Source organism: Castor canadensis, chromosome 7 (genome assembly GCF_047511655.1).
Source record: "Castor canadensis chromosome 7, mCasCan1.hap1v2, whole genome shotgun sequence".
Lineage (NCBI taxonomy): Eukaryota > Metazoa > Chordata > Mammalia > Rodentia > Castoridae > Castor > Castor canadensis.
The window spans coordinates 95,330,710-95,402,798 of record NC_133392.1 but is presented as its reverse complement, the minus strand read 5'-3'; the positions used below and the strand labels follow the sequence as shown (position 1 = coordinate 95,402,798).

The 72,089-nt window shown below is 33.7% G+C and overlaps 1 non-coding gene across 1 annotated transcript; it reads right to left on the bottom strand.

Moving 5' to 3' along the window:
- Positions 1-49,868: 49,868 nt before the first annotated feature.
- On the bottom strand, positions 49,869-50,030 carry LOC141425077 (U1 spliceosomal RNA). The gene has a single exon (XR_012450186.1). It is a non-coding gene; the product is annotated as a U1 spliceosomal RNA (small nuclear RNA).
- Between the last annotated feature and the right edge of the window lie 22,059 nt (positions 50,031-72,089).

Here is a 72,089-nt window from a genome sequence, read left to right as displayed (position 1 = left end):
TCATGTGCTCAAAGTCTAATCCCATTGCTGTGTTTGCCCTTGATCTAATGTCCACATATGAGGGAGAACATACGATTTTTGGTTTTTTGAGCCAGGCTAACCTCACTCAGAATGATGTTCTCCAATTCCATCCATTTACCAGCAAATGATAACATTTCGTTCTTCTTCGTGGCTGCATAATATTCCATTGTGTATAGATACCACATTTTCTTAATCCATTCGTCAGTGGTGGGGCATCTTGGCTGTTTCCATAACTTGGCTATTGTGAATAGTGCCGCAATAAACATGGATGTGCAGGTGCCTCTGGAGTAACAGTCTCTTGGGTATATCCCCAAGAGTGGTATTCCTGGATCAAATGGTAGATCGATGTCCAGCTTTTTAAGTGGCCTCCAAATTTTTTTCCAGAGTGTTTATACTAGTCTACATTCCCACCAACAGTGTAAGAGGGTTCCTTTTTCCCCGCATCCTCGCCAACACCTGTTGGTGGTGGTGTTGCTGATGATGGCTATTCTAACAGGGGTGAGGTGGAATCTTAGTGTGGTTTTAATTTGCATTTCCTTCATTGCTATAGATGGTGAGCATTTTTTCATGTGTTTTCTGGCCATTTGAATTTCTTCTTTTGAGAAAGTTCTGTTTAGTTCACATGCCCAATTCTTTATTGGTTCATTAGTTTTGGGAGAATTTAGTTTTTTAAGTTCCCTGTATATTCTGGTTATCAGTCCTTTGTCTGATGTATAATTGGCAAATATTTTGTCCCACTCTGTGGGTGTTCTCTTCAGTTTAGAGACCATTTCTTTTGATGAACAGAAGCTTTTTAGTTTTATGAGGTCCCATTTATCTATGCTATCTCTTAGTTGCTGTGCTGCTGGGGTTTCATTGAGAAAGTTCTTACCTATACCTACTAACTCCAGAGTATTTCCTACTCTTTCTTGTATCAACTTAAGAGTTTGGGGTCTGATATTAAGATCCTTGATCCATTTTGAGTTAATCTTGGTATAGGGTGATATACATGGATCTAGTTTCAGTTTTTTGCAGACTGCTAACCAGTTTTCCCAGCAGGTTTTGTTGAAGAGGCTGCTATTTCTCCATCATATATTTTTAGCTCCTTTGTCAAAGATAAGTTGCTCATAGTTGTGTGGCTTCATATCTGGGTCCTCTATTCTGTTCCACTGGTCTTCGTGTCTGTTTTTGTGCCAGTACCATGCTGTTTTTTATTGTTATTGCTTTGTAATATAGTTTGAAGTCAGGTATTGTGATACCTCCTGCATTGTTCTTTTGACTGAGTATTGCCTTGGCTATTCGTGGCCTCTTGTGTTTCCATATAAATTTCACAGTAGATTTTTCAATCTCTTTAATGAATGTCATTGGAATTTTGATGGGAATTGCATTAAACATGTAGATTACTTTTGGGAGTATCGACATTTTTACTATGTTGATTCTACCAATCCATGAGCATGGGAGATCTCTCCACTTTCTATAGTCTTCCTCAATCTCTTTCTTCAGAAGTGTATAGTTTTCCTTGTAGAGGTCTTTCACATCTTTTGTTAGGTTTACACCTAGGTATTTGATTTTGTTTGAGGCTATTGTAAATGGAATTGTTTTCATACATTCTTTTTCCGTTTGCTCATTGTTAGTGTATAGAAATGCTAATGATTTTTCTATGTTGATTTTATATCCTGCTACCTTGCTATAGCTATTGATGATGTCTAGAAGCTTCTGAGTAGAGTTTTTTGGGTCTTTAAGGTATAGGATCATGTCGTCTGCAAATAGGGATATTTTGACAGTTTCTTTACCTATTTGTATTCCTTTTATTCCTTCTTCTTGCCTAATTGCTCTGGCTAGGAATTCCAGTACTATGTTGAATAGGAGTGGAGATAGTGGGCATCCTTGTCTGGTTCCTGATTTTTGAGGGAATGGTTTTAATTTTTCTCCATTAAGTATAATGCTGGCTGTAGGTTTGTCATATATAGCTTTTATAATGTTGAGGAACTTTCCTTCTATTCCTAGTTTTCTTAGAGCTTTTATCATTAAATGATGTTGGATCTTATCAAAGGCTTTTTCTGCATCTATTGAGATGATCAAGTGGTTTTTGTCTTTGCTTCTGTTAATGTGGTTTATTACGTTTATTGATTTTCGTATGTTGAACCACCCCTGCATCCCTGGGATGAAGCCTACCTGGTCGTGGTGAATAATCTTTTTGATGTGTTGCTGAATTTGATTTGCCATTATTTTGTTGAGGATTTTTGCATCAATGTTCATTAAGGAGATTGGCCTATAGTTCTCCTTTTTGGAGGTGTCTTTGCCTGGTTTTGGGATAAGTGTAATAGTGGCTTCATAAAATGTGTTTGGCAGTTTTCCTTCCCTTTCTATTTCATGGAACAGTTTAAGGAGGGTTGGTATCAGTTCTTCTTTAAAGGTCTGATAGAATTCAGCAGAGAATCCATCAGGTCCTGGACTTTTCTTTTTGGGGAGACTCTTGATTGCTGCTTCAATTTCATTTTGTGTTATAGGTCTATTCAGGTGATTAATTTCCTCTTGGTTCAGTTTTGGATGATCATATGTATCTAGAAATCTGTCCATTTCTTTTAGATTTTCAAATTTATTTGAATATAGGTTCTAAAAGTAGTCTCTGATGATTTCCTGGACTTCCATGGTGTTTGTTGTTATCTCCCCTTTTGCATTCCTGATTCTACTAATTTGGGTTTTTTCTCTCCTCATTTTAGTCAGGTTTGCCAGGGGTCTATTGATCTTGTTTATTTTTTCAAAGAACCAACTTTTTGTTTCATTAATTCTTTGTATGGTTTTTTTGGTTTCCATTTCGTTGATTTCAGCTCTTATTTTTATTATTTCTCTCCTTCTATTTGTTTTGGGATTTGCTTGTTCTTGTTTTTCTAGGAGTTTGAGATGTATCATTAGGTCATTGATTTGGGATCTTTCAATCTTTTTATATATGCACTCATGGCTATAATCTTTCCTCTCAAGACTGCCTTAGCTGTGTCCCATAGGTTCCAGTAGGTTGTGTTTTCATTTTCATTGACTTTCAGGAACTTTTTAATTTCCTCTTTTATTGCATCGATGATCCACTCTTCATTAAGTAATGAGTTATTTAGTTTCCAGCTGTTTGCATGTTTTTTGTCTTTACTTTTGTTGTTGAGTTCTACTTTTACTGCATTGTGGTCAGATAGTATGCACGGTATTATTTCTATTTTCTTATATTTGCTGAGGCTTGCTTTGTGCCCTAGGATATGATCTATTTTGGAGAAGGTTCCATGGGCTGCTGAGAAGAATGTATATTGTGTAGAGGTTGGATCAAATGTTCTGTAGACATCTACTAGGTCCACTTGATCTATTGCATATTTTAGATTTTGGATTTCTTTATTGAGTTTTTGTTTGGATGACCTATCTATTGATGATAATGGAGTGTTAAAGTCTCCCACAACCACTGTGTTGGTGTTTATATATGCTTTTAGGTCTTTCAGGGTATGTTTGATGAAATTGGGTGCGTTGACATTGGGTGCGTACAGATTGATGATTATTATTTCCTTTTGGTCTATTTCCCCTTTTATTAGTATGGAATGTCCTTCTTTATCTCGTTTGATCAATGTAGGTTTGAAGTCTACTTTGTCAGAGATAAGTATCGCTACTCCTGCTTGTTTTCGGGGGTCATTGGCTTGGTAAATCTTCTTCCAGCCTTTCATCCTAAGCATATGCTTATTTCTGTCGGTGAGATGAGTCTCCTGTAAGCAACAAATTGTTGGATCTTCTTTTTTAATCCATTTTGTCAAACGGTGTCTTTTGATGGGTGAATTAAGTCCATTAACATTAAGTGTTAGTACTGATAGGTATGTGGTGATTCCTGCCATTTAGTTATCTTAGTTGTTTGAAGGTTTGATTGTGTGTACCTAACTTGATGTTACTCTCTACTGTCTTGCTTTTTCTTATCCTGTGGTTTGGTGCTGCCTGCCTTTTCATGGTTAAGTTGGGTGTCACTTTCTGTGTGCAGGATCCCTTGCAGAATCTTTTGTAATGGTGGCTTTGTGGTCACATATTGTTTTAGTTTCTGCTTATCATGGAAGACTTTTATTGCTCCATCTATTTTGAATGATAGCTTTGCTGGGTAGAGTATCCTGGGGTTGAAGTTATTTTCATTCAGTGCCCGGAAGATCTCACCCCACGCTCTTCTTGCTTTTAATGTTTCTGTTGAGAAGTCTGCTGTGATTTTGATGGGTTTACCTTTGTATGTTACTAGTTTTTTCTCTCTTACAGCCTTCAATATTCTTTCCTTAGTTTCTGAACTTGTTGTTTTAATGATGATATGTCGTGGAGTAGTTCTATTTTGATCTGGTCTGTTTGGTGTCCTGGAGGCCTCATGCATTTGTATGGCAATATCTTTCTCTAGATTTGGGAAATTTTCCGTTATTATTTTGTTGAATATATTATGCATTCCCTTCACTTGCACCTCTTCTCCTTCTTCGATGCCCATGATTCTCAAGTTTGGTCTTTTGATGGAGTCAGTGAGTTCTTGCATTTTCTTTTCACAGGTCTTGAGTTGTTTAATTAATAGTTCTTCAGTTTTTCCTTTAATTACCATTTCATCTTCAAGTTCTGAGATTCTGTCTTCTGTTTGTTCTATTCTGCTGGATTGGCCTTCCGTTTTGTTTTACAGTTCTGTTTCGTTCTTTTTTCTGAGGTTTTTCCATATCCTGGCTGTTTTCTTCTTCATTGTTGTCTATTTTTGTCCTGAGTTCATTTATCCATTTATTCATTGTGTTCTCTCTTTCACTTTGGTGTTTATACAGTGCTTCTATGGTTTCCTTTATTTCTTCTTTTGCTTTTTCAAATTCTCTATTTTTATTGTCTTGGAATTTCTTGAGTGTCTCCTGTACATTTTGGTTGACCCTATCCAGTATCATCTCTATAAAATTCTCATTGAGTACTTGTAGTATGTCTTCTTTTAAATTATTCTTGTGGGCTTCATTGGGTCCTTTGGCATAGTTTATCTTCATTTTGTTGGAGTCTGGATCTGAGTTTCTGTTCTCTTCATTCCCCTCTGGTTCCTGTACTAATTTTTTGCTGTGGGGAAACTGGTTTCCTTGTTTTTTCTGTCTTCCTGTCATTGTCCTTGGTGTTGTTACTGTCCCTGTACTGTGTGTAATTAAGTATTTTCTAGCTTGTAATAATAACAATGGTAATATTGAGAATGGAAGAGTGAGCTGAGATGGAAAGCAAGAAGTTAAAGAAAAGGGGAAAACAAATATACAGACAAGAGGGAGAAAGCAGAACAAGGTATCAGACAAGAGAGTTTCAAAGGTATAAACAGGGAGTGTTAGTGTACTAATCGACAGTAAGCTGAACAGACAATAGAGAGACAGAGAGAGGATTGAAAATCAAAGATAAAAAAAAAAAGAAAGTATATGAAAGTAATATCTATATATAAAAATGAATTAAAATAAAATGGAAAATAGAAAATTAAAAAAAAAAAAAAAAACCAAAAAACTTCCAAGTTTATATGCAATGCAATTTCAGTCTTAATAATTTGGGTGTCCATCTCAATCTCCAGTCCTGGAGTTGGTGCCTCAGATGTTGTTCTGTAGTTGTCTCATCAAAGGGGATGCATAAAGTAGAACAAAACTACACTCACACACACACAGAAAAAAAAAAAAAAAAAAGCCCCACCAAGTGTCCCCAGTTCAAATGCAATACAGTTTCAGTAAGTTTTTCGGCTTGCAGGTGTAATTCGGTTGTTCTCTCATCAAAGGTAGGGAGAAAAAGAAAAAAAAGCGTCTCGAGGCAGTTCTGAGAGTGGTATCTGCAACTGTGGCTTGCCTGCCTGCTGCTCTCAGCCTGTAGCTGGCGGCGTTGTTTATGCAGATCTCTGGGGTGAGCTAGCACTCACCTGGTCCCACAGGCTTTGTTTGCTCAGAGTTCTCCTGTGCGGGGGGCCTCTGCTATAGGCTTTCCCCTTTCCAAGCACTGGGAAAGGTGACACTGCCCCGCATTGTCAGGCCTGCGTGTTTATTTACAGTTCACGTGGGAAGTGGGTCTTCCCTCCTCTCACAAGCTTCCCCGCTCCTGGTTGCTGGGTGCGCCCGCTCCTGCCAGAGCCTCTCCGGCCCGCCTGGCTTGTTTATTTACAGTCCCTGGAAGGGTTCCCTTCCCCCAATCTTCAGCGCTCAGGGCGCCCCACCCTCTTTCCAGCGTGTCTTAACTGTTCTTATTGCTTAGTACTCAGTTTCTCTTTTTTTCCCGGGTGGAGGTCAGGCTGTCCAGGGGGCTATGCTGCTCTGACCCAGGCTTGTCTGTGGGGCTACCGCGGTACCACGAAGCTCACCTGGTCTGCATCTTCCCAAGCCGTATGGGCGCCGGCCACTGGCGGCCCCGGGAGCCCTCCTCGGTTCTCCGTTTAACGTGAAGTGGAGATTCTCTGCACCGGCTGGAGATGTGGAGAAGTCAAAGTTATGCCTTTTCTCGGTGATTATGCCTGCAGAGTGTGTCTCCAGCGTCTCTCCAAGATTTCACTATAGGAGGCTGTCTTTCTGCTTCCTCCCTCTAGCCACCATCTTGGAATTCCCAAGATGTCACTTTTTAAGCATTGCTTCTCTCTCCCTGCAAGAAGTGGCCTATCCAACTAGCTTATAATTTCTTATTTTCTGCTTCCTACCTCTAGCCGCCATCTTGGAATTCTGAGAGTATATATTTAAATATTGTATATTCAGACCTCAAAAAAGTATCTGAGTAATAGAAACTCGATAAATAGATATTAAATAAGTAAAATCAAGAATGGATGAATAATAGATTGAAAGACATATAGACAAATAAAGAAATATGCATAAAATATGGTAGCTTTTTACAAAATACAAGTTGTTAAGCACTGGAATTTTTAACTAAGCATTTGGAATCCATCACTGTTATATATTTGATTATTATTTATTTAGCTTGGAAGAAAGCAGTCTGAGTCCAGAAAATATAAAGTGACTAACATTTCTCTCATGACACAGAGGTCGGCATTCTTTTATACATTTGACTTTTTTCCAATATTAGCTTTCCAAGTTACTATTCTACATTAATGTTTTCCATGAGATTTTTAATATTCTTGACTTAATTAATTTATTTTTTAGAAGATGTAATTTAAGATACTACCTCTACTTAAGTGAAAAATTTCAAAAGAGTCCTAAATGAAAACCTCTAACTCCAATTTCTCAAAAACTATGAGCACATGATAAATGCAAGAGCACACAAGTAAGGGGTGAGGATAGGTAAGACACCTAAAAAACTAGCTAGCATTTGTTGCCCTTAACGCAGAGAAACTAAAGCAGATACCTTAAAGCAACTGAGGCCAATAGGAAAAGGGGAACAGGTACTAGAGAAAAGGTTAGATCAAAAAGAATTAACCTAGAAGGTAACACCCACGCACAGGAAATCAATGTGAGTCAATGCCCTGTATAGCTATCCTTATCTCAACCAGCAAAAACCCTTGTTCCTTCCTATTATGGCTTATACTCTCTCTACAACAAAATTAGAAATAAGGGCAAAATAGTTTCTGCTGGGTATTGAGGGGGTGGGGGGAAGAGGGAGGGGGCAGAGTGGGTGGTAAGGGAGGGGGTGGGGGCAGGGGGGAGAAATGAACCAAGCCTTGTATGCACATATGAATAATAAAAGAAAAATTAAGAAAAAAAAAAAGAACTATGGGCCACGATTACTAATTTATTCATGAAAGTGATCTCATTCAGAGGGTGCAAATCTAATTAGGATATATTGTAAGCACATATGTAAATGTCACAATGTATCCCTCCATATACAATAATTATATGCTAATAAAATTATGTTAAAAATAAAATATTACAATTGCAACAACAAAAAGTAATGATCTCCTTGATGATTGCCAGGAAAATAAAATAAATCAAACTCTTCTTTCACCTCTGCAAAGACCCTTATCATTCTCTAAAGATAAGCAATAGATCATGTGCTCAAGTTAGTCTTCTGAGATTTGCAGAACTTTTCTCTCTTCCCTTCAACTATCTTGCCAGTCAGGAACTGTGCTAAAGCTTACCTCTTCTCTTCATGATCAGAGCAACAGTCTTTTCATTCCTTTAAAAGCAATTAAAACAACCCTTGTTCCTTCCTATTATTGCTTATACTCTCTCTACAACAAAATTAGAAATAAGGACAAAATAGTTTCTGCTGGGTATTGAGGGGGTAGGGGGGAGAAGGAGGGGGTGGGGTGAGTGGTAAAGGAGGGGGTGGGGGCAGGGGGGAGAAATGAACCAAGCCTTGTATGCACATATGAATAATAAAAAAATAAATAAATAAAATAAAATTGTTTAATTGACAAAAACAAAAAGAAAGCGATTAAAATGACTTGCTAATGGAACTACCATTCTCAGTTCTCCTTCACTAAATTACTGTCCATATTTCTTCTACAGTGATCTTTCTAAAATAAAAGTTTGGCTATTTCTATTGAAATAGCCAAATAAACTGTCATTTATTTTGTGTCACCAATACTTCTTGTCTAATACTCCTTTCTACTGAGAACATTTTTACTTTTCAAGAACAATGAATAACCTAGAATCTCCACATATGTCAAACTCTTTCACTACACTAAGCCAATGTGTTTTCCCTTTCATCTCTCATGATCATTTTCCCAACATTTATGTCTTAGGCTACTATTACTTATCCCTAAATAAATCACTTCTCATTGTTTTTAGAGTGTTATGAATAATTCTGCTTTAGCATTTATTACATTCTTTCTATTATTTGTTAATGTAGCACTTTTTTTCTCCCATGAGAATGTGTATTCCTCTTGTACTGGAAGTTTTGCTGATTTAAATTTATATTTTCTGTTCATATTATCCTCTGATCCTAGGTACTCAATTTTTGTAAATAGATAAATAAATGATGATGAATGCTATGAATTGATGTATACCCCTAAAATTCATATGTTGAAGCATTAACCCCCTCCCCATGTGACTGTATTTGGAGATAGGACCTTTATAAAGTAAATAAATTTAATATTATCATTAGAGTTCAGCCTTAATCTGAAAGTTCTGGGCCTTTATAAATGGAGGAATAAATTCCAGGCTTCATTCTCAGCTTCATTTCACTATGTAGACACAGTGAAAGACAGCTGTCTACAAATAAAAGACCTCTTCACCAGGAAATGTATAAGACAGTTCCTGATGCTGGCCATTCCAGCCTCCAGAACTGTTGAAGTTACCTAGTATAGTATAGTGTGTTAGGGCAGTCCAGAACAAACTGAGAGAATGCATTTAGAGAAGAAAAATTGTTCCAAGTATAACACAGCAACTAATACTGGAATTCATGCTATCTGATGCCACCTGGTAATAAATATATATTTATCCTAGAAAAATGGAGTGTGTATGGATAAAACTCAGTATAAACACATTTTTAAGACTTATCCAAACAGGCTCCATGAAGCTATAAACCTACACACCTAAAATGTTATAGTGCTCCAGTTTGATTTATATTTATTAGATGGCTGACCTATTGAAGCATAAATAGTAATAGTGAAAAGGAAATTATTTAGTTCTTGAAATAAAAAATGGAGTAATGGTAGGCTTTATAACAAAGAGTGGGATGAATATTTGGACACATATGCTCTTGAAAATTTTTAGAATTGTTTGGGAAGATAAAGTCTAATATCTCAGGATTGCTCAAATCAAACATTTTGGAACATTTATGTCAACAAAGAGAAATATAAACCCAACTGTTGATGAAGTAAGCTTTCAGATGCTAGTGTATATATTTTGAAGTTAGTGCTGTGCATCCTCAAGAATCTTATAAGCTTGTGTTTTAAATAACCAACATTAGCTAACAAGTATTTGCAATCTTTTGGTTTAAACTTGATTGAAAGTGATTTTAGTCACACACAATGACATATAGCATATTTATTCTCTAATTTTCAATAATTTTCTTAGTCTGTAGTTTTCAATTTTAATTACACAAAAGACCAAAGAATTAAAATTATGCATTTTTACTCAGTATTGCAGTAGGAAACATGTCTAAAAATGCAAGGACAGGATTACAGAAAATGGGTTTTTTTCAATCTTTTTGTATATACTCCAAAACTTCCTTTGAAAATAACACTTAGATCTACAAACAGCATGTGAGTGCCCCATGGCCACATTTATTTATATAACCTTTTTTCTATGTACTATTTTGACAGAGAAAAGGTGGGAATTTGATATTTCAACAAGCAGTACTTTTGTTATTGATCAGTTTATTTATTTTCCTTTGTACATGGCCATTGATATTTCTTATTTTATTAAATTTCTATTCATTGACCCATAGTTTTTACTAAGATTACTAATCCAGGGCATTATGTCTCAACTATCTTCCCTAATTTGTTGTTCACATTTTACTTTTGGTTACATTATTTTGTGCCCTTACATTTGGGGCACGAAATGTTAATGGTTTTGGAACATGAATAATCAATAAATTTAGTAAGTATGATTAGTAGTATCTAGCCAAGATTTTCCTGGGTTAGTTAGCTGAGAATAAAGAAGAATAATCATATTCAAAGGCAGCATAGCATTTTTTAGCAATTTTGCTAATGTTCAATTCTGAAACTCTCAAAAATATTTTCATTCATTCAACAAACATTTATTTTATTTTACCTTAATTTGCCTATATTAATTTCATAAAGTGTGGAATCCACTTTATAATCACGTGGGATTTTATGATGACATTTCCTTACATGTGTATGATGCACTTTGATAATATTCACCCCTCTCAATTAAACCCCATATTAAATTTTTATTGAGTTGTAATATGTCTTCGTTGAAAGCTGTATAAAACTTATCTCTTTAAAAATAAATTAAGTTTGAGAAACACAATGTACAATAATGGATGACTAGAAAATATAAGCAAATATACATTATATAATTTAGTTTTGAATTAAGAATCATTTCAATAAAAGAATTTAAAAATTTTAAATTATTAAATGTAAAATGCACCTACAAATTTCAAGACAGTTACAAAAACTTTACCTTTTAAGTTATAGGCTTAAAATATTTATTACAAAAACTTAGAGATTACAGAGACTTTTGTTAGTGCAATACTAAAATGTATTATATAGTTAATTCAACTTAGACTAATATTAAGCATATAAAGCAACTGTCTTATATGCTGCTTCTTAAGCATACAAAAATAAGAGAAACTTTCTCAAAGATCGTGGAACCTACAAAAAGCAGAGAGATGCTTAATAAAATATTTATCCACCATCATTATAAGTATAATAGATAAGTTTGCTTTGGGATGATAGGAAATTATAGAAGAAGAAATCTTTAGTTCTACCTGAAAGAAAAAGAAGAAAAGGGAGACTAAATGAAGGTCTCTTTTGGAGGTAGTGAGACAATTATTAAAATATGATGAGGAAACTGTGTTCAAAAGCTGGAGGCCTGTGGGGTGCTGGAAGGGCAGTACTCTGGAAGGGCAGGTACTAATAAAAATGGAAGTGGAAGAAAAGACATAGGTCATGACAGGAAGAAGCTCATACCAGAAAGAAGTGAAGGTTGCACTAAAACTTTCGAAACCATTATGCGGTGTTGAAATAACCATATTTACATTTGAGTAACATTACTGACAGATATAGAAATAAAAGTGGGTAACCTCAAAGTTCAGAAACTGCAGCTTTTGTAAAAAGCCCAGGTAGTGATGCTGAAAGTCAGAACCACCAAATCACTAGAGGAAAGGGGAGCAATAATTCCAGAGATGTTTCAGAAGTAAAATAAGTGGAATAATTCTTGGTAACAGTAAAAAAATGGGAAGAGTTTAGACAAGGCCTTAAATGACTCCTGTTTTTCTCACTTGGGTGAATAGGTGTGTAGCAATGTCAGTTGTGTGGCAACACCAGACTTGAAAGTCTGGAGAGCTGTGGTGGTGGTGCAAATAATGAACATAATGAGCTATCTTGACATAAGTCTCCGGCACTATACTGGTGTTACTGAAGTTCCCTGTTTTTCTCTTCCCATTTTGGTTCTCGATAGAGCATTAGTTTGTAGAATGAGATTAGTGTGTTTTATGTGATTATTAGTTCTGGACTTAATTCTTTCTAGTGTACATTAGCCACTTTACCTGTTTGCTTGTGTTTGTTGCTCTTGGTGCTACCATTCTAATTTTGCATTTTTGTTTCCCATGTCTTCTACCAATGTTGTTCTACTGCAGTACAAAGAAAAATATAACGAGAAAAATTCCCAGGGCCCTCTAGTGGACATTTCTAATCTACATGATAATTTGCAATTCTATGTTTCAGTCACTGGGCAAGAACTCTTGGAAAAACTCAAAATTCCTTCTTCCTTTGTTAATAGCTATTAAGAGGAAGGTTCTTTGTTTTCATTATTCCCATGCTTCTGTCAGTCTAACAAAGGAAAGCCAAGCTAAGCTTTGATCCTTACCTAGTTTTGCTATGGGAAAATCCTCACAGACATTTGACAGGCCTCATCACTCTGCCTAGAACCCTTCTGAATCTTTAATTCCCTATTGGATATGAAGTTATTTTCCAGAAATTCTTTTTCCTGATTCCACACTTCCTTTGCACTAGCTGAAGTACTATAGTGCTAGAAGTTTATTTGACCTTTTGTTATAACAGTGATATTATTTTGGGGAAGGAAAATCTAAAGGACACAGCTAATTTGCAGATTATTTTGTCATGTCAAGGCAGAACATTTTTAAAGCACTCACAGTCATTAATCTGGACTTTGAGACAAGTTGTCTGGAATTATAGACCAGAGAGTTTATAGCTGACACCATGGAAATAGATGAAATTTCTTATGGCAAGTATGCAGAAGTAGAAGAATGAAAGAAGAATAGAATACAGGATACCACAGAGAATGAGTGATCAAGAGGCTTTTATGAGGAAGAAAAATAAGGAATGGATGATATATTCAAAATTAACAAGAAAACAAAAAATAAGTACACAAACCAATTAAAAAAATTAATATGCTCAAAAATAAATACATAATTTTAAGTACAAAATACTCGTCAGTGTCTAATAAAAAGAAAAATAATTATCCAGAGTAGTAAACTGACTGTCTACCTATGTATCCTAGGCTAAATTCTCAATCATCTTTTCAAAAATTATTTCAATCCATTTGGAGGTTTGAGCTCAGAGTAGCTCCATAAACACAAAAGACAAAATTTTAAATGATGATAAAAGAACATTGGCATGTTTCCATATTTAATACTGATCAATGGTATCCCAGAGTCTGACTTCTACAGCCCATGGAACTCCTGATTGGTTAAGCATTAGGACTACTGTCAACAAATGTTCTCTACTATTATAATAATTTCTGATATGTATCTACAGAAACATAAAAAGTTAATACTTGTATATAAATAGAGAAGATTAACGACAGCCCAGTTTTGTCAGTGTCTTATGTTTATAAATACAGGAGCTTCATCTGTTAGTCAACCATTCATCTCTATTCTTTGCATTCTTTTTTACAGTTAAGTACAAAAAAAATGGATGCAATTTGAATATAACAAAACCTTTGTAAACAGTTTCTTATAGCAATCCAGTTGCATATACTAGTAAATCAAATTTCACTGCATTAAGTAAGAGTTTAAATGCTGATTTTGTGAAGGGCTATTAAGGACACACATCAGGTATGCATGATTATGGTACAAAATTGATTTACTGAAAAAATGCTCTGCATTTTAAATGAAAAGGAAAACATATCTTTGTATAAATGCTCTTGTGATACAAGTCTATTGTATTATGTAAAGACAAATAATAACAGACTTTATGAGTTGTCATGAAATATTTACTGTATATATTCCTTATGCATCATAATAAAATGTTTATTCCAAATTCAATATGTAAAATTCACACAATATGATTTATGTTACTTGTATAACTCCTAAATTTAACTTTTTAAACATATCATTGAAATATTTTTAAGTATCTTCATAAATTTTAATACTTTTGTGGCATCTAAAATTTGATAATATTAACTGTTGTGAGATAATATGTACACGAGTGGATTAGTTTACTGAAGGTAGATGATATGCTTCTGCCCAAGAAAAATAGAATTTTTATAGATTCAAACTGCAATCAGAGAGTTTATTCCTCTTATACAATATTCTCTTTTAAACCTTTGGTGAAGTAAATGTTGTGTTCATTAAAATGAGTAATTCCCTGTCATCTCTGGTTGCATGCCAGTGTAATACAGAGATGTGAATTGAAAAAATATCCTTAAAATCATCCATGCTGCCCTCCTTTTTCAGACCAGACATCAGCCAAGAAACAGGCCTATACTCCTGTTAAAAAGTTATTTTTTATCTATAACTAACACAATTGTTATATCATATGAAAGTCACACAATTAAAATAGTAAAAATACATTTTCACGGCAGCCACATTTGGATATAGTTGTAATATATCAGTTATTTTGATTTATGCTTACAAAACAGTGTATTTACTGTATTGTTTTTAGTGTGGTAAAGATCAATAGACAAGTTTAAAATCATCATATCAAGTTTTAGTTGAAAGCAATTAAATAGCAAATAAATGCAGTGCTTATGAATCAGTTCAAATTTTGCATGGGAATAATAAAATAGAATTGACTCAAAAGGCAGTTTGTATCAGAACAAGTTTCTCTTAAGTTTTCTTGCCAAAACCAGCTTCAAGCTGAGGCACAAAAACATATACATAACTTTTTATCAAAACCCTTATGTATGCTGAAGTGTGTCTAAACCCTCTTTCATTTTTATATAACTTAGCCTAAATTTTATTAGATCTTCTAATATCTTTTATAGAACCCAAGTAAACAAGTGAGTATGGAGTGGAGTGATAATAACTAGTATTTATAGCAAGGCTACCATATTTTAGGCACTTCACACTTTATTTAAATTATTTGACATAATGCTTTAAAACCTTTAAAGATAAGTTATTGTCTATATTTTCCACGTGAGGAAATGTATGATCAGAGAAATAATTTGGCCATCTTCCATGAATCATAAATTGTGGAGCAATAATTGGATCCTATGTATTTCATTCCTTCAGAAATGGTAAATGTTTCTTTGTGTCTAACACTTCAGCAGGTCCAGGGCCATAAAAATTTGTAATGCCAATGCTTGTCATCAAGAAGCAGAGAGAATGTTTGACTCTAGAGCTTCCACCTTTCACTCAAGGTCATATTGCTAATATGAGCCGTATTTGACCTGATTCTTTGATAAATAATTTGATAACACTTTATTCCTTGTAAAGAAATTAGTTCTTATATAACAAATTTATAACAGAGGTGAGAGAGTTATATCCATGCAACAGTGATGATCAGACAATTTATAAAATAAGTGCTTTTTTTCATTTCTTTTTATAAAAGGAGTACAACATGAGGGCAAAAATATTTCTTTATGAAATTTCCATTATCATAACACCAATGTTAAATGCAAACATATCAGAAATAAAAAATAATAGGCTAAGCATGATGGTACTTGTTTGTAATCCCACCTACTCAGGAGACAGAGGTGGGGTGATTTTGGTTTGAGGCCGGCCCTGGCAAAAATTAGCAAAACCTTATCTCAACAGGCTTGGCATGAGGGTGCAGGCCTGTAATCCTAGCTACTTGGGAGTCAGAAGTAGGAGGACTGTGGTCTGTGGTCAGCACTGGCAAACTCATGAGATCTTGTTTGAAGAACAAACTCAGAGCAAAAGGACTGGGGACATGGCTCAAGTGGTAGAGCACTTGCCTAGCAATACAAGGCCCAAGTTCAACCCCCAGTACAGCCAAAAGAAAAACAGACAGATTTGGCTACTTAAATTTTTATAAGTGTCAAAACAGAATAAAATCTAGAAATATTTTATAACAAATTTATAAACAAAAATTAAACATATATAACATATAAAGCAGTAACAATTGCACTGGAATTTTCAACAGACTCATTTGCTGTGTTACATGAGGAATACTTATAAGTCAGAATGAAAGTTACAACTATACAGAAAAATGACCAAGATACATTATCAGGCTAACCAAAAGATTGCAAATATATGCAGCCAATAAGCCTTAAGAGATGCTGAAATTAATTAGTAAACAGTTATTGGGAGACAGCAGTTTGGGCAAAAGTGTCATTCCCTCTGATTATAATGCTACAGTAAGGACTGAGTTGAATAATAATCACAAAGTGTGCTTATTTAAACCTGAGGAAAAGGTTGTGGTAGTGAGAAGAAAAAGCTGTCGTGTTCAAACATAGCATAAGGAGAAAGTTAATGGATTAAAAATATTTTGCTAAGGTGATAGAAAATGAGAATACCACATGCAATAGAAATTGTACATGGGAGTGTCCTGAGGTAGACAAAACTTGATGCACTAAAGGACCCTCAAATCTCCAATGTGACTAGAATTGAGTTGCATGAGAAAGATGTGGCCAACAGATAGACAAGGACCAGGCCATGTAGTATGCTTTGTATGTTAATATCTTAAAGAAAAGAAATTATTCTTATTAATACTTGTCAAAACATGGTGAGGAAAGATTATTTATGAACATCACAATAGATAAGGGACCACTGCAGCAAGATTTTGAGCGGCAAACAGAGATTGAGCTAAATTTCAAACATAACATGGGCAACTGAGAATTTATAGCCAAGACACAAGATTAGAGTCAGTGGACAGAAAGTGATCCAGAGGAAACCTCATGGGTAAAAATGATTTTTAGCTATACTGACTTACAGGATTCCTGCTGAAGATAGGCCATGGTGAGATGATGTCAACTGGGGGATGGTACAGAAAGAGGGAATTAATCAGATATCAAAGGTGGAAGCCTTCTATTAACTTGATTTAACATGGTTCTTGCTAAAGTTAAATTTTTATAAGGACGTTCACAGATGTAGGGGAAGATTCAAGAGTCCCATTAAACTTTTAAAAAGAGTCTTTGTTAGCTAATGATTTTGTATTTGATCGCAAACACAGTAATCCTTCCTTACCTTTGATTTTGCTTTCTATGGTTTCAGTTACACAAGTTCAACATTTGACAAATATTAATATTTGTCTTGACTCTTTCAAGAGAGAGATAGAAAGAGACCACATTCACATAAATTTTATTATAGTATATAGCTATAACTGTTCATTTTATAATTACTTATTATTGCTAATCTTTTACTGGGCCTGGTTTATAAATTAAACTTTATCATAGTTAAACATGTATAGGAAAATCATAGGATACATGATTTGGCACTATGTGCAGTTTGGGGCATCCACTACAGATCTGGATTGTTCTCCCAATGAATAAGAAGGGGACTACTGTAAAATGGCATGTGATTGAGGCCTTTTGAAGCAAGGATTGATAGTTTCTGATATTTAATAATAACAATAAAATAATTCTGATAACATTATCATAATAACTAATTTTTTATTAAAGATTTGCCATATCCTAGGAAATAGTCCTGTGGTTTTATATATTTTTTCCTTTATAGTGCTCATAGGAAAGCTGTGTATGACATATTAATATCTCTATTTTACAGTTGAAGAAATCAGGCTCAGTGAAGTTGTGTAACCTGTCCATGATCACACAGCTATTTTGGAAGAGTCTAAATTCAAGCAAGATCTGTTTGATTCTGCACTCTAACTGGTGTTTTGAGTCCAAACAGAACTCTCTCAAGAACGCTATTCTAGACAAATTATTAAAGGGTGAATTACAAACAAACTAATTTGGATCCCTTCATATTTCTGAGTCTAGTTCTGACAGGCAAAGAATTTAGGATGAGTATGACGTGCAGGGAATTTCTTTAAGGAACCCCTAACTCCCAACTAAGTTATAAAAGAGTTAGGCACTACAAATCTTAAGTAAAACCAGGACATTGATCTTTCCAAGTTAAAAAAAAAATCAGCCTAGAAAGAAGGTCACTGGGGAAAAAAAGGAAGTACCCAGAAAAACCAAATATTCACGTAATGGTTAAGATTTTCATTCATTAGCAAGTGGCAAGGATAAAAGGATGTAGGAGGCCTAGACAGAGCCTTGAAAATGAATACTTTGTTGAGGAACCTGATGCAAGTTGTGTCTTCCAGGAAGCAGGGAGAATGCCCTTCGGATCTCTGTAAAAAGACATAGAAAGAAGCAACACTGGGCAAAGGTAGTGGAACTGCAGTGTCAACCAGATAGGGTCAATATCCACAGTCGCGGGAATTAGGGCAAGAAACCATGGGGACCTCTTTTAGGATTCTGCCTATTCTAAAGGCCATATGGTTTCTGTCAAAATGACTTAACTCTGCAAGCTGTAGTGCAAAAGCAGCCAGAGAAAATTTATAAATGAAAACAAAAATGGCTGTTTTCCAATAAAACTTTATTTACAAAAACAGGGGTAAGCTGGATTTAACCTATGGATTCTATTTTGCCAACCTCTGGTCTAGTCAAACAGCAGAATTGTTAGAAATAGATTCACATTAACTGCATACTGAATAGAATCCAGCTGAACAAACCCCAGGCAAGAGAATTCTGGGCACAAGAACCATCCTATCAAGTGCCTACAATATTGAAAATGATTCACTAGAGAGGAAATGGTAGAAAACGTGACGTCTGCAGCCAACAAGATGCTTTCAAAGCAGAAATTCTGTGTTTTTGAATAAGTGCTAACTCTTACTAGATAGAAAACATTTATAAAAGGTGACACACAAAGGACATAAATACATGCAATTTAAGGATATGCCATAAAATAATATGAGAATTTAGAATTTAAGCTATTACGGAATTTTAAAAAGTAAAAGTAGCAAATTATATTTCCTGATACATCAATAATAAACAAGTTATGGAAACAACCAAATGCTCCACTATTGATGAATGGATCAAGAAAATGTGGTACTTGTACACAATGGAATTTTACTCAACCATGAAAAAGAATGAAATCTTATCATTTGCAGGTAAATTGATGGAACTGGAGAACATCATTCTGAGCAAGATCAGCCAGGCTCAGAAAACCAAAAATCATATGTTCTCCCTCATATGTGGACTTTAGATCTAGGGCAAATGCAGCAATGTGGTTGGACTTGGATCACAGGACAAGGGGAGAGCACATATGGGAGATATAGGAATAGGTAGAAAACCCAAAACATGAAAGCGTTTGATGTCCCCACTCCAGAGGAATTAATACAGAAACCTTAAAACAACAGAGGTTATCAAGAGAAGGGGATCAGTAAACAGTGCCAAGATCAGTTAGAGATGAATTAACATGGGTCATAAAGTGTACATGAAAGCAATGCTAGGAATATTTCTGTATAGCTATCCTCAACTCAACTAGCAAAAACACTTTGTCTTCCTTATTAGGCTTGTCTCTTTTCTTCAACAAAACTAGTGATAAAGGCAGAACAGGACCTGCCTGGAACTGAGGGGAGAAAAGGGGAGAGGGTAGGGAAGTGAGGATTGGGGGAGAAATGACCCAAACAATGTATGCACATGTGAATAAATTAATAATTTTAAAAAAGTACAAGTAGAAAATTATATTTCCTGATAAGTCAATAATTATATATACCAGGCACCTGTGATTCTAGCTACTTGGAAGGCTTAGCTTGGGAGCATGTCAGTTCAAGGCCAGCTCTGGCCAAAAACATTTCCTAGCCCCCATCTCATCCAATACCTGGGGACAGTGGCATGTAATTGCCATACTAACTACACAGGAGGAGGCTAAGATCAGGAGGATCATGACTCTAGACTAGTGTGGGCAAAAGAAAAAATGAAAGAAAATTTTGCAAGACCTATTTCAATTTTAAAAACCTGGACATGTTGACATGCATCTGTTACCCTAACTGTAGTGAGAAGCATGAAACAGGAGGACCACAGGCCATGCCAGACTGGGCACAAAAGTGAGAACCTATATCAAACATAATCAGAGCAGGTTGAGTGCTGTGGTTTGAGGCAAGTCTGAGCAAATAGTTCATGGTAACCTATCTTGAAAACACCCAATATAGAAAGGGGCTGGCAGTATGGTGAAGTGATAGAGCACCTGCTTAGTAAACATGAGAGCTTGAGTTCAAAACACAGTACTACCAAAAAAAATGATAAAGCAAAAAGGTCTGGAGATATTACTCAAGTGGTAAAGCACCTGCCTAGCAAGTGCAAGGTCCTGAATTCAAATCCAAGTACTGAAAAAAAAAGAAAAATACATTTGTATAGATGAAAGTTAGTATATATGAAAACCCTAATAAACAAAAGAGACAGCTAATTATTGTATTGGGCTATATGTTAATGAAAATTATATACCTATATACAATTCCTAAGAATCTTTTTTTGGTATCTAAATTCCTGTTTATTTTATTTACTTACTAAAATATAAATTCCTTCAAGACAATGATTGTGCTAATGTTATCACTTCATCATTTACTATATAGTACAGACAAAGGAAAGCAATTAATTAATTACGTAGAAATACAAAATTTTGTGTATTTGTGGATGAGAAATAAACAGCTTTTGATTATTATTTGCTTAAAGTGTGAAATGATCTTTTCCTTCTTATTTTCCCTGATACTTAGATTAATGTCTGTCCACAGTAGGTGCTCCGTCAGTATTTTTAAAATTGTTCTCCACCAAGTTACAACCCCCATAACCAAGAACAACAGATCACGGATGATTTTATTTGACTTGACTATTGGTTGTTAGAGATCCAGGGGATCTTGGTGTTTCAGTAGGCATTCATATACACAGATTTTATATGAAGACTGTAAAAATATCGACTAGATTCTACTATATCATTGAACTTTGCACATTTTCCTTATGCAGAGATCAAATACTTCTAAAAAGATAATAATGATGGGATCCCATATGTCTGTTCCTCATGGCTCCTTCAACAATGGATCAGTCCTCTCAATAAGAAGTCAATGGTAAACTTATCTTCCACTTTTCTAATGCAGAATTATCTTTTTATTCTACCCTGAAATTTTTTATGGGGTAAGTTGGATAGCTATATTAATAGCTTAAGTTCTCTTTTTCTGAAAAAACATGAATATACTGGGTATCAAGTGATTACCTATAGCAAAAAATATGTAAACATATTGTATCAACAATATCATATGCCAGATTTTTCAACAATTCAGACTTAATAAATCCCAAAGCAATAGTACTGTAGCAGTTTTGTCTATGTTTATTCAATAATTTTCTTAATACAAATATATAATTTGCCAGTTCATTTTACTCCTTGTATATTAACTAAAGTTCCACATGAAAACATGGTTACATTTTTCTTACTTTATCTTCATTCTCACATAATACTCTCTAGAAAATAAATGATTCTTATTTATTATATATATAAGTGTTCTTAGTGTTCAAACTTTGAAAATGACAATTTGCATAGATACATAGATGTTACAATTTTTAATAGCAATCTCTGATTTAAACTCCAGTTTCAGTTTGTTGTAGATTCATCATCTTTCAATCAGAGAAATAAAATATATATGATAAGATGTAAATTTTCACTTCAAGGAATTGCTTATTTAATTATGGAAACTGGTTACACAAATCTGAAACCCATAGTGCAGGCAGATAGGAAGAGAAGATCCTGATTCAGTTGAAACCCCAAGACCATGATGACAGCACCATTGTATATAAGCTGTGAGGAACAAGATCCACAGTGAAGGGTGAGAAACTGCCGGCTTTACTACTTTGGGGAGTCTCTGATCTCAGAATTGTCCTATGTCCTCTTTAAAAAGCCTTCCAACTGATTAATCAGGATCATCCAGCATAATCTCCCTTTTGATTAACTTGAAGTGAACTGATTAGAGACTTTAATTACTTGTGCAAAATCCTTTCACTGTAGCCTCTAGATTAGTTTGAATAACTGTGAGAAGGTATGTGAATGCTTCAAACTGGCCACCTGCCTTTTCATCCTCCAAGTCTTACAAGGGATGACATTCTCCAGCACTCAGTTATATCCTGAATTCATCATAGAAATATCTACAAAGGGAGTTAATCTTACCACATTTACATATCAAAACACCATCACACAGTAAAATTTGGTTTTGGCTTTAAAAGTCTCAGAATAAGTAGAATTTGGCTTATGTACAGAAATATCAATTTGGTTGAACTCAAATCAGGTTTCATGTCAATTTCTTCAGTTTACTTAGATAAATCTCTTATTAGGAGAAAGGAAGAAGAGCAGTTAAGATATACAAATTAAGAGAACAATGAGGTTAAAAAAGCAAAATTTCAACAAAAATGTCATTATGGTAATGTTTAAGTTCTTGCATCAAGATATTTTTAAAGGAAATACTTTAAATAATGACATGTTTAAAAAATATCTGGCTTTATGTTTTTTAATAAGGTTTTTATTGTGGGATAAGCATATTTTCCTAAAATAGCATAGGTTTGACCCTCTTAACAGGTGAGATTGAAGAACCACACAGAGCCATCAAACTAGCTTGTCTTCTCCTTGGCCAGTCACTCCATATGAAAATAATGGTTTGGTGAACTTGTTGCAAAGTACTGAGTGAGTGTTATAGCCAGCCACATAAAAAGAATTTTTCCTAACATGACAGACCTACAATCACCATGTATTTAGGTGCATATTTATTTCAGTATATATTATGATTTATTTCTATGCACTATTTCTGGAGTTTAATACATGTATGTGAAATACAAAATGGGAAGAAATGATGGAAGAACAAAATGTAAGAGACAAGTATGAAGGGGGAAAGTAAAAGAAGGAGACAGAAAAAAAGGAGAGGGAAAGAAGGAGAGAACACAACATAGAACAAAGAAAGGAAGAGAAGGTAGAAGAGAAAAAGACTTAAACCAGAAACATTCTCCCTTTACTAATGGCCTACTGCCTGTCACAAATGAGCACAGCTTCAGAGATCTTCCAGAATAAGGAGGAATCTAAGGAAAAGTTCCATTCTCTGTGGAGAAGGAAAAGTCTCAGATGTCTCTGAAGAGCATTACCAAGTTACTACTGTTTTGCATTTTGAAGAAGAGACATGAGTTGAGGTGAAATGACCTATATGAGCATTTTGATGACATCGTGTTCAAGGACATATGACATCACAGAATAAAGAAATCCCTCACTAGGGAAAATGGCTCACCTGACAACATATCCTCATTACTAGAGATAGTATAAAGCACCAGACTAACCTGAAAGTTATGACATAATATCATTCCTGAAGCTTATTTGTATTCAGCTATTTTTGTCTGCTTTGGAGGGCAAGGATATGAACTAGGCAGTGGTGAAGAGGAGCAACTTGAATCTGCTGACAGGTCTACTATGTTCATTGACTCCCATCTCTATGTCTAAGGGTCAATTATAAACCAGGCATGACAAGAGTATTTACACGACAGAAATCATTGAAGCTAAAATCAAGCTTTTTATCACAGACAGCAAGGTTATTTTTGAACATTTACCATCACCACAGTGGAAACAGTTGACTTTTCAGTCTCTTTTACCACAGTGATCCCATGCATCACTTATTCTAGGTATGACTGATTAGTCATTATTAAGGTGGAAAATTCTCTGAGATCAAAATTATTAACCAAGATTTTATTCTTGCAGGAATTATTACTGTTCATTTGTTTTGGAGTTATTTTCACTAATTTTATCTCTCTCAAAAAGGTTTATGATTGATTTTCTTTGAGAATGAAGAATAAGAAATAACTGGCCTCCCAAGAATATCCCTAGGCACAAAAGACAATATTTGACAAAGTCACATTTCTTATAAACTTACAAAGATTAAACTAGTGAAGCTCACCATGTGATAATATCTCCTTCCTTCATTATCCGGACTGGTATGTTACGAGGGGGCCCTGTAGGATTTCTGTTTCATCTGTGTGAAGTATGTTTGCCTATGTGCGTACCTGAATGAATGACACATGCTGGTTCATATGTGTGAAGAGTGTTTGAGTAAATGAGTGTAGGGTGATCAATAGGTAGGAGACATTATCTAGAAACTTTAAAATAAAAAAAGATGTTTTATACAGGTCATGCTAAGGGAAGGTCACATATGAAAGGGAGAGGGTAAAAGAGGGAAGTTAAGAAGGAGAATATGTATGGTTGATGTACTCTCTATACAAGAACAAATATAGAATTTGTAAACCTGTTGAAACCACCATAAGAAACAAACTAAGATAGAAAGAAAGAAAATAGAGGAAATGTATAAATTCATGTTATAGTTCTGCATAGCTATCTTAAACAAACAAAAAATAATGTCATGTTTTCTTTTACAAAATTGGAGAACCGACTGGTTGCTGGTGGTTCACACTTGTAATCCTAGCTACTTAGGAGGCAGCGATCAGAAGGATCAGTGTTCGAGGATCAGTTGCCCAGAGAAGACAGTCTGGGAAAATAGTTCATGAAACCCTATCTTGAAAAATACTCATTACAAAAAGATAGCTGGTATAGTGGCTCCAGGTGGAGGCCTTGAGTTCAAACCCCAGTGCTATGGGTAAAAATGAAAATATAGAAAACAGGAGGGCAGAATGTGTCCTGCCTGGGGGACTTGGTACCAGTAAGGGCAGAGAGGAAGTAGGAAAAGAGTGCAGGTGGGGAATATAGTGCAAATACTGTGTACACATGTATATAAATGGAAAAATGACATCTATTGAAATGGTTCCAGTAATGGGAAAGGGGAATAAAGGACAATGATGGAAGGGATGAATTCAAGAATGACATATTTGACTTATTGTAAGACCTTTTGTATGGGCCACAATGTACCCCATCCAGCACAATAATAAAAAAAAAGAAAAAGAAGATGTCTTAGTCATGGTCCCCTTGACTAAAATTCTAGTGTCATTTGACAGCTGAGGAGTTGAGATTAGAAATTAGAATGAAAAATCAAAATTCTGTCATTTAAATCAATAGTCACAGAATTTTCCGCTAAATGACACTGTTTATTAGGTGTATTCCATATGCATTCTCTATGGTAAGTATTACAAATTCTTATTTCACACATTATAAAAAAACTAAACATATGTAAGCCTATCACCATTTCCTGTGGTAAGATGAAAGCAAAAATTCCAAACTAAAGGAGGCTGTGGAAAAACAGTTTTCTGTACATATCACTATTATCTGGGACATAAGTTGATTACTACAACTTTGTTCCAGTGATCTTTTTTTCATGGGACTAAAGAAATTAGAATAAATTAATAAGAGGGTAGAGTTGGGATTCTAACACAGACAACTCTCACTACTCCCACTTGTGTACTGAAGCACAATGATAAGAAATATTTCAGGATTTTCTGTTCAGTGCATTTAAAACCCAATCGCCTGGCTGATGACTGAGGCAGGTGGCTTCTCCCCACTCAAGGCAGAGACATTTTCTTTCTGTCACAAATGAACATTGCTTAACACTGCATCTTTAGCAAAGATGATGCAAACACAATGAATAAATGTTTCCTGTTTTGTGCTCTGGTGGGAGTTGGTAGTGAAAAGGGGTAACATTGTCTGAAACTTGTCTGATGTTATAAAGGAACTTAGTGATACTAGCTCAAATGTAGAATTTTCAACGTATCTGAATTCTCATTTTCCTATCATCCCTCAGATTCATAGAAACACATCATTTCCCTTTAATATGTTATCTTCTCATTAAAATCCATGATCTGAGAACCACTTTTATGAATAAATCTCTTGGCTGAAGTTCAAATATTACTATTGTATTCAGAAATATATTCTTAAGGAAAGCTAACTCTAGCTCAAGCTAAATTTACCAAAATGTAGCTAGTTAAATTCATGTACTTGATTACTGAATTCAATCAAACAAGGGAAGCAACCAATTGTGTTGGGGATTTATTGAAATATATTACAACAAATTCCATGAATACAACGCAAACCAAATTAATGTACAGAAAGTCATCGTGTAGTAAAATTATTACTTTTCCCATTGTTAATCTATAACTTCACCAACAAAAGTCACAACTGTTTTTACTTACCTTGATAAGGAAATTGCATATCATCACACAAGACCTTCTGCATCCTTCCTTATGACTCCTTAAGATTGAAGATGACTGGGTTTAATAAAGCCCCAAATCATTTCCTTTTCTTTGAGCTGCTTATCATTGATTTATTCCAATCACAAATGCTTGGATAAAATCATGTTTATTTTTCTGTATATTTTATCTTTTACAAAATTCCAATAAGAATATATGAACCATTCAATATGTAAGTTTTAGAAAATGGAAACACATGTATGGTTTAAAAAAGTATCCATTCATCACAATATAAGTAGGTACAGTTCCATAAATGTGAAGATATAAAGTAAATTTGAGGTTGCTATTCAGGAGACATTGATGAGAAGGATCATCGTTTGAGGCCAGCCTGGGAAAATAGTTAGAATGACCCTATCTCAACAAAACAAACTGGCATGGTGGCATACATCTGCAATATCAGATATGTGGGGGCCATAGGTGGGACAATTTGTGGTGTAGGCTTTGAGCAAAAAAAAAAATATATGTATATATATATATATATATATATATATATATATATATATATATATATATAAAGACTCTGTCCAAATAAATAACTAAATCCAAATCAGACTGGGGGCATGGTTCATGTTGTAGATAGGCATTAGCGTCTCCTCCCAGACCGTACTACCTCCAAAAACAAAAAACTAAAAGTTATAAAGTAAAAAGTAAACTTGAAGTTCTTTAACAGAAAATTGGGAGAATTTCATTACAAAGTAATAAATTTTAGTACATTGCAATTAAAAATGTGTACTTCAAGATATAAAAATTGAAAAGTAGTGAATTTCAACTGAACAAAAAGTTCACAGTTGAGTTTGCAATGTGGGTTTCTGTAGTTATTTTATGTCACAATTATTTCACAATAAAAATTATGTTTGGATTTGTTCTTATAGTAATCTTTCACTTATGGTAGAATATAGCATTCACTTAGAAATCTCAGCTGTCCCTATTACCTCTCACACAAATCAAGCAGTGTCCATGGTTAGAATTAAAATCTGCATATTGTAGTAGCTGAATTATAAATCTTTTAGATTAATCATGGTGGGGAGAGTCTGAATGACTATCCCATTGCACTGTTCACAGAGGATGATTCCTCTCAGAGACCCAAATGGTTTTATGGGTCCTGTCCAACCACTGGGAGTGCCAATCCTAGATACACCCAGATCATTTCCCAGTGAGCAGAGTCATCAGAGCAATACTTGCTTTCACTCAGTGGATAGCTGATATTCTCTCACTATAGCCACAGCTCCAATATCTAGGTTAGTTTAAATTTTGTTCTTAAATATCATAAAATAATACCTGTGAAAGAGGTATAAATCTGATAAGAACTACTTTTAGGAAAATGTGGGAAAAGAAAAGTTAGGAAAGGATTCTCACTGAGACAATGAATTCAGTGGTGTGCAAAAGAGAACAATAAAACTGTCCTTGATTTATATATTACTATTTCTTACTAAGAACACTGAGGGATTTACCAATCAACTATTTCATCTTATCCTTGAAAACAATTGCCCAGTGGAAATGGAAGCTCAAGATTTTTGAAATTCATAAATTGCCACATCAGAGGTTATAAATATTTTCTGCCTTGTTAGATGGAAATTGAGATTTGTCTTGGGGGAGATTTGCTTTCATTCTGGAAGGGACAACATTAATGATTCAGACTTTTGAGTAGTATGGCAAATAAGGTAAGTACTTGGATTATTCTTGGAAAGTTCTGAGTCAACAAAATAATCCCAATAACATTAATAAATGTGAACTGGGCAATTTAGTGGTATGACCACAGCAGACTTTTATGAATGTAAATGTTGATTCACAGATTAAAGAAGAGGATGTGTCAACGATGACAGAGACTGAGTGTAAGCCTATGTACAAGTCAAGGAACTCCAAGCATTGACAGTGACCACCAGAATCTCGGGGCAAGGCATGGAAGGAACAGATTTGATTCAGAGCCTCTGAAAAGAAACCAGTTTGCAGAAACTATTTTCAGACCTCTGGTATCTAAACTTATGCAAATAAATTTCCATTGTATTAGTCTACTAGTTTGTGGTGTTTTTTCATTTTTTAAATTTTATTTTAGAATTGCCATGTATTAACAATTCTAGGGATTTCATTGTGATAATTCTATACATGCATACAATGTACTATGAACAAGTGCATAAAACAGAAAAAACAAGAAAGTGCACTCCCCCATTATTCTACACCCTCTACTTCCCCATTTTCTAACAAGGTTTAGTAGATTTCATTATGCTATCTTCATTCATGTATATATATTCCTATATGCAAAACTGCTATTTCCAAAAAGTTTATGTTCATATGTACTGGAAGTTAAGAAATCAAGATGTTTTTCAAGATGGCAGATAGCTGAGGGAACCAGAGACACTAAGTGCCACAATTTCAGAAAAAATACTTCAGATTCGTGGTAGCAAGGATCGGGTAATCCTGATTTCTTTTTTTGCCAACTAGATACTGCCAATACATAGGATGCACATTATGCTCAAAGACCAGGCCTAAAAATAGCTTTTTATAACACACTACAGCAGAGGAAATCCTGGGGCTCGGGCCAGCAGCAGCTGCCAGTTCTCCAGCTAGAAAGCCATTTTTCCCCTTTTCTTTTTTCCTTGCTTTCTTTCTCTTGTTTCAGAAAAGCAAAAACGCAACACAGAGAACTGCTGAATGAGTCCTGCAAGCATCTGGGATGTGCTGGACCTCCCAGGATGTTTGGATACAGAACCTCAGACACCTGCCTGACTGTGCTGTGCTGGAATTGATCCAATTCCACCTGAGTGAATCCACAACCCTACCAGGTAAGTGTGACATATTATCTGCTCTGGAAGGAACCACATAGTCTAGCACAGCTGGTGGTCAGATTGCAACCCCTGGATAAAACTAGTGACCAAATAAATGGAGGGAACATTTCACCTCTGCCTGATGGGGGTGGGGTGGAATGTTGAGCTGACCAACCTCAGGATGAACAGATACAGTCTGGAAAAAACAATACCACATTCGACCACCTGGGAGAAACTGGTAGTGAGCTGAAAAGGAATCAACCAAAAAGCTCAATTCTAGCTCCCAGGCTTGACCTGTGAACAAAAGGGACTTACCTTATGACTGCTCACAAACTAGCTCCTGGTAGGGCCACTTTGGAGAAACTACCTGAACCAGATGGTCCATCACACCAAGCAAAGCCTGGGCTCAAACACCCTGAGCTGATCCTTCCCCCAAAGCTGTCCAAGAGCAATGGGCAACATCCATTGCCACAGAACCCAGCATACCAACCTTAATAGAGAAAGCCTCTGTCAAAAGTGTCAGCATCTGGATTTGAAATCAGAGGAAAGAGTCCAAAACTTTCATTGAACGGACTTTTTATTTAGCATTTTTATTGTTTTTCATTTTTATTTTAACTTTTTTCATTTTATTTTCTCTTTTTTCAATTTATTTTTACTTATCTCCCTCTTCTTCTCTGTCCGAATATCAATTTGATTAGCCCTTGCTTGCCCCACTTTCCTTTCTCTCCCTAATTTTTTTCTTCTTTTTCTATTTTCTCTTAATTTCTTCTCCTTTCCTTCCTCTTCTTCCCCTCCCTTTAACAACATTGCCCCTAAGTCCTCCACACTTATCATTCACTGAATAGTCTATTATTACCAACTTCGGATGTTACCCCCATTCTTCCTATCCTTCTGCAATCTCTGACAAAACCATTTTCTCCCCAGCTGAATGAACTACACTTTTATATACAATATGGCCTCCTTACAATGTAGTCCCCACACCTCACACCTCTGCTCTCCAGCCCATCCCCTCTCTATATTCCCTCTTCTAGAGCTATCTGTTTATTTACCTAAGTATCTACCTCTATCAAAACAGCTATTATCTTTCCAATACCTACTGTTGATAGTCAATATCACCAAGAGGTTTCTTATATATTATGCAAATAACTAGTTTGGCATTGATTTTCAGAATTTGTTATTGCTAAATTATACCTGCAGGTGAGGGAACAGAAATATTACAACAATATAGCTGACAACTAAGCTAGTCAGAAAATAGAAATTAAGTCAAGGGAAAGATAACAGGTGATTAAAACCCCCAACTCACTGATCAACAACACATTCTCAAAGCATAAAATAGGGAAATGGAGAGGAAAAGAAGGCAGGGTATACAACTCCTGAAAAGACTAACAATAACATAATAGAGGAAAGTTGCTGATCTCAGAAGAATGATATAAGAATGGTCAGCGAGCTTAAAGAGGATCTTAAAAACAGCATGCAGAAACAACACAATGAATATCAAGAAAATAGGGGTAAAAATCTCAAGAAGACACAGAAACAACTAAATGAACTCAAAGAGGATTTCAACAAATTCTAAATAAAACTAAGATTATTTTTTTAAAAAGAGAGAGATGTTTGAAATAAAGAAGACAGCACAAGATATGAAGGAGGAGTTGAACAAAGTTATAGAGAGTCTCAAAAATAATGAAACAAAAATCCTGGAAATGAAAAGTCACTTAAATCAAATAAAAAATACAGTTGAAAGCCCCTCCAGCAGACTAGAACAAGTAGAAGACAGAATTTCAATGCTCAAAGACAAAATAGATTTTAAAGAAAAAAGTAGAAGAATGCTTAGAAAAAATACTCAAGAGCTGCAAAAGGAATATGAAAGAACTAGGTGACTCCATTAAAAGGACAAACCAGCAAATCAAGGGTATCAAAGAAAGAGTAGAGGTGCACACCAAAGGTATACGTAATTTATTCAACAAATAATTGCAGAAAACTTCCCAAATCTTAAGAGAGAGTTGCCATTCAGGTATAGGAAGCTTCCAGGACACTAGACATTATCGAAATAGCACCTCTCCTTGGCATATTAAAGTTAAAACAATTAGCACAGAGAACAAGGAAAAAATGTGAGGACTGTAAGATAGAAAAATCAAATAACATATAAAGGTAAACTCATCAAAATGAAGCAGATTTCTTAACAGAAGCCTTAAAAGTAAGATGCATGTAGTTAAGTATTTTGAGCACTAAAAGAAGACAATTTCAGTCCTAGGATACTCTACCCAGCAAACCTATAATTCAAAATTAATTAAGGAATAAAGAAACTTCCATGATAAATGGAAACTAAAACAATATAGGACTACTAAACTACTACTGCAGAAGATCCTGAAAGGAATCCTACACACAGAAGGTGAAAACAAGCATAGCTGAAAGGAAGGGAATTATTAAACTTCAAGATAGGAGAAGAGAAGTAATCAGAGATTAGCATATATACAAACCCTTACACAACAAAAACAAATAAATGGCAAGAATCACCACATACCTTGCTATATTAACACTGTTGATGGCCTCAAATCTCCCATTAAGACACTGATTGACAAACTGGATTAAAGGGGAAGACCCAACAATCTGTTGTTTACAAGAAACCCACCTTACAGACAGAAACAAACATTGCCTTAGGGTGAAAGGGTAGAATAAGATTTACCAAGCTAATGGCCCCCCAAATACAGGCTGGAGTAGCAATACTATATCAGATAAACTGAACTTCAAACCTAAATTAGTCAGAAGAGACAAAGAAGGACATTGCGTATTAATAAAAGGAGCAGTATATCAAGAGGAAATTATTAACTTATTATTAACAATATAAGTTAATAATTATTAATTTATATGTGCTCAAAACTTTATTAAACCTACACTAATGAAATTAAAAACACAGAAGCCAACACAGAAAAGGTAGAAGACATCAGTACTCCTCTATCACCAATAGATAGGTAATACAGACAAAATATAAACAAAGAAACTCTAGAATTAAATGACACCATAGGTCTAATGGACCTGAAGGATATCTGTAGAGTATTCCATTCCACAACAGCAAAATATACATTCTTCTCAGCAGCCTATAGAACATTTTCTAAAATAGACCATATTTTAGATTACAAAGCCAATCTTCACAAATATAAGAAAATCAAAATAATCCCCAGCATGCTGCCTGATTACAACACAATAAAACTAGAATTCAACAACAAAAGAAACAGCAAAAAATAAACAAGTGAAGGCTGAACAACATATTGCTCAGTAATCAAGGGATCATCAAATAATAAGGGAGAAAACAAAAAAGTTCCTGGAACTTAATGAGAATGAAAGCATAACTTACCAGAACCTATAGGACACAGTAAAGGCACTCCTAAGGGTAAAGTTTATAGCCATGAAAGCGTATATTAAAAACACAGATCTCAAATAAATGGCCTAAGGCTATGTCTCAAGCTTCTAGAGAAAACTAGAACAAGCTAAACTCTAACAGAGAGAAAGAATAAAAATAAGTCCCAAAACCAACAAAAGAGATTAAAAAAATAAAAGAATCAACAAAGCAAAAAATTAGTTTTTTGATAAGATAAAGAAGATCAACAAATCTGACTAAAATGACAAGGGGAAAAGACAGAAAATAAAATTAGAAATGAAAATGGGAATATAACAAGAAACACCAAGGAAATCCAGAGAATCATCAGAGATTACTTTGAAAGCCTATATTCAAATAAATTGGAAAATCTAGAAGAAATGGACAAATTTCTAGATATTTATGACCATTCAAAATGCATGAAGAAGATATTAATCACCTAACCAGATCTATAGCACACAATGAAGTTAAAGAACCAACAGTCTCCCCCAAAAGAAAAGTCCAAGACCTGATGGATTCACTGCTGAATTCTACCAGACCTTTAATGAAGAACTAATACCAATACTCGTCAAATTTTTCAATGAAATACAAAGGGAAGGAACACTGCCTAAATTATTCCATGAAGCCAGTATTACACTCATCCCCAAACTGGACAAGGACACAACAAAAAAAAAGAGAGAGAGAGAGAATTACAGGCCAATCTTTTCAATGAGCACAGATGCAAAAATCCTCAATAAAATATGGGCAAACCAAATTCAAAAAGCTTATACACCATGATCAAGTACATTTCATCCCAGAAATGTAGGGATAGATGGTCCAACATGTGCAAATCATTAAATGTAATACAGCATGTTAACAGACGCAAAGACAAAAACCACATGACCTTCTAAATAGTTGCAGAAAAAGCCTTCAATAAAATTCAACATCCTTTCATGATAAAAGCTCTGATGAAAGTAGGACTAGAAGGAGCATACCTCAACACAATAAAGGATGCATATGACAAGCATATAGCCAACATTATACTAAATGGGAAAAACTGAAAGCATTTCCTCTAATGTCAGGAACGAGACTAGGGTGTCCACTCTCTCCACTCTCATTCAGCATAATTTTGGAATGCCTAGCCAAAGCAATATGACAGGAAGAAGAAATAAAAGGAAGAATGAAAAATTGGAAAAGAATATATGAAACCATCCCTATTTGAAGATGACATGATCTTGTACCAAAAACATCAAAAAAAAAAAAAAAAAGACCTAAAACTCCTAGACACCATAAACAGTTTTAGTAAAGTAGCACAATACAAAATCAATTTTAAAAGTCATTAGCCTTTGTATATACTAGCAAGAACAAATTGAGAAAGAATATAGGAAAATAATTTCATTTACAATAGCCTGAAAAAAAAATATCAAGGAATAAACTAAAAAAGAATGTGAAAGACCTCTATAAGGAAAACTAAAACCACTGAAGAAAGAAATCAAGGACTATAGAAGATGGAAAGACTTCCCATGCTCATGGATTGGTAGAATCAACATAGTGAAAATAGCTATATTACCAAAAGCAATCTACATTTTCAATGCAATTCCCATCAAAATCCCAATGATATTCATCACAGAGATTGAAAAATTAACCTTGAAGTTCATTTGGAAGCACAAAAGGCTGAGAAGAACCAAGACAATACTGAGCAAGAAGAGCAAATCTGGAGGTGTCACAATATTCAACTTAGCAATAAAAACAGCATGGTACTGGCATAGAAATAGATATAAAGACCAGTGGAACAGAACAGAAGACCCAGATATTAATCCACACAGTTATGTCCACCTGATTTTTGATAAAAGTGCCAAAAACATACAAAGGACAAAAGACAGTTCAATAAATGTTGCTGTGAAATGTTGCTGTGGGTATCTGCTTGCAGAAAATTGAAAATAGATCTATGTCTGTCACCCTGTACAAGTTTTAACTCAAAGTGGATGAAGGACCTTAATATAAGACCTAAACCTTTAAAGCTAGGGCCAGAAAGAGCACAGAATGCACTGGAATTAATAGACATAGGCAATGACTTCCTAAGCTGAACACTGTTAAAATGGCTACCATTTAGAACACAAACAACAACAAATGTTTGTAAGGACATGGTGAAAAAGGAATTCTCACACACATTTGGTAGGAATGTAAATTAGTACAACCACTATGAAAAACGATGTGGAGTCTCCTCAAGAACCTTAAATTGAACTCAACTCTCATAATTGCAACAATTCCACTCCTAGTGATATACCCAAACTAATGTAAGTCAGGTTACAGTAAAGGTACCTTCACACCCACGTTTATTGCAGCATTATTCATAAAAGCTAAGCTATGGAAATAGCCAAAATGTCCCACTACTAATGAATGGATTAAGAAAATGTATTGTTTATATACAATAACATTTTATTCAGTCACAAAGAATAATGAAATTTTGTCATTTGCAGGTAAATAAATGGTACTGGAGAACATCATCTTAGTGAAGTTAGCCAGGTTCAGAAGGCCAAAAACCACATGTTTTCTCTCATACGTGAAATATAAACCTTAAACAAATACAACAGTATTACAAAAAACAGGTCATGCTAAGAGGAAGTCATATAGAAGAAAGAGCATAAAAGAAGGAAGTTAAGAAGGTAAATATAGTTGATGTACTCTCTATACAAGAATGAACATGAAATTTTAAACCAGTCCACCAAATGAAAGGGACTAAAGTAGAAAGAAGAAAAATACAGAAGATGAACCAAATCAGGCTGCAATACATATATATATATATGGAAATGTCACAAGGAAACTTACTGTGTAGCTATCTTAAACAAGCAAAAATGTCATTTCTTTTTTCTTTTATAATATTCAAGAACAGAAGGGTGGATCCAGTCCTGCCTGGGGGTTTGGTAACAGTGGGAGCAGGGAGGAGGTGGGAAAAGGGTATAGGAGGGTGAATATGGTGCGCATACTGTGTATACATGTTTCATAAATACAAAGCATTCCAGGAATTGGGGGAGGGTAAAGGAGAACAGTAAGGGGTTAAATCAAGTATGAAATATTTGATACATTGTAAGAATCTTTGTTAATGCCACAATGTAGCCCTATGCAGGACAAAAATTTTTTAAACTCAATAAAAGTAATAAATAAATAGTAAATTCCCAACAAAAAAAAAAGAAATCAACGTACATTTTGGGAAGAATTTAACCTATGAATCATTATTTTTTATTTGCAAAAATATAAACATCCACACATGTGCTTTTTTAATGGCACTCTTAGGAAAGTCATACAAGCCAAATTTAGCTAACTTTTTTATTTTATTTTTCCTGGATTTCTTTTGATTATCTCATGTTTAAAATTTGTGTATTTTTGTAATTATTACTTTATTTCTTGGGTTTGGAAAGAGGGACAAAGGTACAAGCAGAAAATGAGAGAATTTGAATTAAAGCAGTTGCTTTGTTTACAATAGCTGCCTAGACCTAGATTGCTTAACAGAAATAATCAAATCTCATTTTCTTCTAGATTCCTATTGTTGAAAGGCAATCAAAGGAGCTTGAATGAGGTATTTCACATAAAGAGTAACAAGTTGAGAATGTACTGACACTACTGCTATATGCTGTTCATGTGACCCATTTTAATGAAAGTGGGCATCACACTATGTAAAGCAATGACATTCCTGTTAAAAATAATGGAAATGTCACAAGGAAACTCCCTCAAACTATCTTAAAACAAACAAAAATGTCATTTTTTTCTTTTAGAAAACTTGAGAACACAAAGACTGAACAGGGGTGGGGGGTTGGTCTCAGTGGGACGAGTGGGAGGGGGAAATGGGTGTGGGAGGGTGGATGCAGTGCAATACCGTGTACACATGCATGTAAATGGAAAATGATACATGTTGAAACTATTCCAAAGAATTTGGGGGGTTGGGGATAAAGGAGAGTGATAGTGGGGGTGAATTCAAGTATGATATATTTGATATGTTGTAAGAGCTTTTGTAAATGCTACAATGTACACCCACCCATCGCAACAATAAAAAAACAATGTAGCCATCCATAATCTAAAAGAATACATAAAAACAAAAATAAATTAAGTGGCAGGTAATGAGCAGAGATCACAGACCATATTCAAAAGAGATGCAGGAGTCTTCCTCTTATTTCTGGGAATAATGTACATTTGGGCTCACTCTTCTAGGCATAACAACATCATATATTTCCTCTGATATGACATGAAATACATAAGGGCACATATGTACTTAAGTAATGACTGATTTGAGAGTTTTTGTCTGTGGGACATAACATAACCTGCAAGAGATGGTTTTAAACTATCTTTGTGTTGTAAATATCTTAGCCTAGTATTTCATAAATTATTAATACATGTTATTTCCTAGTATGAGTGTGCTGTGAAAAGCTGAGAACTTTCAAACAGTGGAATTATCAGTGGCCATTTGTCAGGGAAGAAAACCACATCTATCTAGCAGGTTACCTGATATACATGTACGAAAATGACTGCAGACTCATTCTGCAGCATTCATGAGTTGCTGCAGAGGAATTGTGTAGGGTGTTGGTAAGAAATCCGCATTTTTGACCCATAAGACAGCGAGAACATTAGCTATGAAAATTTGGATCTTCAAACTATGTTATTTTATGTCATCAATATAGACATAGTTTTCAGAGACTACATTCTTACAATATCCCCTTGTATTTGGCTCTTGGAAGGTACTCAATAAATGTACCTCAATTTGGGTTTTCTTTTCTATTTTAAGGGTAAAACAAATGAGGAATAGAAATGTTAATAAAAAGATTGACACTTTAGGTACCTTTTCTGTATGTAGATAACATTCCTCACTTCAAGAAATGGAACTATTTCCCCTCTACTTAGATGGCCATATGGCAGCTTTGATAAATAGAATGTGGGTAAAGTGATATCCTAGAAATTAAGTAATTCAGTGACTTTAGAGGACCAGCATCTTCTGCCTATTTCTCCTTTAATGGCAAACTGTCGAACTGGCCACTTTTGAGACCCAGGCTCTAGGAAGCCCAAGCCAAATAGAGAGGCAATGCAGAAGAACATGGAATGCTCTCTTTAACAACCCAGATCAACATTCAGTCAAAAGCTGCATGAACTGCCAAACTATGTGACTGAGCAATCTTGGGCATTACAGCCCAAAGCCCTAGATGATTAAAACTCCATCAGACATCTTTTGGAACAGAAGAACTGCCTGACTGATTCCAATAACACATAGAATCACAAAATACTATAAATGATTATTTTATGCCACAAAGTTGAGAAGAGAGATATAATTTCCTACACAGCAGTGAGTACTAAAACAAATCCTAATAGCCTTGGAATTTTGCTGCCAAAACTATCCAATGCAGAAAATATAGAAGATAGTCTTTGTTCCATATTAAATTCACATTGATGTGCTTTTGTCACTCTTTTTGCTATTACAAAGATACAAAGAACATTGTCAAACTATACCCTGAACCTGATGGAATGCTAGTCAGATGGTGAAAATCTTACATGATCAAAACTCCAATGACACTTCAGATGAAATCTTTCTTGCAGAGTTCTGTCCATTTGTATATGTGGATGAGATTCAAAGTCACTTTAAAATTCTACCTTATATAGTTTTATAACACAACATTATTCACGTTCTGATTTCTGAATTACTGTTGTTTAAACTGGACTTTAATTTTAAAATGCATGCAATACAATTCAATGTATACTCCAGAAAATGAGAGCTGTGAATTAATTTACATGACATTAATATGAATTCATGAACAGTGGCTGATTATAATTTATTTAACTTTGTTTCTGCCTCAAAACTAGACATTTTATCTTTTGTTAAGGTTGGGAATTGCTTGGACTTTATTGGTCATAAAATGTTTGACAAAACAAAGTATGTTAAATGTGTCATGGAAAAAAGAACATATGGACATTATATGATTATATGAACATTGTAACTGTATATGAAAACTCCAGAGTCACTCATCATCAAATTATTCACAATGTTGCAAATTTTCTTTTTCTTCATAAGAATGATATAGACTGGCAATCAACTTGATTATAACAGCTAGATGATTTTTCTGAGACTTCGGCTATGATTACTTCTTCTTCAAAAATTTACATTGAATAAAAATGACACCATAATGCCTAAATTAACAGACTTAAGAAAAATTATGACTCTTTAGAGACTATCTATTAAAAGTCTATAAACATTTTTATAGAAAATGAACCATTTTAAAATCATCTTTTATAAAACATTTTCATGAGATTTTCTATACCATCTTATGATTTTAAATTAAACTGCCTTATCAAAAATCATGGATTATAACTGAAAGTTTTTTTGGTAGAATGTAAAAAGGGAAGATCTTCTGATTTATAGTGTGATATTTAGCAAGAACGAATAAATTTAAGTGATAACCCATATGTCAGACCACTTAACTCTTCACTTTTTACCTTAGTCCAAAGTAGGTCACTGAAACAGAAAATGATCCATGCTCAAAATCAATAAATTATCAAATAAATGTGATGGAAAACATTTTAGCCTCCTTTGATTTTCTTTCCTGTACTTGACTTGTGCTATTTTTCTAGAAGTACAGCTCATCTTTAAGTCTTTGAAGACTAAAATCTTACACCGTCCTTTCTAAACCTCCAGAAAGAAAAAGATATCCTGGACATTACTTTTTGCCTTAATTCAAATTATTTTTTCTATTTGTTGTTATTGAAGGAACAAACAGTAATAATGAGCCAAATTAATTTAGCTGGAACATTTGTTTTTGTGGTTAAATGAAATAGTCTCAAATTTTTAGTTTTTGCTTCAATAGATGGGGAATTAGTGACCTATGAAAGAAATTAGTGATATGGTTCTAAACTGGGTAAAAAAATCTGTATACAAGAAAAACTTATCTTTTAAACAGCAGCTATGTTCCTTAATACAAATGATGCATACTTGAATGTCTATTTAATTATTGTTATTCTGACAGAAATTACATATTTTTATTTGATATAGTATTATATGACATATTAGAAATATGTTTTCCATTTTGTTTAAATGAAATGAGATGGTTTTGCTCTTTTCTGTGTATGGCTATTTTATAGGATCAGATCTATTTTTGACACAACATTCAGAGACACACTCTTATTTGAGTATATTACACAAGATATCAATTTTCATACAAAAATCTCATGATTACTTTGACTAAAAAAACAAAAAGCCAAAAGTTACAGAATATCTATAGTAAAGCACTATAACCTGTAAAATAATTGGTGTGTCACCAACACCCACCACTTCTGGAAGTTACATATAACTTCAGTAATCACTGAGGTTTATTTTGGTTATCTATTATCTCAAAAGGAAAAACTGCACATGTCAATCACTGTAGAGTCATTCTTTCTGATAATTACTTTGGGTCAGGAATTTGGACAGGACTTGTAGGACTCAGCTTATCTCTATTCCACAGTGGTATTGAAGGGATGACATGACCAAAGTGAAAAATTCAAGATGGCCTCACACACAGGTCTGAACCTGTGTCTGTTGGTACAAAATGGTTGGAGGTTATCTAGCACAGTTGAACTATTTGTTTCCTTCTTTTGTTGTCTGGGCTCTTTTTAGTATGACAGGGCATTGGTTCGTCTTCATTGGACCTCTTTCTGCACTGGGTTTCTTATTTCCCATAGTCTTTCTCTCCATCTGCCTTCCCTGCCCTCCCTGTAAAGGAGATACATTGGACTCCTTTACACAGTAGTTATGGTCTCTCTGAGAGAAAGTAGAAACCAGCAGTCCTTAAATTTTGGTCTCAGAAGTCCAAGAACATTAATCCCTACATTGTATTAGTGAAAGAAAATCATAAAGCTAGAACAAGTAAAAAGATAGGAAGATACACTCACATCTGAAGCAGATATCACAAAGGGGCATGACTGAAGATTGGCCTGGTTCACTGCAGATCATTTTTAGCCATCTATCACAGCTTCCAAGAACTTTCTTATTTTATTTTAAGTTGGAAAGTAATGCATTACCTTTTGGGGAAAGGTTGTATTAGTTAGCTAATTTCTCTTTTCTTTTGTTTTCCTGATCTGCTTTTAGGCTGTGAACTTGGCTAAGAAAAATTTTCTTTCTTTTACTATTTTTAAGTTTCTATTTAAGGCCTATGAAACAAATACAATTGTTCAAACTTTTTTTAAATGTACATGGATATTTGAAATACTATAAGTCTATTATCTTAAACAACATATATAGTTGAAAATTTCAGACATATCCAGAAACACTTTGCCCATTTCATTATTATCTACTGTTGCCAAAGAGTACTAAGCATAGATTTAAATGGAGTATTTCCTAAAATCTTGCTATAAGCTCCACATATTTTCTTCTAAACTTCAGCCAAGTCTTCTGTTTTCATTGATTTCTTTCTTTTTTCTACTTTAACTGTTATAATTATCCTAAGATTTTTAAAGCTCAAGGTTCATAGAGAAAAAAGAAGACATTTATGCATATATTAATTCATTAAATTCACAAAAATTTAATTATAAATGAAATGTTAGGGACTGGAATTATTTCAGTGAAATATATCCTCCATCCAAAAAAAGACTCTACAGGTAAAAAAAAAAGAAACATTAATTATGACAAGAATAGAAACTATAAACATTATAATCAGAACAAGTGTTTTGAACAAAAAAATAAATGAATAAAGTAAGTTGGTATAAAGGACTGGGACATTGCCAAATAGCATCGTTTGATACAGGCTGGAACTCACAGCAGAAAAGTGAATGGACTCTCCTGCTCTTTCTTTTTTCCAATCTGTTAGTAACATGTGTAAGTTAGGCACTGGGGAAACTCCATGAGATATGTCCTTATGTTCCCAGTGAAAGGTGATGATGATGATGACAAGCTGAATTAGGATGAAAGTAATAAATAAAATGGGTAAGTGATGGATGTTTACTTAACAAACTTGATTTTAATGTATAAATAACTTTAAAATTCTTGAAGATAACAAATTTTAGTAAAATTATCTCTTCCTTCTTCACTCTCAGGTTTGATGTTTTTATGTGGATTCTGGGATAGTTGGAGTTGATGCTTACATAAAAGCAAGTCATTTAGGGAAAAGGGGTCTCATGACCTCAGTGACAAAGAAAGTCCTTTTCTCCCTGTGCTATTATTTTCTTCTGACCTTATCTCTGGATTTCCTCTGTCCTTTCATTGAGTTTTCAAAACCATTAGATGATGAGTGATGGGTTTGTGTGTTCTTGGATTTATCTCCACTGGAATGTACTAATTCATTTCCATTTTTTGGCAGTAGCAAAATTCAATCAAATAGCAGCAGAGAACATTCTATGCAGCTGAAGACTTTTTTGACTGTGCTCTTTCTACCAGTTCAATAATGTTCTCAGCAGGACAGAGGAAATTTTGCAGGATAACCCAGGCCATAGAAATATTTCAGGCTCTCTCAAGGCCTCTCTAATCTGACTTGCCATAAACCATTTCTATTTATCTGACAATCAAAATATTGTGGGGTAACATTCAAAGGTTTTTTTTGACCACTATCTTACCTCCAGACAATGATATAAAAATTCCAGTGCTTTTGGATCCCTAAGTCTTTCTAGAAGTTATGGCAACCTGTAGGTTTTACTCCAGGATGACTTGGCATGTTGCCAGAGGAATGTGATAGTGGTGAATGCTATAGCTCTTCTCTCTGATTTTTGTCCTCTCTCCTCTGGATTGAACAGCATTTGTAGTTTGCAAATTATCATCATTCTTCTGTAGTATGTGCTTAGGCTAGCTCCTGGCTTCATACTGGTAATAGAAACTGCATTCAGAGATCCTGTCCTGCTGCTGTCACTGCTGTTCCTGCTTCTGAGCATTAAAACTCAACATTCTCAACACTATTTTCCTGAATTTTCTGTAGTAATAACACTACCTTAAATGTAATGAAAGTAGAATTTCATAGTTTCTTCAGACAGAGAGGAAATGATGGGTTTTGGCAAGATAGAGCAGAATTGATGCTCATCAGGTAAAGGGATGAACAGAAATTAATTGGCAAATACTTATACTTTGCAATATCAGTCTGATCCAGACAGTTTCCAATGAGGAATGGAATGAAGGTCAACTGTACTGAATGTGTTGGTTGAAAGATGAAATAATCAGATATAAAGTATGATCAGGTAGCTGGAAGGTGTCCTTCATCAAAGTGAGCAGAAGGTAAAAAGGCAGGTTTGAGGAAAGAGGATGAGTGAGGCCAGATCTCAAATCATAATATTTTAAAAATAATAACTCAGTTGGGGTTGAGATTACTGCTAAACATACAAATAAGAGTATAAAGGTCATGTTTGAGAAAAAATATAAGTCATTCTCATGGCTTCACAGTCATGTATGACAAACATCACTTATGGAATTTTTTTTTCTTTTGGTAATTTTCAGGTCAAATTTGTATAGGTAAAGAATTCTCACACTTCTGAGCAAATATTGGAAACAGCAACAGATATTCTATGTTCTCTATTCATGGGAGTTCTCTCTGAATAAGTGAGTTTTAAGTCAGTTCTAAAATCTAAACAACTCAGACAGAAAAAGAAAACATATTATTTTCTAAACAAATATTAACTCTACTATCAATTTGTTAATATCTCCTCACCCCTTCTTCCATAATATTTATGAAATTGCGTACTTTTAGATGACTCCCTGGAAAACTGGTATACTTTATAAGTATCCAATATCCCAGCCATGTGAGTATGGTTTAGCCTTTAAGAAATAAGGAAAGGTGTTTCCTGTTTGTCCTGCTTTCCATCCTTAAATATGAGTGCAGATGTAATTCCCTTCTTTATCATACCATCATCCTTCCAGTTGACTGGAAAGTGAGAATGATAGTTCAAGGGACCTCTCTGCTAGAATCATGAATTGACACTTAGACTGAAGGTTGGACTTGGAGAATAAGGTAGAAAGATCCTGGTATTCTAAGAACATCATCAGGCTATATCCCACAATCTAGACAATTTAATCTAGACTTTAATGTGTGAGGAAAATAATGTTCTTTCTTCATTAAGCCACTGCTTTTTGGAGCTCTGTTTCTCCATGTCAACTCTATCCCTAAGTGATACATGAGTTTATTCTTCTTCTTTTTTTTTTTTTTTTTTGATACATAGGACCTGAGACAAAAGCCCTTATCTGAAAAGCCGGCTGAAACATTAGCAAAATATCTGAGTACTGGATCTACATTCCTCCCTTCTAAAGACATACTCTTAATTGATATTAGGTTGATTTATTGGGCGAATTAGGTTCTCCTTCTTTTCTTGATTTCCCTGGCATCACATTTTCATACCATGAAACCTTTCTCCCTATTGCTGATATGGCATAGATAATAACTTGTATCTCCAGATTTTTCTGTGCTTCAATGACTTTGTTTACACCATGTCCAAAACAACCATATTTAATATATTTTGCTATTTCACTGGCTAATCTTTTCACATTCCACTTAATCACTGAATTCTGTAATGACAAAGAATTCCAGTTTTCATAGATTCAAGTGATATGAAACAACTGATCCTTTACTGACGAGTTTTATTGTCTCCTTGAAAGAGCTGGACAGTATGCTATAGTAACTTCAAAGTCTCACTGCCCTAGTTCTAGCATTTACTAGCTATTGACCTTATATAAATCACTTATCAAATCTAAATCCCTGTCTTTTCTTTTCTCAAATCAAAACAGGGAGATATTAATGAGAGTAAAAATAAACACTCTATGTAAAACAATTAAATGAGGTCCTGCTAGGATAATTTCATTATGTATACTAATTAAAAATAATAATGGATTTGCTTTCCCACTTCACATTCTTAAAAAGAATAATAAGATCTGCTATTTTTCTTTTTTCACACAACATAACAAGTATTAATTCATTTATTCAACAAATATCTTCAACTTCCTTTTATGCCAAGTACTGGAAATAACAGACAAACCTAGCCCTCATCATCACCTTGTTTACTTATTTGCATGTAAAAGTCACGAGCCAAACAATTCATGCACATTACTGGCCTGATATTTTTTCAGGTGTTTGTGCTCTTCTTAATTCCCTGTTCATTTTTTTACACTGTTTTATGACAGTCTTTTAAGTGAACAGTACATCTCTGTTTAATTTATTTTATGATTTTTTTTCTAGCTATGTGTATGCAACCTATGTAGTACTTACAGATACTCATTTAGCTAAAGATAACAGACAATTTGGATGATATCACATAAATAAAAAGGAAGAAGATAAAGTTGTCATACTGATCTGCAAGTAATAGTACCTGGGTTGGAAATAGTAATAGATGAATGTGAATAGTAAAGAATAGAAATATTAATCACACATTTTCCTAAAACTAAGAGTCCAGTGAAACCTTAATTTCTACTTACTATTCACTTTTCTACTACTACTTAATATTCATGTTTCTGTTTTTCCTGAAAAGAATTGATTTTGAAAGTTAATTCTTTCCTTAGAAACATAGTGCATATCATAGATTAAAAAGTATTTTAAAATTCTGAGAAGCTTCTTTCTGTGATTCAGCATAGGACAGGAATATGAAACATCAGGACACTGGCCTAGCACACATTTCGTGCATATGGCATTCAGACTGGGACTCCAACATGGCAGTGCTTCTGTCTTCCATTCCCATTCCCATACACAGCTCTTCACACTTTTCTTTACAGCTCCCCCACCCAAAAATTTATCATCTCTTATTGCCAAATTTCTGTTCATGACCTACATAGAGAAACTTCATTTCCCAAGTGAAAAAATTTTTGTTCTGCTAAATCTTCCTTTTTGTGATTATCTATTTCCTGCCTCACCTAAGGTAAGAAGTAAAATATGAAAAATTTCTGTCAATTCCCTGAAAATGGTATGAAAGGAGAACTAAGCATCCCAAAGGACATCACATTTACACCCTAAAAATTTTCCTAGCTGAGATTGAAAGGAAGTCCATTTATTAAAAATCTGCAGCATATCACATTGTGCTGTATAAATCAACATAATGTGATGTGATTTGACATCAGTTAAAAAAGTGCATTTTCTGCTTCTGCTCAGACCATATGTTCAAATTGTTATAAATATCCACAAATACTTTTTTTTCTTTTAACAAATCCAAGCATGTCTCAAACTATCTTGATTTATGTATTGTTTGGGCATTAAACTATTTTATTCTCTTGACACTTTATTATCAATTATTTTACAGATAATGATTTGATATTTTCCCAGAGAGTTTTTATAAAAGAAACACATATACACACAAAAACTAAATTGTCAAAAACAAATATGTTCCTGTATAGTGGAGAAATACAACTTGATTTAGAAAATATTTAACTTTACTTATGATATCTGTTTCTTCTATGGTAAGAGCTTCTCATTATTCTACTTTATGTCGGACTTTTAATACCTACTTGGAGTCACTGAATATTTAAATATGAGCCTGTTCATTGTCACTAATTTTGACCTGAATTCTGTTTACTTAGCAATCTCTGAAAACCTGCTCACCCATGGGTAAATAGAAGCTAAGTTTTTCTTTAAAAAATATTATTCCATGCAATTTATGGGAAAACAACCAAGTCAGCAAGTTTAAAAAAAACCACGCACACACAAACACTGGAACATCTTGACTGGGTTGATGACATGACAGCATTGTACTGTACTACCAGCTGGGAGCTGGCTGGGGTTCAGAAATGGACTCAAGATAGTAGAAGCAGAATGCAAGCGGAGGCAGCTCTACACCAGTGTGGCTACTTTAAAACCAGCAAGAAGACCATTTGCTGTGCCAGCTTTCCCTCACTCTGCCCTTAGCTGATTTCTTGTCTGCACCAGAAAAAAATGTGACATAAGGGGAAAGGATAGCATGTGAAGTGATACCTCACAATCTGTTCAAACTTCCATTGCAGTCTCCCGGCCTCTCGCCTACCTTGCTCTGGATCCCCCCTGAGCTGATGCAAGTGCAGAGTTCCTCTGGACTTCCAAAGGGCTCCATCTTTCTAACGGACTAAAGAATAGGAGGTAGAGGGACTGGAGGAGAGGGACACAAGAGCCACAGGTTACATGATTCACAATCATTTCCTGAAAATTATCAATGGAATGTTTGGTAAAACTTCAAAAATTATTACACATAAAATTAGTTTATGAAGATTTTGAAAGCTCAGTGTTGTCTTTTTAAGGTCTCTGCATTTCTAGAGTTTTCTCCTCATTTTAAGCTGACCCAGACAATGCTCAAAAAGCAGGAAATAGCTATGCATGTAGAGTTTTTAGCCCAACCAGCAGCATGATGTTCTCAAAAACTTGCAAAATAGCCCTTTCCCCTCAGACTTGCAGTTCAATTTTGCAAACGCCAGAATTTCCCTAGTTTTATAAAGTTCAAGTAAGCATCCTCCAAGCTTCAGTGTTTATCTGGACCAGTGTGAATGTTGCACTTTCTTTTTTAATTCACCCTGCACTAATTGCCTTAATATTTTGAGATAACAAATACTGATCTGTAATCTTTCCTGGGGAAAAAAACCTGAAGTTCCCATAAGAAATAGCTTTTTATTAATATCTTTGAGAATCTTGAAACATTGTGTAATGTAATGTCAGCAAATTTGTGTATCCTGTTTGGGCAGAGAAATTAACTATCTGGCATTACTGATACAGCAGGGGAATTTCTTAGGTCTTTTGTGAGAGACAAGTATTATTATAATGAAACTTTAAGGATTTTTTTTTTTCTAACTTATCCTTCCTTTCCCAATTTATATTGTAGCTTCTCTGGCTGTTAGGAAAGTGAAAGAAGTTGTGTGAACTTCTCAATAGCTAAATGAGGCCTGAACCACATCAACCAACTTAATGTAACCTTAAGCCTAAGAGAAATTAACTACCTTCCAGTGTTCATTTAGAAGTGACAACTCTTTATCTAGTGATAATAGTAAAGGTTGGAAAAGTTTATGATTTTGTTTAATAGGTTAGCGTTTCTTTAAAATTTTACTTCTACTACTCGTTTATGCTTGGTGACCCATAGGAAATAAAATGTTGAAATCTCCAGAGCACTTACACAAATTGGTCTTTGGCATACAGTACTCCGTTACGTTAGTTTAAAAATGTTTATCAGAACTTATAAATTAAAATATGTAAGTTAAAATAAATTCTTATTGCTGCAGCTAAGAAATAAATATTGTTGGTCCTCAAGAAGCAGCCCTGGATATCTGAACAAACTATCAGCTCTGTCAACCTACACTTAGTTCTCTTCTTACAATTTATGCTGCCTTTTTGTACTGATTTTCTTGATTGAAATTCCATGTCTTAATTGACCTCCTCATTCTTTTTACTTTTATTCCTCAGTGTTTTTTGTTGCTAGGATAAAATGCATGAGAAAAACAACTTAAGGATGGAAAGATTTATTTTGACTAATGGTTTCAGAATTTTCAGTCCATCACAGTGGGAGAGCAGAGAAGTACAAATCATGGCAGTTGGGAACTAGACAGAGAGTGTCAGCTTTGGCTAACTTTCTACTTTGTCCTTTTGTATCTCATCCAGACACCCAAGTTCAAATCTTCCTCACAGACACACCCAAAGGTATGCTTTACTAATCTCAATCCAATTAATTTTAATAATCAAGATTAACCATCCTGTGTACTATGTACTACATTTCTCTTTTGCTATCTGAGCTCATGGATAGACTTCACTATTTTAGTTTAATTTCTTATAACTTCAGAATTCAAAATAGATACTAAGAGAAATCATAATAATAACAACAGCAACAGGTGGTTATCTACTTATGACTTCTTGACTACTTATTAAATGTGGCACACTGTACTTGACATTTAAGATTGGTAATCACATTTACCTGCAATAGTTGCATAAAGAAGGCATTTTTATTGAATGAGCAAACTTAAGCTCAAAAAGTTTAAATAAATTCAGCAAAATTACAGGGCTAGCGAATAGTCAAATCAGATTAGAACCTATGCTTTCTCTTACCCTTGAACTTTTTTCTCCATTGTGCCTTATAAAATTTCTGCTCATATCATAAATAAATTGGAAATATAACTTTTTTTTCAGCAGTACTGGGGTTTGAACTCAGGGCCTCATGCAAGGAAATATGTCTTGTTATGCCTAACCATAAAGCATAAATTTAATATCTTATATCAATTCGTTCATTATAATTGCAGCCTCATACTGACAAACTTCACATTTTTATAATCAATAATTATGCTGTCAAATTTGTGTGAGAAATACAAAGTCGACAGTAACCAGCAGTTCATGAAACTTAGACATTTAAACTTAGATTTTTTTTAAAAATCATACTTTCTTTATTTCATGTACTTCAACTGAATTTCTAATATAAACCCATATTATTTTACAATAGTAGAAAGGTTCCTGGTTCTCAAGGCCTAATTTAGTGATTTCTCAATCACAAGAGGTTTGTAACGTAGTCCCACTTAATGTTAAAATTCTATTCCTACTGAGCCCTTTCTTTTTCCTGAGAAAATTCAGAAATGCTGCCATTTAAGAACTTTGATTTAATACAAAAGCATCATCTTTGTCTTGCTTTGTTTCATTTCTCTTCCACTGTTTTTCTTTCTAAATTATCTTGTCTGACCATTTGCAAACTAATGGAATAATATATGGGATATCTGGAGTCTAACACTGGCTTTCACTTACTTTTGTATGTCAAGGTTAATCCACTAGCATTTCAGCTGTATCTTTACCCCATCCCCAGGAGAGAATGCAGCAAGTATGTCCTAGTGGAGATTCCCTCCTAACATTTACAAAATCTCTAAGGATGCTTTTTAGAACACCTCCTCAATAAAGTGTCAACTGAATTCTGCTGGAGTACTGGAGGACCATTGGGAAGCCCTTACAATATCTCAAACTAATTCTAGGCTTTCTTGTATTCAAAGGAAATTATTGATTATTAATAATTATTAATAATATTCTTCTTCTTAAATATAAATAAGATTTAATGACTATCTTCTAAAATAAAAGGAAAAATGGCAATTTTACAGTGAAGAAACATCTCAAACACCATTCTACCCAGGCGATCAATTAAGGTTGCAATCAGTGATGTCATTTTGATATTACACATCATGACATGAAGAAAAGGACAGGTCATGTTTTTTGTATTTTCTTAAAACCAATGAGAAACCAAGAGGTAAACTCAAAGAGCCAGCTACAACATACCTTATTATTACTGTTTAGAACTGTAAAGATCATAAGGAAAGGAAAAATGAAAAAGTATCATATCAGAGGAGAGTAGGTTGTGTGACAAGTAAGCAATGTAGATCATAGGGTGGATCCTGGAACAGAAAAAGAACATTGGTGCAAAAAAGTACATGGTATCCTTGTAAAGTTTGTGCTTTAGTTGGTATATTGTATCAAAGTTTACTTCTTAGTTTTGATAAATACATGGTGGTTTTGTAAGATGTTAACACTGAAGGAAATTTGGTAGAGGTTGTGCAACAACTTATACTAACCCTGTAACTGTTTTATAAATCAAAAATTATTATAAAGTCAAAAATTCAAAATAATTGGATCTTGTATACCCCCTAGGATGTACAAGATGATTTGATTGAGGTATAAGTAGAAAAATATGAGCCTTCTTGAGTCACACACTGTGAAATGGACATTTGATATATACCAAGGAAAAAAGGTGAGCTTGCTCTACATGGGTAGGCAGGAACCTCCTCACTCTTGTTATTCATAAGTATATAGTGTAGTATTGGGAGCAAAATCTTGCACACTATATCGAGGTACTTCATGTATATTATGAGAATATAGTTAAGGACATTATTCCAGTTTAAGAAGATTTCTATATTTTTCCTTTACAAAATACGTATTCTAAATTCCCACATTTTTTTTTCAGGAGAGAGCACACACACATAGTTTCCACTACCACAAATTATATAATCAAGTTTCTACAATTTGGGGAAATCGCAGAGGTCAGCACATCCAGAGTGCAATGGATGAGTCTCACCCTGGGAAAACCACCTTCCTCATCATGGTATCTCCCCTGCCAGGTAAAAATAAATTCCCACATTTTAATGATGAGTCTAAAAGTAGTTGCTTTTCAAAGAACCTCCTACTTTAGAATAGTGTTTAAAATGTTTCTTCACATTATAAATATGTCCAGTTTTAGATAAATTTTTCCTGCGAAGTGTCACACATAAAAGTCTCTTACTGGTGACTTTAAAAACTTAAGAGTTCTAATTATCTAATTTGATTACAAATCTTTCAAATGAAGTGCTGTGAATACATTTGAGCATATTTTATAAAAATATGGCACTTTCTAACTTGAAAGAACAACTGATGAGCAACAGATATGCTCAAAATCTCCTAGCCAAATTCAACAAAATATTTGCATTATTAGTGGGTGTAATTGAAACATGAGTTTCAAGATTTTACAAATGCAGACAATGTGCATTGCTTCTACTTGGATCTATGAATTTTTAGCACTTGACTATTCCAAAAATGACAGTCATTAAACTCATAAACAGAGCATCTCAATAAACAGAACTTACAACTAGACCTGCAAATAATTCTAGTATAAAGTTTTAAATAAAGATTTTCATGATGTTGATCTATATTTAATCACATTGCAAGCACACATTTTAATAAAATTTTTAAAAGTTTTTAGTACCACTAATAGTATAGATTAATATTTCCTGAAATTGTTTGTATCTCATCTTTATAGCATCCATTTTAATTTCAGGTTTTTGTGTGTTATATAAAACACAAACATAATTACTATGATAATACATGAAACTTCCTAAAGACTTAAAAGCATGTACCTATTCAAATATTAAGAAGTAGCTTTTTTATTTTAACTGGAAGGATCATTTCTAAAAGAATATTAGTAAAAACAACTGCTTTTTTTCTCTCTATCCCAGGCTATACTCTGCAAAGATTGCTGCAAACTATTTCTTCTCTGCTTCCCAAACCTAAAGGGATTTACAGTAAGGGATAGGACATGGGCAGTAGTGAATGTTTCTTAACCTGCTCTCACTCTCTCTTCCTCTCCAACAATTTATCTTGTTCCTTGATAGAAAGCAGGAAAAGAATATTGAATTAGCCAGGTTATGTACCCCTTCAATGTATTCTGTCTTACATGATTCCCTTAAGCTTACATGTAAAGTACAAGGATGATTATGTACTCTCTTTTACTTTCTGTTGCTTTGGGGTGTTAAGGGCACCTCCCATATCTCTAATGTAAATGTATCAGTCATCAGAACTTACAGAATTTACCATTTAATGTGCACAATATTGCCTCAACTTATTTGTATTTCAGATAGGAAATAACCACTCTAAGATTATTTAAGGTGTAAACTTTGTCATGGTGCAGGTCAACCTTGGATGATACACAAAGAAATGTATTCCTGAATTTGCAAAGTTGCTTCAGCTAATCCCAAGGCATGGAGCCAAAGGGCAGCCTCCCAGCAGAGTATTGCAAACTGCAGTGAGTGTGCTTTAATACAAAAGAAAATCATCATGCAGATTGCACGTGCCAATGTGGCACAGATTTTAAAGAATGAACCCTCAGGCCCTGAAAAAAATTAATGAGTTCTGCCTCTCCTTTCTGTGACCTTTTAGTTAGGTTTTCAAGGGAATTTGTTTTCTTTGTTTTAGTCTGAGCTGTTCTGGAAAGAGTCGCAGTGGGAGAGTGAATCTGTGCAAGTGCTCTCATACAACAGATTCTGCAATCTACCACCGAGTTGCTGTCTCTTGAGTAATTGAAGGTCCTGAACTAGGCAAATTCGCATAGAAGTCAAATATTGCCTTAAAACTCCAAACTGGGGTTTCTTTTTCTATGCGTTTTCTTCTTTGTAGGAGTATTTTTCCTTAAAGAGCTAATTCAACTCATTATCACTACTTTCCTCATGTTTTAAACTGTGTTTATATTAAAAGTTTAGATTAATTTATGCATCATGTCACAAGAGAGTAGAAAACAAAAGAAGAGAAGTGGACCTAAGAGCAAAACTTGATCTAAAAATCAGACATTGGCTTTTATGATGAGAATTTCTTCTTTTAGAATTGACAGCAAATGACGTCTGCCCCGAGTAAGGTGGCAAAATGCAGACTGTTCCAGCATGGGCTCTTCTCTCACCTTGCTCAGTAGCCAGTGAACTTCAACTTAGAATTTATGCTTTCCTAGATCCACTGTGTATTCTTCCTTGATTCAAATTTATGAGCTAATTTCATTTTATTTGTCATAGGATTGGCTCCTGGATAGATACTCTTAGGATTAGATGAGCAGGCCCAATTCTTCCCTCAGTGGTTGTTCTAAGGGAGTACTTTGAAACTTCAGTTGTCTAAAAAACATAAAAAGAGCTTACCTTTTCATACAATGTTAAGTCTTATCTCAGAGTTATGTAGGGAATTTCAACTGACCACTCTCTTATTAAAAACAATCTAATATTTTCAAAACTCTTTCCTTTAATACAAAACCCTTAAAGCTACAAGAATCTTCAGTGTCAATGTGTCCATCTACTCTAATGAACCCAAGACCATGGATAATCACAGGTTTTACAATATTGAGTCACAGGAAATCTATAAAAATATACTTTCTGTTTTGTTTGTTTATTTCCCATCAAATTATTATATTTTACTCAATTTGGCTTAAAATGCAATTCTAGTTTTTTGAAGGTTTTGGAAGATAAAAAATGTAGCATGAGTTACAAATAAAGAAGGAAGAAAGAAAAACCAAAGTTAGCAATATAAATTTCATATAAGAGTAAGGTTAATTTGAAAATATTATACATTCATATATAAATGCTAGGGTCAGATGACAAAGTTGAAGCCAAAAAGGTAAATTCTTTTATATAAAATTTGAAGTCTGATTGATTAAAGATATCTATCTCTGGTACCATGTTGATAAACATACTTCACTGTATCTTAATACTTCAGGAATGTGCACTTTTTGGTACTAATATCTGCTTCTTTTCCAAGAAGGAACGTGCAGGTATACGATATTAGAGACAGTTCTACTGATAGTGTTTATATATTAAACGCCTTGGAAGATAGAGATAGTGTCTCTCTTGAGAGCAAAGGCAGATTTATATACTGTGCAGTTTAATAATGTCTTACTCAGTGGCAAAGGTAAGGCAGGCTTACTGCCTACTGTGAAGGACTTTGTTTCCTATACTTGGAGTTCCTTTCCTATAATAGAACAAAATGTGTACGCAGACATTACCAGATCCCTTCTGCACTGCCCTATAGGAGTCTGGGTTCAGGGAACCAGCACCAATCCTGATACTCTGCATTAGGCTGCTACTGCAAATTAGAGGATTTATCTCTCATTCATGAGTCTCCTGTCTCTCCAAGCATGTATGAAACTCACAACCAAGTCTTAACATGCAAATAGGGTAAAATTTCAGACCCTTCAGAGCTCTTGACATGGTAGTATAGATTTACTTACTATTTATTACTATTTATATATTTACTATTGCTATTAACATATCACCACAATTTGACAGCTAACAACACCATGCCTTTATTAGCTTGCAGTTCTTCAGGAAAATTTATTATATGGCTAGGTTTCTGCTCAGGTTTTATGAAGTGAAAATCAAATCTTGTAGGTCAGGATTGGTTTATTTCTGCAATCTCTGCATTTCTAACCTTGTTTATTTTTAGTAGAATTTAATTTCTTACAGCTAGAACTGAAATCATTATTTCCTTGCTAATGACAGCTCTCAGTCCCTAGACTCTACTCATATTCCTTGCTGTATATGTCCCCATCCATTTTTCAAAGTCAGAACAGTATATACCTCAAGTTAGATCTTTTTAACCCTTTGAATCTTTGCTTTCTTCTGTTTCTGACCTCTAGATCTGATTTGAAATATTTGTATGATTATGGTACATCTACCCAGATTGTCTCCCTACTCTAAGATTAACAGATGTGGGGAGTATATTACCTATGAAAAATATCTCCTATCTGCAGGCTCCACCCACATGAAAGGGAGGAGAGCATACAAGCATTAGGCTGAATCTGGATGAATTCTGTTTGTTACTGAGTTCTAATATTTGTCATCCCTGACCTGAATTTTTATGAAATCAGTGAATGTAGAATGAAATCAATAACACTATCATAAGATAACAATGAGCCAAAGTAACAACTTTATTTATTAGAAATATTTTATTATTATTTCAAAAAGAGGAATGATATACACTGTAATGAAGAACATCCTCAGCAGTGCTCTCACCATGGACACCATGATAAGATCTATAAGTGTATTTTTAGAACACTTCTTAGAATAGAAATCAAAGAACAATTCAGCAAAAGGAATTATGTAAGGCTTTCTTTTAAGAATTGGCATAAATAATGCTGTGTCAGTTATTCTTAACATAAAGTAAAAAGCAGATTTTAAAGGGTCTATAGTATGTTAATAAGGTGAGATTTCATCAAAAAATCATTATAATTGGTGAAGACAATAGGAGGTGGTGCCATCTGAGGTAAAATAGGAAAGCACATGCTGCTTAATGACATTTAATACAAAATTTTTGAAAACATAGCCCTGACAAACAAAATATGTGTTCATACTGCAATGAGAGAGTTCTGACGTTCACCTTTAATGTATCATCATGTTATTCAGATGATCTATGTGTCATCTCATTTGAAATTTAGATCACGCTTGTCAGCGAGTTCAAAATAATACCTTACAAAGCATATGAAGGACAGTTATCACCGGTCAAAGCCAGATAAGATATAAGTGATACATAATGTTATTAGCTTTGAATTTTTATGTATTTTTGTGATATTTTAGATCAAAATATGTACATTGATATTTTCATTAAAAATGTTGAGATACTGACAAAATCACCTCTTGTGTGACTCTTGTCATGCAAGATGAGAACCTTTTCTTTGTTTTAAGCAAATTTGCTAAACAGTCATTAGACTTCCACATTTAAATTTAACTTAAAAGTTATCGTGTGTCACAGTTCCGCTGAGTACAGTTGTCAGAAATGAAGAGCCTCTGGATATAACCGCATATAATGTTGATGATGATGAAACACAAGTATGTCTATTAGATCTGTGCTACCTTGGATTCCAGGTTCCTATATCTAACTGCTCAAATAAAATCTCCTCACACATTTTACAAACATCTCAAAATCAATAAGGATAAACAGAATATTAAATCCACAAACCCATGGCCCCAGTCTTCCCTAATTCTATAAAAAACCATCACCTATCAATGAAGAATTAGTAATTATTGGTGATAACTCCATATTTCATCATATCTAACTATAAATTATGCTCTGTCTCTTCCATTCCTAAAATATATTTCAAGTCAATGTATATTACTCCACCTTCAATGTCATCATCTTTGTTCAAGTCACATTCATCTTTTACTTTGGATTGTACAAAGTTGTCAATTATTCTCCTATTCCATAAGGAATGGCATTCTCCCTTACATTTGTGAGTTCTGTCTGTCATCCTCCAAAACCACCAAAAATGATCCTTCTCAACACTAATCAGGTAGTCTCACATCTTTACTTAAAACTCCACAATGGCTTATTTATCAAACTTAGACCACAGAAGGCCTTTTTATCTATTGTTCCCTCTGCCTGGAACATTTTTCTTTGGAGATCACTTTGGCTTTCTTCTTTCCTTCTTTCCTTCCTTCCTTCCTTCCTTCCTTCCTTCCTTCCTTCCTTCCTTCCTTCCTTCCTTCCTTCCTTCTTCCTTCCTTCGCTCTCTCTCCTCTCTCTTTCTCTCTCTCTCTCTCTCTCTCTCTCTCTCTCTCTCTCTCTCCCCCCCCAACCTTTCCCTCCCTCCTTCCTTCCTTTTTTCTGGGTTTGAGTCAGGGTCTTACACTTGCTACACAACGACTCTACCACTTGAGAGCCAGGCCACTAATCTTTTTTGCTTTACTTTGTCTTTCAAAAAGGGTCTTCTACTTTTGTGTAAACTAGCTCGAGACCATAATCTTCCTACCTCTGCCACTTGAGTAGGTGGGACCACAGGTGTGTTTCACAATACACAGCTTGTTTCTGAGATAGGGTCTTGCTGCTTGCCCAGGCTGGACTTGAGCCACTACCCTCCTATCTCTGTCTCTCAAGCAGGTAGAATGCAGGCGTGAGCCATTACATCCAGTCTCTACCTCATTTCTTTCAGGCCATTTTCATGGTTCCTTCCTAGTGAGACTTTCTATTACACCCAGTTCAAAAGGATGACTCACTCCTCTATGTTTCCTCATTCCTGATTTTCCTTAGCATTTCTTTTTATGTCACGTACCTATATCTTCTGTTCATTTCCTTTTGTTGATATTTTTCTTCATGTGTGTAAATCCAATAATGAGGATTGTACCTATTTTTCTTCCTATGGAGTATTCTTTCACACTCTTGATATACCAGTTCCAACTCCTTCTTTAACCGATAATTTAAATAAAATATATACTCAGAAAAGTCATTTTTGATTACTCCATCTAAATTCAGTTTGCTTTATCTTAGCAATTCACAAAATTATAACAGTGCAACTTAAAACCATTTCTCTGACTTTTATGTCCCGTGCAATTAACTCAGTATTTCCCAAACAACTATTTGAATGAGTGAATGAAGACATAAATCAAGTTTAGAATAAAATTGTGACTAAAAGCAAAATTTTTACATATGAAGAACTTTGATAAAATATATGTATATTTGAAATCCACTTAGTTATCTGATTTATCTAGTACTATCAAATTACTTTTTAAACAACTGATCTTCAATCATTCCATTTTATTTCTTGTTAGCTATGTAGCCATGGACAAGTCACTAAACATTAATTTTTTGTTAATGTAGTTGGGATAATTATACCTTCATTATAAGTTTGTATGTAGTAACATTCAATGGATGCTTTGTTTTGCTGTTAATAGTGTAAAAGAAAAAATGCTCATAGAAGTTGAAAGCTTTTTTGAATAAGAAATAAAGTACCTGTGCACACTGTTTTAAGCACCCTGGAGATAGGTAAGTTACAAGGATTAGGGTTTGCATAATTGGAGTAACAAATAGTTTGCATTAACCTTAGGAAGGGCAGCCATCTTTCATAGGTGTTGAGAATAATGTTAAAGAATGCCAAAACCTAAGCCCTAACAATCATGAAAGTTAGCCTGGATTATTAAGCTAATTAAAACACTGGGGCTCTGGAGACCTGAATTTTAATACAAATTTTGCCACTAACTTATAATGTAACCCTAGGCAAGAGAGTAGGTCTCTTTATTCTTTGCTTTCTTCATCTGTGAAGTGAATATTATCTTCCATATGTTGCTGCACTGCATAGCAATGAACTAATGTAAAGTAAATTGTAAGAATGGTATCCTTATGTTAATTGTGAATGAATAGAATAAAAAGACTTAACATGGCTAAAAGAAACCTGCAGATAGACACATTGCATATATCTCTTCAATCTTACTCTTCTCAAAGAGAATAGTATTATTTTGGTATTTGTTATTTGACATATTCCACCCCTACTCTATACCACACCTCACTCCTTGAAATAGCATTCAAAAGTAAGTGTGAAACTGTTCCAAATATTCCAATAACCTAAAGACTAGGAACAATTTATGGCCAGAAAATGTTAATTAATATCACATCTTGAACAAATTTACCTTAAAATGCAAGGTGCACAGAGATACCTTCACCAAAGCATTCACATATATTGCCCTTTAATTAAAGTTCTAATGTCTACTGCCACTATTTCCTTTGACTGGGCCCCCCAAGAAGCATAACTGGAAAGTAAGATTAAGTACTAGATGATGAATGAGTGTAGTGCTCCTTGTACCAAAGGCTGTACTGGAATATAAAATGATGGATGCCATCACAGTGTAAAATATAAACCTGAATTTAAGATAAATTAGCCTACCTGTAGCACATTGCAATTTTCTATGCACAATTAATTTATTTTACCTGCCAAATTACTGTACCTTTATTAATTTGTTCAGGTAATGCACTTGATTGTTAAGGAGAAAGTTTCTATATGATAATAGGGTGATTCTTGATTGTGTTTTATTTCCTTATTTGTTATATTGTAAGTCTCTCTGAGATCTTTCAAATTTGCAGTCAATGTGAATTAATAAGACCATGAATTCAGAAAGTTTTCTTTTGTATAAAATAATACTTGTCTAGAAAAAGAGGGTTTTCTATTTACTCTCTTTTGAGAATAACCTAAGATAATGTGTAGAAGGTCAAAACTATGCAACAGGATCAATATTCATTTCTCCAAAATGCTGCATGTCTCTCATTAGAACTACGTTTTCTTTTCTTTTTTATTTGCACTTAAATTGGTTATTTCCATATGACTTTAGGTTACTGGTTTGAGCATATTCTTTGCATAGTATATGGCCTCCATTTAAAGCCATATGAATTGAGAAAACTTCATATGAAAATATCTACCAGCCATGAACTACTGGTGCTCTCCGCCACACTGAATTTCCATAAAAAGAAAGTTAAGGAAGGTTTACTTAGGTCTAAGAGATTTCTGATCAGTTTGTTATACTGAAGCTGGTTTATTTCTGTGTATCAAACATGAATGCAGATTCAGTAAGTACAAAGTGATTATCAGTGAATCTTGTTTATTTTGTAGTAAATTGTGACATTGTTCTTATTGCTACCCACTTTTTAAAATAATATAAGCCAATGCTCTGTTAATATTTCCTTTGCTTCATTAGGAAAGACAACGTCAAGAACTTATATATCTATCCCCTAATGTTATTTGTTTTTTAGGTTAGAAGAGCTATTAAGACTATTAGGAATTCTGGAGTGAAGCATGAATACATTTAATCTGTTATCAAGGTATTCCAAAATTTGTTGGTTTCATTTTCTTCTTCAATCAGCTAATCCATAAGTTGATGTCGACTTTATTTGACCTTCATGCAAGTGTCACACTCTGAGTTTGGAATGTGAGATGACTGACTCTGTAAATGATTTGTTTGAAAATATAGTCTAATAACATTGATTTACAGTGATGTCTAGTCACAAAACCCTTATGAATACAACATTCAAAATGAATAGGACAATGACAGTACATCATTCTGGGGAAGGGGAACAGCTTGGCAATATGAATCATAGATATACATAACTGATGTCACTTAAACCACATTAATATTAAGAAATGTAGTTTACATTTTGGAATTACTCAGCATGCAAATACTGCATTTCAATATTGCAGTGCATGCCTAGTTAACATGGAAAGCCACATAGCACACTTCAAACATGCAGAAATGATCACTAACTTTTAACTATATGTAACTAACCATCATTATCTATATTCTCTGGATGAATAATAATACATACCTGTATGTACTAGTATAGGTCTACTCTAACAGTTTACAGTAGCTACTTACAATAAGAGGCATAATGCACTTCCTTATAACAATAACAATGATAACAAAAATAACAATAACAATAAAATCAAGTAGCAAGTAATTTCAGAGCCCTCATCAGCTTTTTGAAATTGGGGATTTGTGACTTTTTTATAATGGAAAGATTATATTGGCAACATTCAAGATAGATTCTGAGACATGATTCTTTAAATATTCCTCAAAGGAATGTGTAATGATGTATTTATACTTAAGTAAATAATACCGATTTTTACTGCTAAAATCTTCTAGCTTACAATTTTTTTGGATTCTCTGGAGAATAAAAAAAGAATCTTTATAATTGGTGAATATCTCTTTACAATATGCCCCAAGAGTGGATAGGAAAAGAAAAGTACTGATGCTACATAGACATTAGGAGGCAGTTTAAAGCAGTTTGTTAGTTGAATTGAGCAATAGGGAAACTTACAGTTTAACAGCTTTGCTAGCAGGTGTTCCTGTTGTCATGGTAAAGTGCTACATGTTTTACTCAATAATTGTTATAATACAATTGAGTTATCCCAAAACTGTTTGTAAAAACTCAAGCAATAAAAGCACATTATGGTTTCTTTATTACTGTGATATTGCTTTAAACTATGTGCCCCCAAATCTGTCTGCTTTTGAAAATGTCTTATTTAGGCCAGAGGAAAAATGGTAATTCTGAAAATGGAATTTGACATAACTTTATGTGCTTTGTTCAAGTCATTATCTGTGACTTTAAATTTTTCCTCAGTGGTTACACAGATCATTAGCAATATAAAAATCTAAACACATATAAAATATACATATATATATTATTGTCTACATCTACGTAATTGTAGTAAAAAGACATATTGAAATTTTCTATCAGGGTTTCAGATAATATAGAATCTCCTCTGGCCATACACTTTAAACTTTAGAACATTTAGAGACTCAAAAAAGCTGAGCCTCAGGGCAAGTCAAATCAGTTCACTACATTAAAAAAATGGTATTAGTTAAGCCTGGTTAGTGTGTCCACAGAATAGCTTTTTGTTTGTATGTTTATTGTTTAGATTTTATTTTCCATACAAGAAAAATAAAAGGAAAATGTTGTAAGTGCAAACATGCAAAAAAGAGGATTAAAAATAGTATAAATAGTATAGCCAAAGCAGAATGAAACCAATGTCACCAATAGCTATAGTTCTCTCACTGACCTTTTCCTGAGTTTCACTTTAGACAGGTACATGAATAGACTTCTAACCCCAGCTGCTCTTAATTAGAAGAACTTCTGTCTACACCATCTCAGTGGTTAGTCCCTAATTCAGCATTTATCCATTTTCCAATGCGGCACCATATCAGGTACTGAGGCTACACAAATAAAAAAAAGACCTGACTCCAGAGGCTTGGCCATCTACTAGAGACACAAACATATAAGCAGAAAAAATAATGCAGAAAAGTGTAATGAAGAAGCTATGAAGAAGGTGATAGTAGAACACAGAGGAGAAAACACATTACACTGCCTGGACATATCAGATAGTTGTCTAAGGATTGCACTCACATACAATTAGTAAACACTGATCTCCTGTGAGACTGAAGGCACACACCGGAGTTTGAAGGTCAGGGTTTATTTAAATCATTTTCAGAATACAGCATGTTTCAGTATTTCTATTGTAACTGCATAGTTGCAGTTGTGATACCTTTTTGGGTCTTGTCTTCTGATGGTATCACCTAACTTGAGGTCAGGTCTATGTATATAAGCATTGGATAAAGAAGGCTTATGATTCTTCTAAGCAAGGATGAGATTAGTCAAAGCAATTTTTTAGAAATAGGATAATAGCTGAATTTTCTGCAACTGTTTCCATAATAAATGCATGTTTTAATATAAAGTGGTTCCAAACAGTATATTAAAATATGAACTTGAAAATAATTCTACCGTAAGTTTATCCATTGTGCATTTAAATTTGTTCAATTCATTTTTATTGCCTGATTTGGCCTCGTACTAGAATCATTTCCATCAGCAGCATTACATTTAAAATAGCCTGATAAAATATTTGTTATACAGTATGAAATGCTACAAATAAAGACAGCTGAAAGTAGTCAATGTCAATTCTCAAAAAGTGATATCATAGCATTTTTTAAATCTTTATTAATCAAAGAAGTTAATATTTAATAACAATAGGCCACCACTTTTCTCTTGTAATTAAAACAGTGAGTAAAGACCAGTGAAAATTGCATACTATTATCCTGCCCTGCTAATGCAGCTACTTTATGAAGTATTTCAGATCCTGGAATCTAAAAATCTTCATAGTTTGAAACTCACCATTTCAAATTCTAGGAGTTTCTGTGACAAAGCACATTAATATAAAAATTTGTATGCTGTGAGAATTATTTTATAGGACATTAACAGAGAACAGTTTTTTTTTTAATCTAGATCAGACAACAATTCTTTGAAATTTTACTACACTTACATTACTAATATAATCAGTACTATATTATATGTCAGGTACTCTAATGGTTTTATATATATCATTTGATGAAGACAAGAATCATACTGTTAATTGTTTTATTATTCTGATCCCACAGATGAGAAAACTGAGGTGCAGAGAGATGAACTCACTCACCAATGTCATACAAATAGTGACTCGGGTTGCCCGTGAAATCCCAGTGCCATCACACACAGTGAAAGTTAATATTCATAGGGATCCCATTTTCCCACTTTGTGTGTTATTATACCAAGCTTTAGAGCGCTATGTGGCTCATAGTCACAAATTTAGCAAAACACCTGCTGGCCCTAGATGCAGATGTTTTGACCTTAATATAAATTAGTATTTCTAGATATTCTAGCTTCCTATATCCAGGGTCATTTCAACTTTGATTAAATAAGCTAAAATGTGATCAGGCACATTGATGGTGAGTTTAAAATTCAGATGTTAAGTGCTGATCTTTTTCTTTCTGCATGCAATGTTTATGTTAAATTTTTTCAAATATTCTCATATATAGGTAGAGATAAGACTAATTTTTCAGTTATAGATTTCTATAACCATACATATTTTGTAAATCTGTAATATTTTTAGAAAAATACATGTTTATAGTATTACTCTAAAATTTTATAACTACCATTTAACCTTATAATGATTATAATTTTATAATCACCATAAGATTTTATCTACCTATGATACATTAGGCAGTGTAAAAGATTAATAACAAAACTAATAATAAAATAGAATATACACTATATGATAATAAACATTACTTAATTTTGTGTACGGTTTATTTCTGGAATTTTCTTTTAGTGTTTTTAGTTCATAGTTGATCACAAATAAATGAAACCATACAAAAGAAAACCACAGAAAAGAGGGGAGTGTTGTATGTTTGCTTGAATCAAAGATATATACAAAATTTATTTATATGTAAAATAATCTGGACTATCCTTCAATGTTTCTCCAACTATTTCTTTAATATCATTAACCAGTTGTGCAGGTTACATTAACCTAGGTATTTATCAACTACTCACTTATAATGCATATATTTGACACCAAAGTGAGAAACCTCAACAAAATCAACTGGGATTTCATGACATCAACATAACAAACTAATGGAAATGCATGTATGCTGTGAACAAGGTACTCATAAGTTATAAATAATGTACTTACAATTAAAATATTCTATAAAGGATTAAAAAAGCAACAAAGTAAAAGATATTTTAAAGGCTTCTGTCATTAATTTTTAATTTCTATATTGCTTACTAAACTACAGTGTGTATATGGATTCAAAACCTGCTTCTGTGTCATTACGTGTGGTCAGAAATCACTCAAAACCTATTGTTATATTCCTGTAAATCTCCACTGACAAAATACTCCAACAAGGCTACTTGCTTAATGTTTCATCATGCCCTCCATATAGCACTTAGCATCCTTAAAGAATAAATTGTTACGATTATGATAGTTCCTTCACCAATAGCTACTTTAAAGAAAACACCTTATGTATGATATACTGTATCATACACATAATAAAAGATAATATTTATACAATTTTATACTTAATATAGTTTATGTATTTATATATTATTCAGTTAAAATGTCCCAGTTTTAAATGCCCTATTTGTTTTTCATTTTCAAAAAGAGTGCATCTTTTAAAACATTTGTCCTTAGCTTTCTTTTTATTTGTAATTTGTATAGATGTTCAACCTCTATTAACACTCTAGGAGAGTGTTATGTCTCCTTGAGAAAAAGTCTGTTGTACACACTTCTCTATCATATTCACAGTTTTTAACACAAATGCATACAATAAGCCATCAAACTTCTTTATATATTCATGTAATTTGTAGATATTTACAGATGTACATAAATTTGAAAGCCTTTAAGTATGTGTACACATGCACAATGACATTTATTGAGCTATAGATGGGCACATACTGAATTGCAGATCGATCCATAAAAGTATTTGTACAGGTACAGCCACACAATTGAGTATCACATATAAGCACACTTACATATTATATTGATAGACATGGCACAAAGATCAGTGTAATCAATCCCCCTTTATCCATTGCTCACTTTTTGTGGTTTTAGTTACACATGATTAACCATGGCCCAAAAATATTAAATGGAAAAATTCCAGAAATAAACAATACGTAGGGTCTGAATTACATGTAGTTCTGCGTATCTTGATAGAGTTTATCTTGATGAAATCTCACACCATCCAACTCCTTCCCTCCTTCTGGAAACATGAATCATCCCATTGTCCTGCATATCCATACTCCATGTGCTACCTGCTGGTTAGTCACTCAGTAATCATCTTGGTTATCAGGTCAACTGTTGAGCTATCATAGTGATTGTGTTCAATATCCTTTGTTTTATTTAATAATGGTCCTTATATGAACCAGTAACTAAATTAGACATTTTACTACAATTTATTATTCGATAGATACTCATTAAGATTTATTGTTCTGTGTTAAAACACTTCTCATCTACATCATAAGCACATTGAAATATTAGTAGAGATGTCAGTTACATGAACTTAAAATCTGTTAACAATACACAAAAATAGAGATATATCTGCTTTCTATCACAACAGGTAGTAAACATTTCTGAAGATATTCAAAGTTCTGCGTTTTTGTTGTTTCCTTTATTTATTTCACCAGAATCCACTTGGGAATCTGATCAGTTTGGCCTCCTTTGTGGTGGCCTGGGGAAATAGCTTTTTCCATAATTAGGAAAGGGGCTTGGGAGACTTTAGAAGGTCAGAGCTTCTTGATCCCAGATAAACAATGATTAATTTTCATTAATTTCTAACTCTGCCACCTTGGGAATAATTAGACAAATAAATCCAAGGGCTGAGGGGAAAAAACAATGAGTATTATTTGTCTGTCAACCTTTCTATTTTCTTTTCCTTGTATCTAATTTATCCAATTTAGCACCATATGGTTTTAAATATTGTTCTATATCTGGAATAAATATAATTTCAAACAGTATGTAAAATATAATTATATATTATGTAATTGTATGTTCTAGAGTATTTAATTAATATGACAATGAGCAAATAAAGATATTAAATAGAGAATTAGTCATTATACCAATCATCTAAAGGAGATAGAGAATAAGGCAGGCCCAAGTTACTTACCTTGATTGCTGCATCAATCAAATTTGCCAGTTACAGATTAAGAACTACATGCTACATTCTACAACTGCAGTTTTTAGGGTTTTGTTTTATTTTGTTTGTAAAGGTGAAATTGCTGAATTTCATTGCCACTTCTCTGTAGAAGTGTGAAACCAATATTACTAGGAAATAGCTATAAAAATTAAGTTTATATTTATAGTTTTTAAAGTGACAATATTTAGAAAAATACAAAAATGTGTTATGTCTCTAAATAATTTATTTTGTTGAAAATCATCTTCCAGTTCTGCCCAAACATACACATTTTACATGATTAGAACCAAATAATATATTATGTTTATGCTGCATATTTGTAATTATATTAAACCCTGAATCCATTATTTCACTATCATGAGAGTTATTTTTGTTTTTGACAGTGCTGAGGTTTGAACTCAAGTTCAAATGCTGAGGTTTGAAATGCAGGGGATCTACCACCCCATGATTTTTAGTGGTTTAAAATTTTCTGTCCTATGTATTTAAAAGTGTAAACACTGAATTTAAAGAAGTGTATGCCAAAGCAAATTAATTTACTTTGTATTGATATAATCAGTGTATTCAAGTTTATTTTGTCAAGACTTTTACTTTATATATTTAAGGAGCCAATGAATATTTTTTATATGCATACTGACAGCAGATTTTGGAAGGCTGCATATATGTGTGCGTGTGTTCACATATACATGTGCTTAAACATCAGTAGTGTAAATGAATACACAAAAATATTTCCATAGCAGTATAATTGAATATCATATTATAATATTCTTTCAATGAATCTGACACAAATTTAAATATTTAACTATATATTAGTTTAGGTCTTTGATCCTCACTTTTTTTTTACATTTTGTTTATTTATTTTTTATTGTTGTGCTGGGTGGGGGTACATTGTGGCATTTACAAAAGTTCCTAAAATGTATAAAATATATCATGCTTGAATTCACTGCTCTCCTTTATCCCCCTACCCCCTATTCCTGGAATCATTTTTGCATTAACATATATGTTTACATAGTGATTCTCACTTTTAAAATGTGTAAAATTGCACTGAAAAAACCAAACTCACGGAATAACCAAACTAACATTGGGACTCAATATTCACTATGCATCAGTTGAATCTGGATTTTGATGGTTATTGATAGATAAAAGTAGGCATGGTGTTACTAGGTTAATTGTTGTAAACTAATGGTTTTTAGCATTGATTTAGTATCTTAAAGTATTTGCACTCCTCTAGGATAATTAATATAAAAATATTCTAAGTCTTGGCTTAAACCCAACTATATGTGAAAAGACTGAAGATAATAGTGACAGTGTTGATAGTTGAATAATATATTATATATATATTAGTATATATATATATACTAATATACTAATATATACTAATATATACTAATATACTAATATATACTAATATATTATATATATAATATAATATAATATATATATTATATATTATATTATAATATATTTGTTCTAAAGAGAAAGAAATAACAGAAATACCTATTAAATCTTTGGTTGTTTAGCAATGGCAAATAATAGGACATTAATTTAAACTGAATTAAGCCATAAAGAATGTTTTTACTTAATGTTGTAAGAAAGAAAAATGTAGGAATATCTTTACTCAGTTAATTCAGTTGCTCTGAGCCATTATCAGAGATCCAGTTCTTTTCATCATTTTAGTTTGTCCTTATCATGGAGGCATGACCCTCAGGACAACTCTACAACAATGCAAAGCAGCTACAGCCCTTCTAATTATTACATCCAAATACAGCACCTAATAAAATCTAAGTCCATCTCTTTCTCTGTGTCTCAATTTATAAGAATGCTATATGTAACAGATCCAAGTATATCTAATCAAAAATAGTGGATTTAATTTATACTTGGGATAATTTGGCACACTTTTGTCTTGTACCCATTCCCAAATCAGGGTTAACAAAAAGAAGCAAGATGACCATGACTATTTTAGCAAAGTTGAATATTTATTTAAAGGGAAGTATGGTAGTTAATTAATTGTATAAACAACCTAGACTGTGTCACCCAATCTGAAAGCACTACTAAAAACTGATTCACTCATGACTATAATCAATTGCAAAGAACAATGGAAACAGAGATTAATTGCTAAAGTAGCATACCAAAGCTTACTCTATCCTAAAGAATTCAAATGAAAACCAAACAAAAACCACTTTTATGTACTTTAAAGGATAAAAGAATTACAGTGAAATTGATTGATTACAAAGTAATGTTACAGAATTGGCGATTTTCTACATGTAAATAGTCCCACCATGATCCACTTCAAGCTACCAACATGAAATTAAGGCTCTACAGAGCTGACTCCACATTCCCATCCTCTGAAACAGGGCAGTCCAACAACCACCCTTATCTACATGCTGTGTAGATTCACTCCAACTTCTTGAGTAGTCTTTAAAACTTGTTTCATTTTAATCCTGAGCTTAAAATAATCCCACTGTATCCTCTAGCCAAATCCAGAATCCTTACAATGGCCTACATAATTCTCTCTGAATCATTCCCTTTGCTTCTCTGATCACATCTCCCCTGTGCTCTCTTCATTCTAGCTACATGGTCTACCTCTACCCCAGTCATACTGCTCTCTCAGAGTCTCTTCCTTAATTTAGTCAATGCCTTCATAGTCTTTGGTCAGATTACATCTTCTCTATGAGTACTAATTATGCTATAGTTTATTTAAAATTAGAACTTTTTCCTTCTGTAATTTCATTCTTGCCCTGCTCTATTCCATTTCCCAAGTTATTTACTACCTTCCTACATACTATGAAATTCACTTATGTCTTGTGTTTTGGCTTTATTATCTGTTTCTCTCTGTTATAATTTAACATTAACACAATAAATTATTTATTTTGTCTTTTCTGATACATCCTAAATTTATAGAGCATTGTTTGGCTTCCAGTATGCTTCTAATAAGCACCTTTTCATTGAATGAGCAAAGACTACTACTGATCCAAATAATATTTAAAGAGTATGCATCCTTCTTTTGCAAACTGGTCTTTCCAATGCTCTTTCTATACAGCCACTGTGTATTTTTCTCACTTTGTATCCTAGAAACCATTTGGTTCTCTGACTCACATTTTTAAATGATCAACCATATCTGATTTGGATTTGAAATTAAACAAGTAAACATGTGTTAATCAGATTTTCCTCTTACAAGCCAAGTTATGGAATTACCATTTTTATACAAACAAGTGACCTACCCATCCTTCTCTACTTTAGCAAATTTAATCTTCAGTACATTTTTTCCTTGTTGTTGTGCAATGATAATCAAATAGAAAATATAAAATTTCCTTTTTTCAAGAGTATAGTAAATCATAGGAAATAAACACACATACTTTGATTCTTATAAAATTATTCTTAAAATACACTATCTCTTACCTTTACAGAACAAAATTTTACTAAGTTGAAATAGTATCTTTCTAAGAACAATGAACAAATTCTGTTGGCACCTTTGTGACTTAATTTTTTTTCTAATACACAAGCTGTTTCACTCATGGATATCATGTACACTATCAACACAAAGAAGAAGAAAATATTTTCCAGATACAAAATTAATTTTCAAGAACTTTTTCCCTCTTGAATCCATGTTTTAGGAATAAAAATGTAAGCACTACCTCCCACATATCTCTATGGAACATAAAATTGAATAGTGTGAGGAGAGTTGATAAAATGTTAAACAGGAAGTGAATTGATTATGGATAGAAGTTATTAATTTAACTTGATATTTGTCCTTAGTTTTTGTTTGTTTTTGGTGTATGGGATTGAACCCTCATCTTCAAAACTGTGTGACTGAGCTATACCCTCAGCCCTTTTTTCCTTATTTTTAAAATGTCTTTTTCAATCCCAACTATTTATCTTTGTCCAAATATGTTGACTTACTCTAGAGGAAAGTGAATTAATTATTTTGCTGAGTAGAATGAGGATTTCATTATCCTATATGTTTAACTATGGAGCAGTCTTAGTCACTTTTCTTTGAATTTCAGGCATCTAAACCCCAAAATTCCTCAAAACTGTATTTTCCACTACTATTCTCCAAGATACTCTCAGTTTATTTTTATAAAAATTTATACACACTTCCTTTTCTGACTGGAAAATGTTAATGAAGAAATAAATATGAGATGTAATCATTTATCACTATGTTAATGTACAATTAAATACTGAAGAAAAAAATTGGAAGATTGATAGTGTCAAACTTCAAGACTTGAACTACAGCTATAATAATCAACATATTGCAATATTGGTAAAATAATAGATATATAGACTAAAGAAACAGATAGATAGCCCAGAAATAGGGCCACATAAATTGATCTTTGACAAAGAGCAAAGGAAACACGTTGTAACAACATGTTTTTTCATCCAATGACACTGTAACAATAGGACATATACATATAAACACACAGACCTTCCACCATTCTAAAAACTAACTCAAATGGATCATGAACCTAAATATAAAATATAATACAGCAAGACTTCTGGGAAATAGGAGGAAAAAATCTAGACGGCATATGATTTTCTAGGTATAGCACCAAAGATAATGAGTCCTGAAAGAAACACTTAATAAGCGAGGCTTTATTAAAACAAAAAAATTCTACTCTAAAATACATAATATCAAGAGAATGAGAAGACAAGCCAAAGAAGACTGAAAGATAATATTTGTAAAAGGCACCTATATGTATGTGTGTTTGTGGTACTGGAGATTGGACCCAGGATTGAGCTCATGAGCACTCTACCACTTGAGCCAACCACTCTGCCCTTTTGTTTAGTTTTGAGATTAGATCTCCCTACCTTTGCTTGGGCTGGCCTGGGACTTGTGATGCTCCTGTTTCTGCCTCCTGAATAGCTATGATTATAAGCATAAGCCACCACACCCAGCTGCAAAAGACACATTTGATGAAGGACTGTAAGATAAAATATATAAAGGGCTCTTAATATTGAACAATAAAAATGATTAAAAAATAAGTCAAATACTTGAATAGACATTGCACAAAGAACATAAACACATCACAGTAAGTATATGGAAATTCAATCTCATATGCCATTGGAGAAAATGCAACTTAAAACAGTGAGATACCACTACCTGCTTGTTAGAATGGCTGAAATGTAATACACTGAGAGTACCAAATACTAGTGAGTACACATAGCAACAGAATCTCTCACTCATAGATAGTGAGGGTGCAAAATAGTAAGGTTATGTTGGAATATTGTTTGGCAGTTTCTTACTTTACTATCTAGCAATCACACAAATTTACTCAAATTTGTTGAAAAATTACAGCTGCAAAAATACTTATATACAGCTTTTTATAGCAGCTTTTTTTCATAATTGCCAAAACTTGGAAGCAACCAAGATGTCTTTCAGCAGGTGAATGCATAAATAAACTATTTTACCCACAAATGGGTATGAGCTATATAATCATGAAAAGATTTGTTTCCTGAAGGAAATTTAATTGAATGTTAGTAATTGAAAAAAGTCAAACTGTAAAGGCTATATATTGCATTATTTCAACTATGTGACTTTCTGGAAAAAGCAAAACTATGGAGACAGTTAAAAGGTGAAAGGTTGTTAGAGATCAGAAGGCAGGGAGAGGTAAATCGGGAGAGTGCAAAGGATTTTTAAAGCAACAAAGCCACTCTGTATGATACTACAATGACAGAGACGTGTCATTATACATTTGTCCCAACCCATCGAGTGTATGACATCAAAGTGAACTGTGATGTAAACTACAGACTTTGAGTGGTACTGAGGCACTAGTGCTAATTCATAAGTTTTTAAAAATGTTTTGCTCCAGTGCTGAATATTGATGTTGAAGAAGCTTTGTCAGGGGCAGGGATCTGTAGGGTATGTGGAAATACTCTGTACTTTCTGCTCAGTTTTGCGCTGATATACAACTCTAAAATATAAGGTATATTTAAAAGTGGGAAAATAAAAAAAAATTTCTTTGGCCTCAAAACCCATACAAGTTATTAAAAATACATCACACATTAGATAGTTTGCAACACTGATGACTAAAGGAATTTTTGTATTTTAAATATATATGAATTGCCTGCAAGTCAATAAATAAATGACTAATAACTGAAAACAGAAATGTATGAAGGACACAGAAAAGCAAGTAAAAAATATGCTAATAAACCAACTTATTCAAGATCAGTCTTACTCTAATCGTGAAAATATGAAATAAAAATCACAATGTGACTCAACTGCAGGAATTCAGATTTTACAAAATTGAAGTCTGAAATTACCAACCACTTTCAAGAATGATGTACAATGGAACACATACACTGCTGGCCAAATTATAAATTAGTACAATTAATATGAAGAGTTATTTGGCAATCTATTGAAGGTATGCTCATGTCTACCCAAGTAGATAAAACTGTTTTTCTGGTTATACACACAAAAGAAAATATGTGCACATGCATAAAAAATAAAGTTGTAGGAATGATTATTTATGTTTGTTTTTAATGAAAAAAAGAGTTGCCTAAAATTGCACAAAAACAAAATATATAATATAATATAAATATATAACTTAAATACATACTCCATAGATAGAATATTGTGATTTAATGAACTAAGTACTTGAATTAATACTGTACAATACCACAAACATTTTAGATAAAAGAGTAAATTGTGGATGACAACTGAGTTCAAGGAGTTATTTATTTTTTTAGGCAGGATCTAACTATGCAGTCCATGATAGCCCAGAACTCACCATTTAATACAAGCTAGCATTCAACTTGTGATCCTTTAACTTCAGAATTGCTTCCAAGTGTTGGGATTAGAGGTGTGTGCCACCATACTCAGAGCAGGGTTCTACATGGATTGGATCTTGAATAAACAAAAAATTGCTATAAAGGACATTAGTAGGACAATTATGTAAATTTAACTATGAGCTATGTAATAGATACATGAATTACATTGTAGTTACATAGAAGAATTAACTTGTTTTTTTTTTTGGAAATACAAGTTGTGAGATGTGAAGTTGCAATATTTATATTGTCAGTAACTAAATTTCCCAGAAATCAAAGTGGAATGTGATAAAGCCATGATCTTAATAGGAAATTATAATACAGCTATACAAAAAAGGGATTGTGTTAGTCCAGGGCATATATTTTTCTAGAAACCAAAATTGGCTCACATG